We start from the raw sequence: 72,089 nt of genomic DNA on the forward strand, positions 1-72,089 counted from the left end.
AGATGATAATGCAGCTAATGTGATAAGACATCAATGCTTATTAGCGATTCTCAAATAAGTATGAGACCCTTATGCTCAGATTTGTTGTTATGACCTATAGAATGCAAATTTGTGACATGTTTGACAAAATTCCAAGCATGGTTAGTAGGGGTCCATCCAAGTCTTTGTTTAAGTATTTGCATTTGTATCATTGTTTCAATGTTACTTTTCATTCCTAAAAGTTTCATGGAGTTTTGGGAAGTGGCCTGAGTCTTGGTCCTGAAAAGGTGGCACAAAATCTGGGGTCGTAGGCTCAGAACTAAAGGAAAAATACCCCAATCGCTTGCATATCCATGCTATAAGAGAGACTAGAGGGCCCCAGTCCCATGCATTCCCATGTCATGGGAGCGACTAAGGCTCTAGGGAAGTGAAGTGTTAAGTTGTTGCATGGCTTGATCACCTGGAAGGGTTGGTTGGCTCCTGTAGGTTCTGTGGTATGTACAGAAGGTCAAATTGGTTGTGTTGTGTCAGTTCCACTTCATAACTATAAATGGGGAGTTGAATCAGATTGTAGTAGCCTCTCATCACATGTTTACCCCAGTGGACTGATTAACTTGGGTAAATGTGGAGGAGGGTGTTACAGAGTGGTATGAGAGCATGGTTCACCCCTTGGACTAGACGTGCGGTGTGTGTTGGTCATGCATTCATGTTGGTTGCATATGTGTTACTTATATTTGTAGTCTATGTTGCACTTGCATATGCATGGTGTTAGTCATGGTTGCAGCGATGTCGCCATGTGAAAGAGGATGGTGTGTTGTTGGATTTGTTTATCATGAGTATAGGTTGGTTATGCATGTTATTGTTTGTATGTATCGTGTATGCATGCATGTCATCCATATGTTGATTATGAATACATTAATATGGGTGTAGTTGTCATGCGTGAGGTCATTATGTGTGGTTGATATGGTCATGCATTGATGATTCGACTATGGTTAGAATGATATCTATATGTTGTTATGATTCTTTTTATACATGTATTGTGCTAATCTGGTTGAACTTGCAGAAGAGATATCCTCCCTGAACTATATAGAGGTATGTTGATTATGTTTATATTTTGGTTTAGCTGACATGGTATGCTTTGCAGGAAGAAAACAACAAAGATTACTAGCAAGATGGTAGATTACAGTTCCTGAGACTCTCCCTATGGATCAAATGAGTAGTGTGGTGTTTGGAATTCTTCTAACTTAGTAGACACATTGAGAAGCTCGAAGGAAGAATTAAGGAGTTCCAAGGTAGATAATGACATAATCATGCAGGCACAAGAGAAACAAGCAAAAGGCAATGCAGTAATCCTTTAGAGTTTGTCAGACTTGCAGAGACAAGGACCACTTCGGATCAACCATGGACATGATAATAGGACTAATGGGGCATATGAATATTGTGGTGAGCACATGTTAGATAGGGATGACATGGTTAGAGATGGCAGGTTCTTGGATACTTCATACCAGAGAGGTGATGGGCACATGTACTATGTTGGACAATTGATGGTGGTTGTGCTAGTATTGTGCATGAATGTTGGAACTGATTTCAACAAGACTAGAAAGAATGTGTGCTGCAGTAAATGCATGGCTCAGAAGGATTCCTATGGTAGTTGCAGGATTCATGTAGAGGATCATCATGGTGGGTGTGATTTCAGTTGTCTAAAGAGTCAATGAGAAGAGAAGTTTGCAGTCCTATTCCAAGCATCAGAAGGACTCAAAACCTATATTGGACCCTCTCCATTGGAAAGTAATATGAACAAGCTTTCCAACGATATGCAGAGGTCAAAAAATGGACTACTGGATCAAAAGATATGGTTAGTTGAAGTTCAGGGTTGTGAAGCCTTAGAAAGGAATAAATATCGGCATATCGAAAGTCGAGGATATCAACATATCTATCGGAGGTCGGCATATTGACATATCAGAGAACAAGATGTCAAAGGTTAGCATATCGATGATTAGGCATATCGGAAATCCAACACATCGAAGTATCAACATATCGGAGATTTGGATACTAGAACATCGGAGGATTTGCAGCATATGATTGGCTCTGATAAGCCATGGTGGCATTTGACATCAACATGATGTGGTAGTCTAGCAGGACACATGGCAGCATATGATTGGTAGTACGACAGGACACATGGGAGGCATATTTAACCTTATTGGGTAGTCTAATGGGCCAGAACCAGGTGACACATGTCACCTCTAAGGAGTCACCACGTGGAGTGATGACATCATATCAGAGGTTGAAGATGTTGGAACTCTAGAACAGTTGGAGTTTGGAAAAGTTTCAATAAAGGGGGCTTCCAATATTGGGCTTGCTGATGGTCGTGATGTTATAAAATTATATATTACAAAGCAATGGAACACATAAAAATATTGCAGAAATATAAACACAAAAAACACATAAAACAAGAGAGACACATATATACGTGGTTCACCCAATTTGGGCTACATCCACGGAGAAACAACCAGTCCTTCATTTTATATTATCCAACAAAATGAAGAGACACAACCTACAATAGGTCCACTGTAATTCCCTCTTCGCTTTCACATAATCTCCTCTCTCTTTCCCAATCAGAATACACATCTACATAGCCGTAATACAATTCCATCATATATAGCGAGGATTTGCCTTCTAGGGAAAAAACCCTAAATTAAACATAACTTCCACCATCAGATTTCTGCCTAATGAACGACCCAGATTGACTATGAAATTACAACATTTTACAAGGCAATTTTACATCTATTTTTAGCTTCAGTTGCCCCATTACGAACTGGGGTCCAATTCGGTGATACCTTTAAATAAAAAAGATAATCAAGCTCCACACCCAACATGTGATAGTTTGGAAAACCAAGGGCGTAGAGTAGTTAACAAAGGAAGAATGGCCCCTGGCATGAACAAAGCACCTGAACACCTTAATGTTGAACTGCAGGTCACAACCCTCGGTCTCGTGGAGGAGAAATGCTAAAGGAGATTAGCAACAAAGGAGTATTGGAACACTACACCACTGTGAAGTTGCGATATGAAGTGTCTCCGATAATATCATACAAAGAATTAAAGGCATATGGGTCGGAAGCTGCAAAACTGAATGCAGGAACAGAGGAGTTGGTAGATTGAAAGGGGCTAAACCTGCAGACTGCTCACATGTACGAATGGATGTATTAAATGAGAACAGAGCAGTCACCTCTGTGATCTATCAAAGATCTGTGGAGTGATAAATGAGATTGGGACTCTTGGAGAAGTGTGCAGGTCACTTGAGAATTAATTTCTCAACATGGGAGCTCTACACAATCAGACTATGGAGAACTGCAAGGTCCATCTCTATTTTAGGTACTATGACAAGAAACCACCAGAAGACATAGTAGAGGCAAAGGGAGCCATGCCTAAGAACATTTAAGTAGATAAAGGACATACAAGAAACACTGCCTTGCACAGAGTGCCTTAGTGGAACAAAAACCATGACTGGAAACGAAGAAGAGGGGGGAGTTGAGAAAATGTGTGAGAGTGTTGTGTTGTGAGTGAAGCACATTGTGACAGAGAGGTTGAAGCACCTGAGAGGACTCTATCTAATAGAGCAGCAAGAGCAGCGAGAGGGTTGTGTGAAGAATTGCAAGTGTAGTGTTGAAGAGTAGTTAGTGAAGAGCCCTTGACAGTGAAGGCAGAGTGCAAAGGATGTGTTTCCATGAGCAACAAGAGGATATTTGTTGCAAGTAACCACGAAAGGCAGAGTGCAGAAGTTGAATCTGTAAACAACCATTTATTGGTATTTTACTTGTATGATTGTATGCCTCTGTTTTTAGTTTGAAAATTGTATGAAATAGTAGAACAGTGGCAAGGGTAGGTTGGTGCCTCTTGGCAAGCTGGTGCTTGCTAACCAAAGGGCAGGTTGGTGCTTGCATACTAAAGAGGTTGGTGCCTCTTGGCAAGTTGGTGCTTGCTAACCAAAGGGGGTCAGTGCCTCCTGTGAGTGGGTGCTCACAAACAAACATATGTAATTAAGTGGGTTCTTAATTTACATCATAAACAAACAACAAATTGGTGTTTTTTCCCTCTGGGTTTCCACGTGAAAAACACTGTGTCAAATGTGTGCTGCTCATGTGATTTTTGTTTGAATATGTGTGTCTAAAATATTGTTGGTTCACTGTTTTGTGAATGAATGCTCTCACAAGTTAAAGAATATAAGAAGGAACTGTAAGTATAATAAGAAAAATAAAAATAGTTTCTTAATTACTGATTCACCATCCCCCCCCCCCCCACAATTCCTTATTTCAACAATTGGTATTGGAGCCAAGTTCCTTCAACAAACAATTTAAACACTGGAAGGTAGATCTATAAGGAATTATGTCTAGGCAAGAGAGTCAAGAAGCTTACTCAAGTAGAATACTAGCCTTTGATGGGACCAACTATGCTTTTTGGAAAGTGAGAATGGAAGCGTATCTTATGTCCCTGGGAGTAGATGTTTGGACTTCAGTACTAGTAGCCTACAATGTCCCTACTATTCCTCCCACTGATTTAGATGGTAAAAGAATCTCATTGGTCTTAGTCAATCAAAACTTGTAAAAGTTAAGTATTGTAATTATACTAAGGAAGTGTGGGTAAAACTTAACCAGAGTCATGAAGGAGGTGACAAAGTCAAGCAAGCAAAACTTTAGACTTTCAAAATGAGGTTTGAAAGCTTGAGAATGAAAGCATAGCAGAATACTTCCTCAGAGTTGATGAAGTGACTAATATGATTAGAGGACTTGGTGAAGAAGTCAAGGAAGAGATGATTGTTCAGAAAGTATTAAGATCTCTACCCATGAGATTTAATGCCAAAATCTCAGCTATTGAGGAAATGGCTAATTTAAAGGATCTCAAGATGGATCAACTGCATGGTAATCTCACAGCCTATGAGATGAGAGTAGGAATAGAAAAGTCTGAATTGAAGGAAGCAATGTTCAAAGTATCCAGAAAGGGAAAGGAGCATAAAAATCATCAAGATTGCTCCAAGTGTGAATTTGATCAGGAGCTGGCTCAACTAGCTAGAAAACTGAATCGTGGCTCAAGAAAATAAAAGGAAAGTTTCCCTTTAAGTGTTTTGACTATGGAAGAGTTGGACATTTCTCTTCCAATTTCCCTTATAAAGAAAATGCTAAAAGGGAAGAGGATCTAAAATTTGGAAACAAGTCTCAGATACATCAGAAGAAAAAGGCCTATAAGAAGAAGGGGTTTTACTCCAAAGAGGATAGCTCAACACCAAAGTCAAACTGTGAAGACTCATTGGAGAATGAGTCAGATAAGTATATTCTTATGGCCTTTGAAATAGACTCCAAGAAACAAGGTATTATGGACTCTGAAGAGGAAGAAGAAGAAGGAGTAGTAGACCTTGAAGGGGAACTCATCAGTTCCCTCGATGAATTAAAGAAAGCAAGGAAGAAGAATAAGCAATTGAAGGAACAATTACAATGTGCAGAGGAAGGTATGTATAACTTTGATAATGAGGAGTTTTCCTATCAAAAATAAAATCTTGAAGAAGCTATCAAGAGCAAGGACAGTCTAGTCCTTCTACTGAAATAAAAACAAGGAAACTGTGAGAGATTGGAAGAGGAGAACAAGCAGTTGAAACAAGAGTTGCTCAAGTTAAAAAGGGAAATGATCTCACAAATATGAAAAGATGATATTTTATCTTTGAAAGTTGAGCTGGAGGAGGCAAAACAAAAAGAAGAGGTTCTTCAAGACCTGATTCAAGAATGGGAAGAAAATTATCAGAGTATTGAAGCAGAGGTTGTCTCTCTGAGAACTGATCTTGAGAAAATAAAGATGGGGAAGGGTCTAAATGAAAAATTTGCTTAAGGGATGAAGAGATTAGATCAGATCCTGAATAGTCAAAGGCCTTCAGGAATCAAAACCGGTCTGGGATACTCTAAGACACAATAATATTCTATTGGGAAGATAAACTTCAGGTCTACAGGATTTGAAGAACCACAAAGCCATGGGAAGAAGCATCATGAAAGAATTAATGAAGACAAAAGAGTAGCTGAACAAAGAGGAGATCATCAATGGAGAATGAACCAATCAGTCAGATGACCAAGGTATTTTCTTGCACAATCTCATAATGCTTCTAACAATAGGCATGCTTATTTGTTTTATGGTCACTGCTATAGTTGTCATATCTTTGGATATAATATGCATCATGTTGGGTGTGGAGCCTGATTATATTCTTTGTAAAATATACGCTGCAGGGGGGTCCATGGGGGCTGACTGCGATCTTTTGGAGCCTCCCCCCCCCCTGGCGGGGGGATCGGGGGCAGCGCCCCCAAAGCTAAAAATAGATGTAAAATTGCCTTGTAAAATGTTGTAATTTTGTAGTCAATCTGGGCCATTCATTAGGCGGAGATCTGATGATAGAAGTTATGTTTAATTTAGGTTTTTTTTCCCTAGAAGGCAACCCCTCGCTATATATGAGGGAATTGTATTGCGTCTATGTAGATCTGTATTCTGAGTGAGAAGAGAGAGGAGATTGAGTGAGAGAGAAGAGGGAATTACAACGGATCTACTGTAGGTTGTATCTCTTCAGTTTGTTGGATAATATAAAAGGAAGGACTGGCTGTTTCTCCATGGGCGTACCCCAAATTAGGTGAACCACGTATATTCGTGTCTCTCTTGTTTTATGAGTTTTCTATGTTTATATTTCTGTAATATTTTATGTGTTCCATTGCTCTGTAATATATAATTTTCTAACACATCAGATTTCTAAGTCTCAAAATTCCTCTCTTGGAAATCAGAATATCTTCTCTCCCTTACTAAGTGAAGTAGAATGCTTCAAATGTAATAATTTTGGGCACAAAGCCAATAAGTGTAGATGCATGTTTGAACACTGTTTAAGTCCCAATATGTTAGACAATCAACTATCCAGAAGGATAATGGGAGCTGGAAACATAAGACTAAAAAAATGCATGTGGTGTGGACTTTCCTTATCAGCTCATAATCAAGAAAACAAATGGTATGTGGATAGTGGTTGTTCTAAACATATGAATGGGGACAAAATAAAATTTATTTCACTTAAGGAAAAGGATAGAGGAAGCAATGTCACCTTTGGAAACAATTCTCTAGCAAGAATCAAGGGTAAAGGTGTAGTTAATCTTGATCAAAAAACAAAAGCACAAAATGTGTTGTATGTAGAAGGTCTCAAGCACAATCTTCTCAGTGTTAGCCAAATGTGTGATAATGGATATGATGTGACCTTTCGATCTAAATAATGTGAGATCCATAAATAATGGAAAACTGGTGGGAAAAGCAATTAGAACCCACAATAATGTATATGTGTTTGACGATTCTAGGGTTAACTGTTATTTAAGAAAAACAAGTGAAGCATGGTTGTGGCACAAGAGGCTTGGGCATATGAATTTTGACAGTTTGATAAAAGTAAGAAATATGGGAGCAGTGAGAGGATTACCAAGATTGTCAAAGCTTGATAACATAATTTGCAAGTCATGTCAGTTTGGCAAGCAGACTAGGACTCATTTCAAATCGAAAGAGTTCTCCTCATCCAGACCTTTGGAGCTCATTCACATAGACATTTGTGGCCCAACCAAAGCAAGAACCTCAAAAGGAGAGAGGTATTTCATGTTTCTCATTGATGATTTCACCAGGGCCACTTGGATTTTCCTCTTAAAATAAAAATTAGAAGCGTTCAAGCATTTCAAGAAGTTTAAAGCTCAAGTAGAAAATGAGAAAGACTTAAAGATAAAATGCTTGAGATCAGACAGAGGGGGAGAGTACACCTCAAGATAATTTGAGGAATTCTGTGAAGAGCACGGTATTAGGAGGCAGTACTCAGTGGCTAGAACTCCTCAGCAAAATGGGGTAGTAGAGAGGAAGAACAAATCAATCCAGGAAATGGCCAGAGCAATGTTGGATGAAGCAGGAGTGTCTCACAACTTTTGGGGAGAAGCATCCAAAACAATGGTATATATGTCAAACAGATCTCAACTCAGGCCTAATAGTGATAAAACTTTGTACGAGTTGTGTAAGTGAAGACCTACATCAATTAAACACCTCAAGGTGTTTGGAAGAAATTTCTCCAATAAAAGGAATGAAAAGAACCCTGAGAAGTTTGATTCACACGCTGATGAAGTGATATTGCTTGGGTAATCTATTCGAAGAAAAGGATATAAGTGTTACAAAAAGTGGACAAGGAAGATTGAGAATTGCATTGACATAATAGTAGATGAGGTAGGTTCACAACCTGAATCCTCTAAAAGAAATATGAACTCAAATGATGAAGAAAGTTCAGATTTGAGGTTCACGAATCTCGAAGAAACATATTTAGACAGTGACGATGAGGAATCAGGCATGACTTCAAGGCCAAAGACACCCTCCAAGTATGTATAGAAGGAACATCCTAAGAGTCATATTCTTGGAGATCAAATACACAACGTCCAAACTAGAAGACAACTTGTTGGAAATACAAGTTATGTGAATCTGTCTCTATTATCACAGATAGAACCCAAGAACCTCTTTAAAGCAAGTGAATATAATTCTGGGTGAAAGCCATGAATGAAGAACTTGACCAGATTGAAAATAATGATACATGGGAGCTTCTTCCAAGGCTGATAAATAAAAATGTTATTGGAATCAAATGGGTTTTCAAGAACAAATTGAATGAATAGGGTCAAGTAATTAGGAACAAAGCTTGATTGGTCTGCAAAGGATATGCCAAAATAGAAGGGGTAGATTTCGAAGAAACCTTTGCACCAGTAGCTCGACTAGAAGCTATAAGAATCTTTCTTTCTCTTGCCATCCATAATAATATCAAGGTATATCAAATGGATGTGAAGTATGCATTTCTCAATGGAGATTTAGATGAAGAAGTTTACATTGAGCAGCCAAAAGGATTTCTACTCTCCTCCGATGAAGGGCTTGTATGCAAACTGAAGAAGGCCCTGTATGGATTAAAACAGGCCCCCAGAGCTTGGTATGAAAGGCTGGATAGGTATCTTCAACAACAAGGGTTTAAGAAAGGCACAGTGACAGTAACCTTTATGTAAAATCTGAAGGCGACCATCTACTGATAGTAGTTGTGTATGTGGATGATATAATATTTGGCAGCAATATGGAACAGTTGGGGCATCAATTTGCAAAATGTATGCAAACAGAGTTTGAAATGTCCATGATTGGAGAACTGTCCTTATTTCTGGGTATGAAAATTACTTAGTCTCCACAAGGAGTGTTTATATCCAATCCAAATATCTCAAGGAAACTCTGAAGAAATTTGGAATGGAAGATTGCAAACCTGTCAGCATGCCCATGACTATAGGCTACAAATTGTGCAAAGAAGATGGAACACTGTCGGTAAATCAGACTGAATATAGGTCAATGATAGGAAGCTTACTGTATTTGATAGCTTCAAGGCCAAACATCATGCAAGTAATGGGGATTATGGCCAGATTTTAGGCTTTTCCACGAGAAATTCATGTTGTTGTTGTCAAGAGGATATTCAAATATCTTCAAGGTACAAAAGAGTATGGACTATGGTATGCTAAGAGTGAATATTTTAAGTTGAAATCCTACACAAATGTAGATTGGGTTGGAAGTCTTGTTGACAGGAAGAGTACTTCTGGTGTAGCTTTCTTACGGGGCAAATGCTTGGTTTCGCAGGTCAGCAAGAAATAAGGCTGCATTTCTCTATCGACTGTTGAAGCAGAGTATATTGTTGTTGCTACCTGTTGTACACAGATTCTATGGATGAAGAAAACCTTGAAAGATATACAGGTAGAGTTGTCTGATCCCATTCCAATAATGTGTGACAACATGAGTGCCATTAGCATCTCCAAAAACCATGTCATGCATTAAAAAACTAAGCATATTCCTAACAAGTTTCATTTCTTGAGGAAACAGGTAGTAGCCAACACTTTTAGACTTGAATATGTACCCACTAAAGATCAACTGGTAGATATATTTACCAAGCCACCGAAAAGAGAACCATTTTAGTATCTCATGCAATAGATAGGAGTTGTGATTCCTCCCTCCAAATGACTTCATTTTAGTAGGTGGTGGCATCTACTCAGTATGTGGAAATCATGGGAGAGTAGGCTGCAATGGTTCAGGGGGAGTGCTTGTGAAGTATTCTTTACCACTGATGTCAAAGGGGGAGAATATTGGCATCGGAGTAGGGCATTGGAGTAGATCATGCCTAGCTTGAGGGGGAGCTTATGGTGTTTCCATCAATGCCAAAGGGGGAGATTGTTGGACAATTGATGGTGGTTGTGCTAGTATTGTGCATGAATGTTGGCACTGATGTCAACCAGACTGGAAAGAATGCGTGCTGCAGCAAATGCATGGCTCAGAAGGATTCCTATGGTAGTTGCAGGCTTCATGTAGAGGATCATCATGGTGGGTGTGATTTTAACTATCCAAAGAGTCAATGAGAAGAGAATTTTGTAGTCATCTTCCAAGCAACAGAAGGACTCAAAGCCTACATTAGACCCTCTCCATTAGAAAGTGCTCTGAACAAGCTTTCCAACGATATGTGAAAGTCCAAAAATGGACTCCTGGATCAAAAGATATGGTCTGCTGAAGTTTAGGGTTGTGAAGCCTTAGGAAGGAAGAAATATCGACATATCAAAAGTCCAGGATATCGACACATCATAATATCGGAGGTTGGCATATTGTCGCATTGACATATTGGAGAAAAAGATGTCGGAGGTCAACATATCGATGCATAGGCATATCGAAAGTCCAGCACATCAGAGTATTGACATATCAGAGATCTAGATACCGAAACATCGAAGGATTGGCAACATATGATTGGCTCCGATAAGCCATAGTGGAATCTAATGTCAGCATGATGTGGCAATCTAGCAGGACACATGGCAGCATATGATTGGCTCTGATAAGCTATAATGGTATTTGATGTCAGCATGACGTGGCAATATGGCAGGACACGTGGTAGGCATATTTAACCTTATTGGGTAGTCTAATGGGCCAGAATTGGGTGACACGTGTCACCTCTAAGGAGTCACCACGTGGAGTGATGATGTGAAATAAGAGGTTAGAATATTGGAGGTTGAAGATGTCGGAACTCTAGAATAGTTGGAGTTTGGAAAAGTTCTGATAAAAGGTGTTTCCAATATTGGGCTGGCACATCGTCATGAGAGTTCATAAAACCAAGGGCAGAGAGTAGTCAACAAAGGAAGAATGGCCCCTGGAAGGAACAAAGTGCCTTAGCACCTTAATGTTGAGTTGTAGGTCACAACTCTCGGTCCCATGGAGGAGAAATTCTCAAGGATCTTAGCAGTAGAGGAGTATCGAAACACTGCACCACTGTGAAGTTGCGATATGAAGTGTCTTCGATAATACAATACATAGAATTAAAGGTGTATGGGTTGGCAACTGCGAAACTGAATGCAGGAACAGAGGAGTTGGTAGATTGAAAGGGGATAAACCTACAAACTACTTCACGTGCATGAATGGTTGTATTAAATGAGAACAGAGCGGTCACCTCTGTGATCTATCAAAGATCTGTGGAGCAATAAATGAGATTGGGACTCTCGGAGAAGTGTGCATGTCACCTGAGAATTAATTTCTTAGCATGGGATCTCTACACAGTCAAACTATGGAGAACTGCAAGGTCCATCTCTATTTTGGGTACTGTGACAAGAAACCACCAGAAGATGTAGGAGAGGCAAGGGGAGCCATGCCTAAGAACAGTTGGGTAGCTAAAGGACAGACATGAAAGACTGCCTTGTGCAGAGTGCCTTAGTGGAACAAAAACCATCACCGACAATAAAGAAGATGGGGGAGTTGAGAAAATGTGTGAGCGTGTTGTGCTGTGAGTGAAGTGCATCATGACAGAGAGGTTGAAGCACCTGAGAGGACTTTGTCTAATAGAGCAACAAGAGAAATGAGAGGGATGTGTGAAGAATTTCAAGGGTAGTGTTGAAGAGCAGTCAGTGAAGAGCCCTTGATAGTGAAGGCAAAGCGTAGAGGAAGTGTTGTTGTGAGAAGCAGAGGAGATTTGTTGCAAGTAAGCACAGAAGGCAGAGTGCAGATGTTGAATATGGAAACATCCATTTATTGGCATTTTACTTGTATGATTATATGCCTCTGTTTTCAATTTGAAAATTGTATGAAATAGTAGAAAAATGGCAAGGGTAGGTTGGTGCTTGCATAGTGAATAGGTTGGGGCCTCTTGCCAAGTTGGTACTTGCTAACCAAAGGGCCGGTTGGAGCATGCATACTAAAGAGGTTGGTGCCTCTTGGCAAGTTGGTGCTTGCTAAACAAAGGGGGTCAGTGCCTCTTATGAATGGTTACTCACAAAAAAATAGATGTAATTAAGTGGGTGCTTAATTTACATCACAAACAAACAAAAAATTGGTGGATTTTTCCCTCTGTGTTTCCACGTGAAAAACACTGTGTCTAATGTGTGTTTCTCATGTGATTGTTGTTTGAATATGTGTGTCTGAAATATTGTTGGTTCATTGCTTTGTGAATGAATTCTCTTTCAAGTAAAAGAATATAAGAAGGGACTGTAAGCATACTAAGAAAAAGAAAAAGCGTTTCTTAATTACTAACTCAGTGGATGGTATTGAGATAAAAGTGGGATCCCTGAAATTTCCCCTCTTGGTGAGCAGGTCATGCTTCAACATGAAGAACTTTTGGACTAGAATTTGGACTTAACACTCGTGCAATGAAAAAATGGGAAAGATGGAAACCTTCAAGCCTAGAAGGATGACAATGGTTAGCTATATTTTCTTTGTTTCAATTTTTTTGTAAGCTTGTGATATATAATGGAGTTTTTTTAGAGGCTCTACAAAATAAGGGTAGTTAGAACTTTAGTAAGAAAAAGGCAAGGTAGATATAGGATATTTTCTTAACATTCTTTGAATGTTGGTTGGGAGGAATGAATGGAATCCTCCCTACCTAGGTTCGATTCTCACAAGTGACATGATGTATGTGGATAATATTGGTAGTATATGTATATTCCTCATATGGAATATACAACATTGTAATTGTGAAAAAAAATAATGTTAATTATTATAATAATATTATTAATATGTATTATATTTATATGTTTTATTATTAATATTATTACCTCTTTTTTTTCTTTTTTCTTCTTTTTTTACAGAAACGGGTATGGATTGGTATTAGATATTGGCCAAAATGCCTTTCAACGGTTACAATAGTTCGGGCATAGCCCTTGAGTTTTCTTCCACTAACTGATCATAGGTCCCAAAATTTGAAGATCTACGTAATTTACTCGAGACTAGAGAATCTATCTCCGTTAATTTTCCTATCTTAAATGTACAAACAAACTGATTCAGAATAATGTAGTAAAACATAAATCTATTCTATGGTATTGAGTCCCACTCCTCCATTCCGTCTTTCAAAAGAGAGCTAGCGGGAAGTGGCACCGCTCTGTTGGCTTCCAAATTAGCATCTTTATTGTTCCCCCTCAATACATGTAGGAAGTTTGCAGTCTGGAAAGATTTCGCCAGAGTTCTGATTCTTGTAATCACTCTTGCCAATCTAAGATCTGCAGGAGCAGAATCCTCCAATAAGACTTTAATTATGGACTAAGAATCTCCTATAATATTAAAATCTGAAAGACCAGATGCCTTTGCTTGCTTGAGACCTTGAAGAAGTGCCAAGGCTTCTGCTTGAATTCTGGTGGATTGTCCTAATCCCCAAGCAAACTTTGTCACTATTCTGCCCTCCTTATTCTTTATAACTCCTCCTGCCCTAGCCAATCCGGGATTGCCTTTCCCTGCCCCATCAAAGAACAAAGTGTATTTGGCTTGTCTGTTGAGAAAATCATATAGTTCATTCTCCTTCCCTCTGAATTTCCACTCTTTTGTATCCTTGTGATGCCTTGTTTCTCCAGAGAATTGGAGATCCATCGAGGTACCCCAGTCTAAGTCTTGCTGGCTTAGGTTTGAATCTGACAAATGCTCCCCCAGACTTTCTTTCCATAGACTTTTTATTTTGATGATGATGAACTGCGTATTTAAGCTTTCATCTCTGAAGGCTCTTCTATTTCTCTCCAGCCAGATTTGCCAGCAGATAAATTTCGGCAAGGAGAACCATGCAACTTTGAAACTTTCGTTTTTTGGGAGCAGTTCTGGGTAGAAGTTTCACCAGTTTGCAAATAAGTCAGTGTTATGAAACCAACTCAAGAAAAGATAGAAAAGATAGATCAACGCCTTAGAATTCAGCCTCTTCGAGGGGGCAACCTCCTTTGCATTACATAAATGAACAATTCTTGGATGATTAAATGACAAAACCTCCTTTCTATATATAGGAGTCTAAGGAGTCACAATATAATCCAGCCGACCTAACAATAATAATATAAAGCCACAAAAATAACAATAGAGGGATTCTATGGGGCACAGTAATAACAATATGGGGGCAATAGGGGCACAACAATATTAATAAGGGGTATAACTACAATAGTAATGGGGTAATCACTAGTATTATAGGGACCCAACATGCCCCTCTCCTTCAAAAAAGTGTTGTCCTCAACGCTTGAGTAGTTCTGGATACTTCTGCATAAAATTCTCATCCTCCCATGTGGAATCTTCAGCGGATAAGTTCTTCCACTTGATAAGATACTCTGAAATTGATCGATTTCGTAGCTGTCGAGTTCTTGTTTCTGTGACTGCTTCCGGTTCCAATATAATTTTTCCTTCCTCGTCAAGTTCTGGCAATATTGTTTGAACTGGGAGCTTGTCGCCTATAACCTTCTTTAAACATGAAACATGGAAAACTGGGTGCAATCGAGAAGCTGCAGGAAGCTCCAATTTGTATGCCATAGTACCAATCTTTTGCAACACCTTGTACGGACCATAATACTTTGGTGATAATTTATTATCCTTCTTAGCTTGCTTGAGGGACATTTGCTTATATGGTTGTAGCCGTAGGAATACCCAATCACCTACATCAAAACTTCTTTCACTGCGATGTTGATCTGCCTGTTGTTTCATTCTATTCTGTGCCAACACGAGGTTATCCTTTAAGAGTTGGAGGACTTGTTGTTGATGTTCGATGTGATGTTCCACTGCCTGAACCTTAGAATTTTCTCTTAAATATGATGTGATGGATGGTGGTTGATACCCATAAAGTGCCATAAATGGGGTCATTTTTGTTGCTGTATGGAAGGAAGTGTTATACCACCATTCAGCCAGAGGCAACCATTTGACCCATTGTGTCTGTTTATCAGATACAAAGCAACGAAGATATCCTTCCAAACATTTGTTTACTATCTCAGTTTGCCCATCAGATTGAGGATGATAAGATGAGCTATGAGCTAACTGAGTACCAAGACAAGAAAATAATTCTGTCCAAAAATTTCCAGTGAAAATGGGATCTCTGTCACTTACAATAATCTTTGGGTTTCCATGTAGCTTTTGAATTGTTTCCATAAATGCAGTAGAAACTGTACTGGCTTTAAATGGATGTGATAATGCACAAAAGTGTGCATACTTGGTAAGTCTGTCAACTACCACCATGATGACACTCTTTCCCTCAGACTTGGGTAAACCTGTGATAAAATCCATTGAAACCTCCTCCCAACGTTGGCTTGGAATGGATAAAGGTTGTAATAGACCCGGTGTCTTAATTGTTTCAACTTTATTTTGTTGGCAAACCAAACATTCCGCCACAAACTTTTGAATATCTGATTTAAGGCCATCCCAAAAAATTCCTTCTTAACCCTGTGGTAAGTTTTTAAAAATCCTGAGTGCCCTCCTAAGGGAGAAGTGTGCAATTCCATAAGAATCTTTTGTTTTAGCTGGGAATTCTTACAGAGGTATAAGCGATCTTTGTACCATAACGAATCATTTTGCCAGCTAAATGTATCAGACGTACTGGAATCTTGTTGTAACTTTCGAATAAGTGCCCACACTTCTTCGTCATTCTTCCATTCCTCCCTTGCTTCGTTTATCCAATCTGGTTGGATAATAGAAATGGCGCACAACAATGCTTCCACATCCTCATCCTTTCTTGAGAGTGCATCTGCCACCACATTTTGCTTCCCTTTTTTGTAGATGATTTCAAAGTCATAACCCAACATCTTTGTGACCCACTTTTGTTGCTCTTCAGAGGATAATCTTTGTTCTAAAAAGTATTTAAGGCTATCATGATCCGTTTTTACCTTGAAGTGTCTTCCCATTAGGTAGGGTCGCCATTTCTTAAGTGCATGGAGTATTGCCAACATTTCCTTCTCATAAATAGCTTTGCTTAAAAACTTTCCCTTGATTGGACGACTTTCAAAAGCAATGGGTCTTTCATCTTGCATTAGAACAGCACCAATTCCATTTCCTGAAGCATCACATTCCACAATAAAGGTTTTTGTGAAGTCCGGTGTAGCTAAGACCGGTGCTTGGCACATTGCCTCTTTAAGATGTTCAAAGGCCTTTGTTGCTTTCGGAGTCCATGAAAATGCATCTTTCTTCAATAATGTTGTTAGAGGTGCTGCTATTCTCCCATAATTCTTAACAAACTTGCGATAATACCCTGTCAACCCGAGAAATCCTCGCAGATGCTTTATGGATGTGGGGATTTTCCATTCCTTAATGGCTTTAATTTTGCTAGGGTCTACCTTAACTCCTTCATGAGATACAATATGACCCAAATATTCCACCTCTTGGACTCCAAAGAAACATTTGGATCTTTTTGCATATAATTGTTTCTCCTCCAATAGTTGTAGCACCTTGTCAACATGTTCAACATGATCCTTCCAAGACTTGCTGTAGATTAGTATATCATCAAAAAATACTAACACAAATTTTCTAAGGAATGGTTTGAAAATTGAATTCATCAAACCTTGAAATGTTGAAGGTGCATTGGTAAGGCCAAAAGGCATGACCAAAAATTCATAATGACCCTCATGAGTTCTAAATGCTGTTTTCGGAATGTCTTCAATCTTCATTCTGATTTGATGATATCCTGAACGAAGATCCAACTTGGTGAAGTAAATTGATCCATGCAATTCATCCAGTAATTCATCAATGACAGGAATGGGGAACTTATCTTTAATAGTGAGCTTGTTGAGCTCCCTATAATCCGGACACATGCGCCATGATCCATCCTTCTTGTGCACCAATACTACTGGAGCAGAGAAAGAACTTTGACTCGGTTGAATTATACCAGCCTCTAGCATTTCTGCAACCATACGTTCAATTTCACTCTTTTGGACATAGGGATATCTGTACGGCCTGATGTTTGGAGGAACACTTCCTGGAATCAGATGAATAGCATGATCATGATCACGCATAGGTGGGAGACCTTTGGGAGTCTCAAATACCTTGGAATGATTGTCCAGGACTTTTTGGAGATCTGGAGAAATAGATGATTCCAATGTGGAAACATCTAGCGAACATAATTGTGCAATTACACCTCTTTGCTCCTTTTTTAGAAGCTTTGTCATACCATTAGAGCTGATTATCTTTCCTGGTTTCCCTGCAATACCCCTTAATTCAACTTCCTTTCCTTCCGTAGAAAATTTGATGAAAAGTTCTTGAAAATTAAAAGCTATTGTACCCAAGGATTGTAGCCATTGGACTCCTAGTACAACATCAGCACCTCCCATTGGAATGGAAAGCATTGGGCTAGTCAATACATATTCTCCCATGGATAGCTTGATATTATGGCACTTTCCAGAGCAATTTATTGTTCCTCCATTTGCAATCATCACTTGACACTCTGGTGCTGGATATAGGAAGCAATTCAATTCTTTTGCTACCTTACAATGAATAAAATTGTGGGTGCTTCCTGAATCAATCAACACTATTACCTTTTTCTTCTTGATTTGTCCTTCTATCTTGATGGTTTGAGGAGTGGTAATTCCCGCCAATGCATTACAAGATATGGTCGGATTTATTTGTTCTTCATCTAGGCTTTGTTCCTGGAGTATATCCTCTTCTTTTGACCTTTCTTGCTCCTTTTCTTCTTCCTCTTCACAATCTATGTAGAATAATTTCTTCTCAGCACACTTATGACCTTTAGTGTATTTGCTATCACAACTGTAACAAAGCCCTTTTGCTCTTTTTTCTTCCAATTGTTGTGGTGTCAACCTTATAGGTTGTGGAAGACTAGGGGCAACAACACTTCCGTCTTTATAGTTGTGAGTGGTATGCTTCCTGGTTGCCATAATTTTGCTTTCCATTTTTCTTGCTAACCTGAATGCCTTCTCTAATGAATCAGGTTCCCAAAGGCGAACATCATGTTGGATATTATCCTTTAAAGACCCTATGAACACATCAATCCTATGCTCCTCTGGAATATCTTTTACCCTTATGTTCAATTTTTGGAACTCCTCAATGTGCTCCATTATTGAACCCTTTTGTTTGAGACTTATCAATTGGCTAAAAAAAGTGTTGCTTTTTGTATCCTCATAATGTGCTATCAATTCTTCCGTAAAAATTGCCCAAGTGATAAATTGTTTACGAGAGCAAAGCCATTGATACCATACAAACTGATTTGGTTCCAAATATAAAGTTGCCATACGTACCTTTTGTGTGTTTTGCACATTATTGAGATCGAAGAATTGCTCCATCTGTAATATCCATGTTGCGGGATCCTTGCCATCAAACTTCCTCATATCGATTTTTGGAATATGGTGGGTCTTCGATCCAACATTAGAGTCTATGGAATCATGATTAACATTTCTTTTGTTCTCATCATGAGTTTCCTTTACTACCTTTTCACCATTAGTGACCCTTTCTTGTAGCAACTTCTTCAATTCTTCCATGTCTGTCTTCAAATCTATCTTCCAGTCATCCATCTTAGCTTCTACACCTTTCTTTAAACCATCCATCTTAGCTTCTACATCTGTCTTTAAACCATCCATCTTAGATTCTGTTCCTTTTTGTGCAAGTGACACTTGTTGCACTTGGTTTCGTAATTTTGATATATCATGTTGCATTTCTTCCTCTTCTTCATGAGTCATGCTAGAGCTTTCAGGTTCCTTACTAGGTGTTTGCATTTTCTTTCCTCGGGGCATCAGTTACCGATAATAATGCTTTACTATGCCCTTTGAATTCCTTCAAACCAAGCTTACGCAAAAATTTAAAAAAAAACTACACACCTTTTTTCACTTTGTAGAAGCCTGATATTGAATCTGATGTATCTCTGTAATTTCGAATCATCCAGTTCTGAAATTGTGACCTGTAGTAGCCTTCTGTGTCCTCTTTCCAATGCCACTAGTCTGATCCAAATTGGATTCTCCAAGAAAGAGTTATGCACAATCTCTCGCAGTGACTTGATTATAGACTAGTTCAGTAGAGCGAACTTGTATGAAGTGCCACGTGTCACTATTTCGACCTTTGACTCTGAAAAATATATACAAGAAAACTATAGTCCATCCTCTTTCTGTACCTTCTTACAAAATTTCAATCTGATGCTCAGAAAGAAAGTTATGACGATTTTCCCCAGGTCACCTGTTTGGAATGTAATTCAGGAGTCTGCAAAAAGACCAACTTCCTCAGATCATATCTCCGCAAATATAGTGCGAAAAGCTCTGAAATTTGGACCCGAAGTTCAGAGCAATTGCTTCTCAAATGGGTTTTTTTTGCAACTTCTGAAACATCATAGAAAAAAATTTATAGCGAAAATTCCACGATGACCTGTTTGGAGCAGCGAAACCCTAGAATCCAAAGCTCTGATACCAAATGTTATGAAACCAGCTCAAGAAAAGATAGAGAAGATAGATCAACGCCTTAGAATTCAGCCTCTTCAAGGGGGAAACCTCCTTTACATTACATAAATGAACAATTCTTGGATGATTAAATGACAAAACCTCCTTTCTATATATAGGAGTCTAAGGAGTCACAATATAATCCAGCTGACCTAACAATAATAATATAAAGCCACAAAAATAACAATAGAGGGATTCTATGGGGCATAGTAATAACAATATGGGGGCAATAGGGGCACAACAATATTAATAAGGGGTATAACTACAATAGTAATGGGGTAATCACTAGTATTATAGGGACCCAATAGTCAGAGATAGACGTAGGTAAGGTGAATTCTGTTTTCCAATTATTTAAGAGATTCTACCATATTTCTTTTGAAAATTTGCAGTCCAAGATAATGTGTTGGGCGTTCTCTTCACTGTCACAGCACAAGTGGCATCGTGAGGGACCTTGGAATCCTTTCTTCTTCAATCTGTCTTCTGTTAAAATTCCTTTGTGGCATAACAGCCAGCAGAATGAGTCAACTTTTGGCATGGTTTTGTAAGTCCAGAGCCCCTTCCACACAGCAGGGTCTGGAGGGACGTGAGGGCAGTCTTGGAGGCTTTTATACCCCTGCGCAACAGTATACAGCCCTGGGGCGGCTCCCCATCCACGAGCATCCTTCCTTCCAACGCGCAGAGGCACCTTACCGTTCAACAGAGTGAGAAGGAGATCGCGTTCTTGAATCAGCTCTGGAGGAACAGGCATAAGACTCCAGCGCAGCCAGTTGCTGCCAGACCACAGCGAGATGTCCCAAAGAGAGACGCAGCCTGCTCTTTCCAGCCACGGTCGAAGCACTTGTAGAGAACTGTAGCTCGATAATGGGGGATGCATCATGATGCTGTCGTCCCATATTCTGACTTCTTTGTCATTGCCAGGTATCCAATACGCTCTGTCTCTAATTAGAGGGACTGCTTTGTAACAGAGCTTGATCAGTTGCGATCTTGAGGTGGGCAGTGAGGATTCCAGACATCTTTTCCTCTTCCCCATGAAATACTTCCTCCATAAAACTTTTTGTGCCCATCCTAGATGTGGACCAATGATTCTCCAGAAAATCTTGGCTCCCATGGCAGTGTTTTGGAGACTGGGATCTTTGAAATTTAAACCTCCCTCATTCTGAGGCTTACAGATTTTCTCCCAGCTTACCAAAGGGATTTTCCTGTCATTGAGATTGCTGCCTTTCCAGAAGAATTTGCGAATGAAGGCTTCCATTTTCTTGATGATGCCAATGGGAGCAAGGATTACAGAGAATTGAAAGATGGGGAGACTACTGAGAACAGATTTGATGAGGACAATTTTGCCGGCTAGGTTTAACCATGAGAATCCCCATGCTTGAATTCATCCAGTAGAGGGATCTAGTCTCTGCTGTAAGCTCGTTTTCGGAAAATAGGAAGGCCCAGATAGGTAAAAGAGGTCCAACTGAGGGAGGTAGAAAAGCCAAGGATTCTGGTGATGGCCGAAAGAATGGTGGCAGAGATATTCCAACAATAAACTTTGCATTTACCTTTGTTCAAATTGTTGCCTGTAGCTTCGCTGTAGTCGTCTAGAACCTCCTTGAACTTTAAGGCAGATCTGAAAGAGGCAACCCCTAACAAAAGGGTGTCATCAGCAAACAAAGTATGATTTACATTTTTTACCCCTCTGGCTATGTTGAGCCCCAGGATCTCTTGATCAACCAATTTCTGGTCAAGATAGAAGCTCAGGACAGAAACATGGAGGACAAAGAGAAGCGGAGAGAGGGGGAAACCCTGCCTAAGCCCTCTAGAAGCTTTGAAAAAGCCAGCTGCTCTCCCGTTTACCAAGGGAGCGATCCAGGGATCGACAATACAAGCACGGATCCAATTGATAAAGCCTATTCCAAAGCCAAATTTATGCAAGACTTCCCAAAGAAAGCTCAGTCTGACACGATCAAAAGCATTTGCCAAGTCTAATTTAATTACCATACCTTTCTCTTTGCGAAGTTGACTCGAATGAATCGCCTCTTGCACTAGAATGAAATTGTCAGCAAGTTGTCTCCCCTAAACAAACCCACCTTGGTTCTCCGGAATGATGGTTGGGAGGATGCCTTTTAGCCTGTTTGCAATCACCTTTGTGATTATTTTATAACCAATATTGCAGAGAGAGATGGGGCGGAACCGATTAAAATCTTTAGCGCCCTTTTCTTTGGGTATGAGGGCAAGAAAGGCAGAATTAGTGCTGCCCCCTATTTTCTGACAATTTTGAGATTTCAAGATCATTTTGTAGAGGTCTTTCTCCACTATCTGCCAACAGACTTGAAGGAATCTTGCAGTGAAGCCATCCGGACCTGGGGCTTTGTCGGGCTCCATGTCGGAGAGAGCATCTTTTATTTCTTTTATAGAGATCTTGGCCTCTAGATGCTGATTCATTATAGGGGAGATCATAGAAGGAACCGCTTCCAAAAATTTAGAGTTTGGGTCAGTCACTCCCTCTTCTCTGTACAGATTTTTAAAGTGATTGAAAGCTGCTCTCTTTATGCTCCCAAAGTCTTTGTGAGTCGAGTCTCCTTCTTTGATTTCTGCAATAGAATTAAAGCTCTTTCTAGCTTGAGCTTGTTTATGAAAGAAGGTGGAGTTTCTGTCTCCCACTCTAAGCCATAAAATACTAGACTTTTGCCTCCAGTGTTCTTCCTCCGCAAGGCAGGCTTTATGGAAGGTTTTCTGAAGCTCGGCTTCCTTATCTAACACTTCTTTAGTGATTTCTACATCTTCGCTTTGAGCATGATGCCGAGCAAGTCTGTCCTGGGCCTGCTTTCTCTCATTTGTAGGGGAGGGGAGAGATTTGGCCCATGATTTAAGAACAGTTTTCAGTCTTCTAAGTTTTTATTCCCATATGAAGAAATGAGAACCCTTCATTGGAAATTTCCAGCTGTCCTAAACCATATTTAGGAATTCAGGATCCTTGACCCAAAGAGGATTAAATCTGAAGGGTATGGGGCCAAGATCCTTGTGAGCCAACATCTCAACCATAATAGGCTTATGATTAAAAACACTGCAAGGGAGGATATGCAATCTGAATTCTAAGCCCAACAAAAGAAAAGAACTCTGCACCAAGCATCTATCAAGCCTAGCAGCAATGTGAACGGGGCCTAATCTTTTGTTGGACCAGGTGTACTTACCATTTTCTGAAGGGATATCGAGTAGATCCCAGTCCTGCATGAGATCCTCCACCCACTCCCTTGTTGGGTACCTTACGATTGTGCCTCCTCGCTTTTTCTCCATGAGCAGAGTGAGATTTATATCACCCACGATAATGATGTTTTCCAAATTCTCAAACTCCAACAGGTGCCTGACGGAGTCCCAACACTCCCTTTTCTCCCCTATATTAACTGGGGCATAGACATTAAAAAGGTTGAATGTCTCCCTCGAGTCCACAGATTGAAGCTTCAAGAACAGCAAGTGGGTATTTTGAATCTCAAAGATCAACCTATACATGAGAGGATTCCAGAGAGAGCCCAGCCCCCTAGAGGCTCCCCGTGCTAAAACTGCTTGTCCTCTGCTTCCCTTCCAGAATTTTTTACTGGTTTGGAGAAACTCATTGCCCTCCATTTTGGTCTCCTGGATCAGAAGAATATCTAGGGTTTCTCTTCTAATAAGGCTTCTCGTTGCTTCTTCTTTTGCTTTACTCCCCATTCCTCTGCAGTTCCAGGAGACGAGCTTCATCATTTAGGTTTATGATGATGGGCTCCCTTGGAGCCTTGATGCTGGTTTCTTGCTATCTTCGGCTTGTTTGCTAACAACCTCTCCAGAGTTGGTTGACTGCCCTGTAACTTGTCCTTGTACGTTTCTTGCTCTCTTTTCTCCCGATCTGTTTTGCGCCCTCTTGTGGATCTCCTTACAGAGGTTTGGGAATCACCTATTTCTCCTTCCTCCTCCGAGTCTTCCGATTCTTGGTCCTCTTCCTCAACTTCGACAAGGGTTCCTTTTGAGCTTTCTGCAACGCTTGCATCCTTGGAAGAGATAGGCGGATTACCTTTTTCTGGAGACACTGCTTTTTGGATCGTGACTTCATGGGTGTCCTCTGGCTGCGAGCTAAGAGGATCGAACTTGTTTTCTGGAGCAGGCTTGGGTGGGATCTGCTGAGCTGAGGCCTGGTGAGGACCTTTGCCATTAGTGCCTCCCGACTTCTGCGACTTGAAAGAAGTTTTGGATCATTTGACTTGGTTCCAGCCGTCCTCCTTCCCTTGCACAGCTTCATTGTTGGTCGGGCAGCTTCTGGCGAAGTGGCCATAAACATGGCATTTCTGACATTTGAAGGGTAGTTGTTCATAGTCTAGTTTCTGCACATGCATCCAGCTTCCGACGTTGATTTTGATGGCCTCTGGCAGCCCCACCTCCAGGTCTACTTCTACGCAGATCCTGGCACAATCATATTGATCCTTATTATTCGCTCGATCTATGAATTTCCCCAGGGCATTTCCAATGTGCATCAAAGAATCCCAATTCCAGCAATGAACTGGGAGATTTGGAAGCCTAACCCACACCGGGACTGCTTTGGGTACATCTACTGCTGGATCGAAGTCCAGAGTCCATTTATTCAGGTACAAACCCTGAGGGCCCATGAAGTAGGGGCCGTTTCGAAAGATCAGATCTTTGTCATCCTTTGAAGTGAATTCGAAGAGGAAGAATCCTCTCCCCAGAAAGTAAGAGGTAACACTTTCTTTGATCAACGGCGCCCAGTTTCTGTTGACCCAGCTCTCAGTGGTTTTGGGGGATGGCCATAGTCCAGTGAACTAGCCGATGAGAGCTCGTTCGGTCAAAGACAATGCAACCTGAATCGGGGTTTCAGGAGGGAGGGAGATCTCTGGAATATCATCCAATTTTTTGACGAATTTCGCAGCTTCAAAATTCTTCTTCTTTGGGAGTCCTGCCAAAAGCCGGTTAAAAGCCTCAGCTGATGAGATCAGCGGTGGAGGAGAAGGAAGAGGCACCTGGGGAGTGCCCAGCACCTCCATGGGCGCAAGCCCTAGAGAACGGGCTTGTCAAAATCTAGTAGGGATCCTCCATGGCAGTCCGGCTGTAGTCTGTAGAAGAGACCCAAGCGGACGCGCCCACAGGAAACAGGGCAGCAGAGAGCGGGCGCGCTCGCTGTCTGTAGAATGCGTGAGATGTGGATCTCGAGGGTTTGCAGAAGCCGAGTTGCAGAGCTCTAATCGTTCATTAAAGGTAAACAATAATATTGTATTATTATTACAATAATAATATTGTATTATTATTACCCAAGGGATTAATACTAAAATCCCAAAGGGATTATGAACCCGAGGGAATTTATTACTTTTATTATTAATATGTTAATAGTAAATTGATATAAACCAATAATGAGGCGAATCTAGTGTCATTATTAGTATTAAAATTTAAATTAAAAATTCCCAAAGGGGTTGGATTCAAAGGTGGAAAGTAAGGAGTTTTTCACCATTAAGCAAGGTTCAATTCCCATGAGGGTTCTTTGGAGCCATGGGGGTACCTTGAGGTAGTGATAAAATGTGTTTTTTCACCCACAGATACCATATTAAATGGTTTCATGACATGTGCGCACATAAGTGTATCAAACACCACCCCCATGTCCTCCTTTTTAAAAGCCTAAAACGATTGGATCCAATGGTGGAAAGGAAGGATTTTTCACCATTGGGCAAGGTTCATTTTCCATGAGGACTTGCCTAGAGCCATGGGGGAACCTTGAGGTAGTGGTCAAACATGTGATTGCACCCAGAGAGACCATATTAAATGGTTTCATGACCCATGCACATAAAAATGGATTAAAGCCCACCCCATGTCCTCTTTTTCAAATCCAAAAGTGGTTGGATCCAATGGTGGAAATTGAGGAATTTTTCACCATTGGGTAAAGTTCAATTCCCATGAGGGATTCCCTAAAGCTTATATATATATATATTCAAATCTTTTACTCAAAGTTTACATTAAAATATATCTCATACTTCACTTTAAACATTGAAACACCAATAATATCATAAATTTTATTATTCTCTACACATTAAAATTTTCCATTCAACGTTCACTTTTTCTTTCATATCATAAAGCATGACATTTTGTATTCCAAAATTAATATAAGTCATAATTAAAATTCCTTTGGAATATATATATATATATATATATATATATATATATATAAAATGGAATGAGTAGGGATATTTATATTAATAAAAGTTGGGAGAGGGCCCAAAACCCTTACATCTCACATCTGAAATAAAAAAACAAGTCTTCACCATAGTAAACATTGAGTTTACTAGTTTGAGATGGAAAACCAATTCAAATAGTAAAGACAACCACTATATACTTTGTAGAAAGACTCTAGTAGGAAGATGTATTTACAAAAAGGAATATCATACATATAAAGTTAACCGTAACCAACCACAAAACTAAAATGTCTCCAGGACGCAGAGAAAAGTTCACCATTAACCACGACCACCCTCTTCAAACCCTCTATGATGGTGAGTCCTCTTGTGTTCTATAGGAGCCCCAGAGCTAGTACCTCCATGAGTTACTCTTTCAATAGTGGACGAGGAGACTGTCAATGCAACCACCTAGGAGCTAAGCAAGTGAATTTCCTCCCTAACAGCATCCAAAGTTTTCCATTTTAGCATGAGGGGAGAGAAATTTTGCCTCCAAGAAGAGCTATAAGGAGCACATTTTCCTCTTGACCATGTCTTCAAGCTTCTGAATTTAGACAAGCAGAACCTGGAAGGCATCCAATAACCTATCAATCACAGATGAAGCATTGATTTCTCATGAGAGTCAAAATTTCCAACCATTATGTATCGATGACCTGTAAGTTTGCAATTAGGGGCTAAAATATTCACTCTAACGACCTCAGTCCAACGACATAGTTAGGAGGGAGAAGGAACCAAGTCTCGACTATCAGAGGGGCATAGAACAACTATGAAAGTTGAAGTATACCATGATGAAAGTTGAAGGCCTAAAAGGATTGATATATACAGAAAGCACGAGCTCTAGCACGATCCTACCTACAACGATAAGGCCCAAATATCCACATAAAATTTACCTAAGTAGAGGAGCAACATCGAAGGGACACTATAGGATGGAGGAATTAACTTCATTCTCAAGAAAATTGCGCTGAGCACCACAGCCAAGAGAAACTATAATGGCTTAGACCTAATGCAAAATAAATAGACATGACCTCCAATATGAAAGGATGTTGGAAAGGGAGACCACCTGTATGTCGACACTAAGACACTTGGGATGAACCATGAAAATCCAAGACCAGAGTTGAGGAAGGGTCAACTGAAGAAAGTAATGAAGTTGGGCCCAATAATCCACTATAAAAGAAACTTGATTACTCCTCGAGGTGTGCAACATATTCAGAGGGTGAAGAGGGACGAAAATCTCTTTCCTAAAATTCCATATTAAATCTTAGAGTGCCCATCATTTTAAGGGATTAGAGAGAAATCTCGCCTCTGATTTAATTCAATTTATCCTTGGTCCATGGTAGCACCCTTTTAGCAAGCTCATCGATAGTTTAGTTAGTTATCCAAACACATGATATAAGTTCACTTGTTTGAAATGATAAATTGAGGAAAGGATCCTTTGACTTAGAGTTGTAAATTCACTGCTAATGACCTTCTTGGATTTGGTGAACTTTCGTATGATGAGCAATGAGTTTGTGAAGACATTTATTCTGGAATTCTTGTGGTCCTTAGCAATATCCAATCCCTTCCATAGGGCCAGAAACTTCGCTTGAATTTTACTGGTTATTCCAAGTCCCCAAGAAAATCGAGAAACCATTTTTTCAACAGGACCAATAACGAACCCTCCCACTCCAGCCTCCCCCAAATTATGAGTATATAATAATTGCTTTCTTGGTTAATTTTTTGTTGAACCATTCTCAAAAAAAAAAAAATAATAATAATGTATGATACCATTCATTGTAAGAATTTGGATCTTCTATTTTTGGGTAGAGATTATGTTTGTCTTTCCTTTTTTTGGGGGATGGGTGAAGTAAATATTTAGTATTGTTTAAAAATAAGGAGTGTATATTAAGTCACTAAATTTTGATTTGGTCAATTATTAGGAAGACTGAAACAAATCTAGAATTCCATTTTTTTCAAAGGAGTAGAAAACAAGCTTTTTCCTATAGTTTGAAAAACTAATAACATGAATTAGAAAGAGGACCACTCGGGCCCTTTGTTGATTGAGAAATGCAAATTGAAAACATAAGATAGAAAATAAAAAGACAATTAAGAGAATTGATCTGAATCTATCGCTTCAATTGGTATGGGTTCCTTATTGCTGCCCATAAAACAACCCAATTTAGGAGGGGTGCCCATATATTTCTCAATGCGACCCAACCTCCAATCCAATCACCCCACCTAGGGAATTAAAATCTTGTTGAGCCATGGTCCAAAATTCTTTCTTAAGGGAAGAGTCTTCAAAGGATTTCTAGGAGGAAGAGATCAAATACGTTGATGTGATGTGTCCCTGATTGGCTAGCTTTTTTATGATTTGTTTCCAATTCTTCTGATGTGAGTAGGGATGACTAAAGGAATGGAAGGAAGGAGCGAAGCAAATCGAATGAATAGTGTAACACCCTCCTCCCACACTTACCCAAGATAATCGATCCACCGGGGTAAATATGTGATGAAGAGTTACTATGATATGGTTCAACTTGCCAAGTATAGTTAAGGAAGTGGAATTAACAAAACAAAACCAAACTGACCTTCCTCAGGAGCTACAGGACCCCCAAGGGCTAACCAACCACTCCAGGTGCCCAACCCTTGAGTTAACTTGATTTTTAACTGAACTAAACCCCTAGTTGCTCCCATGACAAGCCCTCCATGTGATTTTAACCTTCGGTCACTCCCACAACAAGGCCTTCATGCAACTGCATATTTTTTTACCAAGTTCTGTGTCAGCGACTGTGAGATTTAAGCCACTTTTTCAGGCTAGTCTCCAGACCACTGCCCAGAACTTCATAAAACTTTCAAGAACAATGAATGACACTAGGAAAAATCCTTTCACACAAAACTTAGACAAGAACTTGACCTAACCAGGCCTATCCATGACAAACATTTCATTAAACACATCATGAACATGTAATCTACAGGTCATAATTACATATCTGATCATAGGGGTCTCATAGTTATCTAAGAATTGTTAATAAGGCTTGATTCCTTCTCATAATATTTGCATTATCATCTATTAGGTCATTCATTCATTAACATTTCATATACTAACCAAACCATGATGAGAGCCATAAATAAATTCTTTCATAAAACCATGTTTATAACCAATATATAACCAAAATAATATCATAGAATAACCATCAAAGTCACATTGTAACAGGTATAAATAATCGTAAAATACAAGAGGAAAAGAGTTGTTATTAACATATGCAAAATCCAACTAAGTTAGGGACTTCCACAATCGACCAACACACAACAAACACTGGATACTCCTTCCCTTCACCCTCATCATGCACTACACTCCTAATCCTTGTGCCCCCAAGAGGATAACAAGGACACACTGCAAGGCAACCTCCTTGATCGGTATCTGCACCCATGCAGGACCATAGATTGGGCTAAACCAAATCTCTCTTTCAGCCAATCACCCTCGTGCCATATTCAAAGCATGAATGTGGGATCTCATGGAATAAACCAAGAAAACCAAACCAGGGATTTTAGAGGCCAAACCACCTCAACCCTCAACCAGTGATTCCACCTCACGGTTGAACATCACCAACCATCACGAGATCAGTCTCGATCCAAGTCATCTATGGCTCCATAACGTTTGTTCCAACCCGGCTTCCAGGACTAGTAACTCAATCCACAATTGTCGCTGGGCTCTAGACCAATTGTCCAACCAAGGCTTCCAGCACTAGTAACTCAACCCACCAAGGGCTCTAGAGTGTTTTTCCAACCAAGGCTTCCAGGACTAGTAACCCAACATAAGCTATTGCAAGGCTTCAAAAGCGTTTGTCCAGCCAAGGGTTTGGGAACTAATAAATCAACCCACAACCATAAGGAGCATGAGCACCAAATAGAAAATGGAAAGGTAAAACCCACAACACCATGGCTATCAAGGAAATGGAAAGGTTAGGAAAAACCACTATCAATCCAGGAAATCCTCCATGCCAATGACAGATCATAACCAAATAACCACATGCATGCACTATGCATGCCAAAAATAGCAAGAAAATCATACATTCAACTCGGTGCCTACAATAAAAAACCTTTGTAGTTGTTGATCCCATTGTCCTTTTACGTTTTCCTGTTTTTCCTTTGCCTTCTTTCTCCAAATCCAAAGTATGCCACAATCCTCTAAGAGTGCTCCAAGAAATTCTAAGTGTGCAAGAGTATGAGAGATAGAGAAGAGAGAGAGATCCAAGCTAAAACTGACACTATGAACTAATCCTCATAAGCCTTTTTATTAACGAGGACTCTATTTTCTTCAATTTCCATTATTTTCCTCCTCACATGCAACCTATGACCTTTCACCTTCCTTTTCTCCTAATTTCCATTGTTTTGATAAATAAATGTCTCACGCCTTTCCAAAGCATTTTCCATTGCCTTTGAAAATTTCCATAACCATTAATTAATCACAAGTGATCCCGTTCACTATGTTTTTGCCCAAAATTCAGCTTGAAATATGTGTCCCATGACCTTGGTTATTATTTTACCTTTATTAACTTTATTACATGGATTTTTAACCCAGGGCTCTTACAAACCCCTCCCCCCTAGGGGAACACCGTCCTCGGTGTTCAATGACACCTACAACTAACAAGGCCGCTGAAAACTAAACATACTTTCCATGGAGCTTTATAACTTAGATCGTTTCATTATTTACAATGAACAACCTGCTAAAAAGCAAACTAACATGATAAACATAGCAACATAACAACCATACCGCTTATTAGAGTTTTATAACACAACTCATTGCGGTATTTACAATGAAAACCATATATAAATATGTACATATACCAAAACTCATTTTTCTCCACCGCCAAACAATGAAGGATACATAGCTCTCCCAAGTAGCTTCATCTAGCCCAAAGTGCTTCCACTACACTTTAACTTGCTTGATTGCTTGGTTTGGGAGCATGATCGTCTTTCTCTGCAAAATGTACTGAGGTTCCGGTTGGAATTATCCTTTTGGTTCCACTTGCAATACATATTAGTCAATCACATGATCAACATCTTTAACATACTCCTTAAGTAATGACACGTGCAAAACATCATGGACTTTCACTATTGGAGGAAGTGCAAGTTTATAGGTCGCTGGTCCAATCCTCTTAAGGAGCTTGAAAGGTCCACCATACCAAGGTGCTAGCTTTGCACATGACCCAATCCTCAAGGAGCTCTTATTGGGTTTGCTGCACAAATACACATGTTCCCCAATCTAAAACTCCTTAAACACCCTGTGCTAATCTACATAAATTTTCTGCCTGTCTTGTGTTGCCTTTAGATTTTTCTTGATAACCTTCATTTCCTGTTCCATTTCTACCAACATGTTCAGTCCAATCAATAACCTGTTCATTGGATCACTCCAACTGATAGGATTATTACAAGGCCACCGTTAAAGTGCCTCAAATAGACTCATCTTCAAAGATTCTTGATACCCATTGTTATATGCAAACTCTACTAGTGGAAGATACTCTTCACATTCTGTTGTTGATGCATAACATGCATTCTCAACGTGTCCTCTAAAATCATATTGACCCTCTCCATTTGTTTATATGTCTACGGTGATAAGTTATACTAAAGGCCAACTTTGTACCCAAACCTGCAAATAACTCTTTCCAAAACCTAGAAGTAAACTTGGCATCCATGTCTGATACAATTTTCTTTAGAACACCATGCAACCTCACTCTATCCCTGATGAAGACCTATGCTACATCATTAGCTAAATAAGTAGACTTCATTGGAATGAAGTGTGTTTCCTTTTTCAACCACAACCATAATAGAATCATGTTGTTTAGATGTCCTCAGAAAAACTATAATGAAATCCATGGAAATGACCTCCCATTTCCACTTTAGAATCGGAATCAGTTGTAGTAAACCACATAAATTCTTACACTCTTCTTTTACCTATTGAAAATCCAAGCATCTAGCCACAAACTCTACCACTTCCCTCTTCAAATTCAACCAATAATAGAACTTCTTCACCGCTATTAATGTCTTCTGATATCCCGAATGACCTGAATATGGCTTAGCATGAAATTCCCTCAAGATAAGCTTCTTGAGCTCACTGTTGTCCAACACATATATCCGTCCCTAAACCTGACCAAACCATCCACTGTGAGACAATAATCCACATCTTGATCACCTATATCCTGTTGTAACATGTGCCTAAGCTCCTTATACCTGTCATCTTATTGCCCTGCCTGCAAGATCCGATCCTGTAGATCTGTCTTGTATGAAATCATAATTGTTATATAATTTACCTGTATCCATCTGCTAAGAGCATTTGCAACCTTGTTCTTTTTCTCTAATGTACCTGATCTCGAATCCAAACTCACTAATCATTGAAAACCATCTAGCTTGCTTGGCATTCAAATTCAGTTGGTCAAGCAAGTATCTCAATCCACTGTGATCACTTATAAATACAAACCTCCTACCAAGAAGATAGTGTGACCTCCACATATTCAATCAATGAATGATCGTTGCCAACTCAAGATCATGTGTCACATATTTCTACTTGTGCTCATTCTATTTCCTTGATTCATAGCACACTACTTGTCCTTCCTACATCAGGACTCCACCAAGTCCTCTCTTGCAAGCATTTGTACACACCATGAACTCTTAGTCTGTATCTGCGATTTTTAGCATTGAAGCATTTGTCAACAACTGCTTCAACTTCTCAAAAATTACTGCACATTCTTTTGTCCATTCAAATTTCTTAAATTTCCTTTGCAATGATGTAATAGGATAAGGAATCTGTGAGAAGTTCCAGATGAAACTCCTATAATAACCTGTTAACCCCACGGATGATCTGACCTCATCCACATTCCTAGGAGCTTTCCATTCTCTGATAGCTCTTATCTTTTCTAGATCCATTATTATGCCTTCCTTGGAGGCAACATGCCCCCGGTAATGTACCTCCGTTTAAAATAAATTTCACTTACTAAGCTTGGAATATAACTGATTTTCCCTAAGCAATCTCAACACTGCTTCTAAGTGTTCGACATGTTCTTCCTCATTCTTAGAATATATCAATATATCATCAATGAATACAATATCAAACTTATCCAGATAAGGACGCAATACACTATTCATCAAGCACATAAAAGTAGCTTGATCATTAGTCAAGCCGAAAGGAACTGCAACAAACTCATAATTCCCATACCTCATACGAAAAGTAGTATTGTAAATATTCTCTTCTGTAATGCGTACTTGATGAGATCTTGGTCTCAAATCAATCTTCGAGAACACTGCTTCTCCCTTCAACTGGTCAAACAAATCATCGATCCTTGGAAAAGGGTACATGTTCTTATTTTTTACCTTGTTCAACTGCCTGTAATCAATACATAACCTAAGAGTACCATCCTTCTTCTTTACAAACAATATTGGTGCACCCCAAGGCGATACACTTGGCCTAATGTATTCTTTGCGAAGCATTTATTTCAATTTCAACTTCAATTCCACTAACTCTGGAATGCTCATCCTATAAGGTGCCTTTGATGTTGGTGTTGCCCCTGTTACCAACTCAATAGAAAAGTCCACTTCCCTGTGAGGAGGAAAATATGAAATCTCTACGGGAAATACATCATGAAACTCTTGCAGAAATGGGTACCTGTTCAAGAATTTTTCATCCTCAACATCCTTACCTTTGTAGCTGGAAATATGCACTACAAACAAGACACACCCTTTCCAGTGACTGCACTTTTCCTGCATAGCTCTAACCATTCTAACTGATGTAGCCTTGTTCTTAACCTGCAAGATTCTCTATTCTCCATTGTCATCCAGGCACTCAATAGCCTTATCATAATAGTCCACCTTAGTCTTGTGAAGATACAACCAACTCCATACACATTAACATATTGTATGAACCCAATGGAAGTGCATTTAGATGTGTTGATGTAGGCATACCATTCAACTCAAATGCACAATCTCTTACCCAATGATGAACTCTTTTCTTAGTACCTGTAGCTAGCTACACTAACCAAGAATTTGCATGTACTTATTTATTCAAACCACACTTATCCACCAGGTCAGGGTTAACATAATTATAACTAGATCCAAGGTCAATCAAAATAGAAACAACTTAATCACAAAGCTTATTGTCCATTTTGATAATGGATGCCCAGTGATCCGCCTGCCTATTATCCAACGCTGCATAAATCCGAGTAATACTATGTCAACATCCCCCACTGTCTGTGCCTCCTGAACACTATAGATCTGCGGTTTTCCACCCTAATGCTGCGGACAATCTCTTCGGTGATGATCCTTGCCACAAGTCCAACACTGTAAAGGCTTCCTTCCATCACCCTTCTTCTTCTCCTCAGACTGAAATCGCTATCCTTTGTCAAATTCATTGAATTTATTAGGCGGCGTTGGATTCTCTTTATTACTTGTGTCCTGAGGCCTAGTTCACTTCTTATCCCATTTTTCTTTATTCTTCTCATTACCTTTCCAATCATGCTTAGTCTTAGATTTGCACTTCGATTGCTCATAACAATCCTTTTGCTTTTTGATGGTTTCCTCCAACAATATAGGCTCATCAAACTTGATCCTATCCTTGAATGCTACTGGAAACCCACCGATGAATCTCTGAATCTTCTCTTTCTCCTCCTTAAGATAAGGAACATAGCTCAATATCTTTAAGAATATGATAGTGTACTCCTCATCGATCATGAATCACATCTTCAACTCATATAATTATTTTACCCTATCATCATAGTATCTCTCAGATAGATAATTCTTCCTAAAAAGTATCCCGAACTCACTCCAAGTCAACTCCTATTCTCGGATGCCTTTGACGTTCTTTACATCTTCCCATCGAATGTATGCATTACCTTTAATACTGAATGTAGCTATTCTAGCCTTCATGTTCTCTAAGTAATCATGCAATCTAAAGAACTTATTTATTCCAACCAAACACACTTCTGCATCTTGTGACTTCTTCATTTCTCCATCAAATGTAGGTGGCTTTGCTTTCTTGAATTCATCCGGAAAATATCCCCTGTCAATCCTTCTATAGGGATGATGGCGATGATGACCATGATACCTTTATGCACTAGAACTAGAGTAAAGCCCATGTCCATTGCCTCATCTATCAAGTGTATCCAAGAACCTTCCATCTCTAATGGTATCATGTATGTCTAACCATTAGACCTACTACCATATGCTCCATTAGTTCTATCCTCATGTCCATGATAGATCCTAAGTGGTCCCTGTCTCTACAAGTCTGACAAACTATGAAGAATCACTACATTGACCTCTACTTGTTTCTCCCGGCCCTTGGAAAGTCTTTCTTGTGACTGAATGATTAAGTCATTATCTGCTTTACAACTTCTTATTTATGCCTTCAAACTTCTTGATGAATTTGTTATATGAGGGGAGTACTCATCACTGTAGTCTACCATTTTTCTAGTCATCTTTGATCTTCTACCTGCAATGATATCATGTCAGATAAAACAAACATAAACATACAAACATACCTAATTGTAGTTTAGGGGAGGATATCTCATCTGCAAGATCAAGCTAATTAGCACGATATATATATAATCACATTAATAAACATATATCATCTCAATCATTATGCTAGTTACCATGCATGATGTCACAACTATAACACTGACTAGGTACAATGCATGCATGACAAACATATAGACAACACACATGCATAAACAATACATATACAACTAACATGCATTCATGACAACACAACTGCAATGATGACTGATACCATGCATACATAACAAACACATAGACCACAAGCATAATGAACACATATGCAACTGACATGTATGCATGAAAAACACATTCCGCCCAACCAATCCAAGGTTTGAACCATGCTCTGATTCCACTCTGTGGTGTCAGATATCGTCCAAAGAGAATGGAAACTAGACATCACCCAAAGAAAACAGAACCCTCTCTGATACCACTCTGTAACACGCTCCTCTCATACTTACCAAAGATAACCGGTCTACCAGGGTAAATATGTGACGAAGAGTTACTATGATATGATTCAACTCCCCAAGTAAAATTAAGGAAGTGGAATCGATAAACCAAAACCAAACAAACCCTCCTTAGGAGCTACAGGAACCCCACAGGCTAACAAACCACCCCAAGTTCCCAAGCCCTGAGTTAACTTGCTTTTTAACTGAACTAAACCCCTAGTCACTCCCATGACATGCCCTCTATGCGAATGTAACCCTCTATATGCTCCCACAACAAGGCCTCCATGCGACTGCAGAAATTTTCATCCAATTCTATGCCAACAGCTATGAGATTTAGGCCACTTTTTCAAGCTAGTCTCCAGACCACTACCCAAAACTTCATAAAACCTTCTAGAACAATGAATGACACCAGTATAAAGCTTTTCACACAAAACTTAGACAAGAAATTGACCTAACCAAGCATATCCATAATAGACATTTCATCAAACGCATCATGAACATGTAATCTACAGGTCATAATTACATATCTGATCATGGGGGTCTCATATTTACCTGAGAAACGTCAATAAATTCTAATGCCTTCTCACAATAGTTGCATTATCATCTATTAGGTAATTCATTCATTAACATTTCATCTACTAACCAAAACATGATGAGAACCATAAATAAATTTTGTCCTAAAACCATGCTTATAACCAACATATAACCAGAATAATATCAATGATAGAATAACCATCAAATTCACATCGTAACAAGTATAAATACTCATGAAATACAAAAGGAAAAGAGCTCTTATTAACATATGAAAAATACAACCAAGTTAGGGACTTCCATGTACCACCTGACCATAGATTGGGCTGAACCAAATCTCTCTTTCAACGAATCACCCCCATGCCATATTCCAAGCATGAATGTGGGATCTCATGGAATAAACTAAGAAAACCAAACCAGGGATTATAGAGGCCAAAACACCTCAACCCTCAATAAGTGATTCCATCTCACGGTCAGACATCACTAACCATCACTAGATCAGTCTCTATCCAAGTTGTCCAGGGCTCCTCCAACCTGACTTCCAGGACTAGTAACTCAACCCACAACTGTTGTCGGGATCTAGAGTGTTTGTCCAACCAAGGCTTCTAGGACTAGTAATGTTTGGATAGGGTCCCTAGGGTTAATATTGGGTTAGTTTAATCAATTTTTGAGTAGAATTTTGTAAAGAATGTAAAGTCTCCGTGAAATGTGGAAGCAGAGCGCGCAACTAAGTAGGAGTCAAAGGGGCTTTAGCCCCTTGTATGGGTAAGTGATAGGATGGTTTTGAGACTCACCCATAGGTCGTGGGCCATGGTATTGTAATAGAAAAGCTATAAATATTTGAGTCATAGCAAGTATAGAATAATAACTTTTGGTGAAGAACAAGTGTAAGGGCAAGCATTAAGGCAGGAAAGCTCTGTTTTCTTGTACTTAGGAAAAAGGGGAATCCTATAGCTGAGTGCGTGGAGACCTTGGCAAGTCCGCAACTGAGGTCACGGGCCTCTATAGCTGGGTGTGCAAGGCAGAAGAGTTTGTAAATTGAATGCCTTGTTCTTAATTCTGTTTAAATTTATGCATTATCACTTAATGATATGTTTCCTGTGAAATAAAGTGTACTTTCCACGTGAATCTATTAAATCCTTAATACTCATGTATGAAGAATATGATGAACTATTTTCGCGAAGGTAGTAACTAAATCTGTATGATTACAATTCGAACCAGGTAGATCTGCATGAAGGCAGATCCAGAGTTATTATTTACTAAGCGAAAGTTGTGAGTTTGCTTCTTTTAGGTCTAGTAAGTCTGATCGTAGACCTTCGCGAAGGTCTAGAAGCCATTTGGATAGAGTTGCAGTAGTGGACCATAGGAAGATACAGATCTACGTGAAGGCAGATCTGAGCTACAAGGGCTTCAGAATACACATCACATGGTCTCTGGATGCAGAAACCTGGTTCTAGCATCCCCCAATACTGCTTTAGGTGAGACTGCAGCCTGCGTTATGCAGGTTGTTGCCAAAAGGGCCAACAGTTAGGGTTTTGTTGGTTGGCACGAATAACTCTGAACCTAGGTCAGGCCCCCTTAAGCCAACAAATGGTTTTGTTGTCGGGACCGGGATCTATCTAAGAGATGTGTGATAAATGGTTTCCTACAAAGAAAGAGATTGAGAAGTGGATTGATCAAAAAGTGCACGCGTTTGCAGCTCAAGAGAACAAGAGCCCTAAATTATCCAAGGAGCAGTGGTTGCAGAGATATTTATACACAGACGAGACCGAAGCATTCTTCTGTTTCTTCCCTGACGAACTACACGAGTGGTTGTCTAAATTGGTCGATAGTCAAGGGACGTGGAGGCTTGACGACCCTATAGTGTGGACTCTAGAACTAGTGTGACATCTAGAAGCATCAGGAAGCAATATCGCGTGGGCTGTGGATCATTGGATTGATCGCACACTTGGAAGTTTTGTGACTGAGTTCGCGATCGATAGAAATATCAGCTATAGCGAAGCGGAATGCAGGCTCTTTAAGGGACCGCGAGGTAAGTATTTGAAATCATTAAAGACTTGGATTAAAATGTTGTTATGTGAAAAGAGGGTTATGCAGTTACCTTGATGTTTTGGGCTACATAAAGTGGGAGATTCTTTAGAAGAAACGAAGGATCGAGCTCAGAGTACAATCCGCTCATTGAACCCCCTTCAAGTGACAACGAAGGGACGGTGCTGACTACACCGCGAAGTGCAGTTCAGTTAATTAAGCAAGGTATCCTGAGGATACCTCATCTGTCCACTCCACCTCCACCTCCACTTCCACTATTCAACATGGAAAATGCGATGAAGATGTCGGTTTTTAAAGGGGTAGGGAGCAAAGACCCTGAACAATTTTGGTTTGTTGTAGGAGTTGTATGGATGACACAACAGATTATGGATGATAACATCAAGAAAGCGTAGCTGGTCATAACCTTACAAGATCGAGCATTGACATGGTACATCAAGTACTGCACTGACAACCCCACTGCGACGTTGGCAGAAACCCAGCAAGCTCTGAACAAGGAGTTTAGGAAGCCTAAGTCAGAGGCGCAGTCAGTGACTGAGTTTAAAGAAATTCGACAAAAGATAGATGAGACACCCTGGGATTTCGATCAAAGGTTGAAATTCCTGATCAGGCAAGCCAATATGGTGATTACATATTCCCAACATCAAGACTGGTATATCATGTCGCTCTTGTCGCACTTAAGATTGCCGTTGTCACAACAAAAGATAGCAACGCAAGCAGAAGCCTTTGAATTGTGATGAGGTTGGAAGCCTCGCCCATACAAGATACAAACCTTAGAGTGCAATAGATTCACTCACAATTGGAAAGCCTACACTTAGAGTTGTAGAGCCTGAAGAAAGGAAAGGAAGCCCAACCAGAGGTACGCGCTGAAGTCTGGTGCTTGAAATGCAAGGGCCATGGGCACGATAAGGACCATTGCCCAATTTATAAGAACTATCTTATTGGGGGAGGGTTTGTTCCCATGAAACCAGAGAATAACGTTGGGCCGAATGCGGGAGTTGCGCCATGGTGTGTTATCTGTCAGGTTACTAGACAACATGTGACTGATAATTGATATTTACTGCAGAAGTTTGTACAGACCCCTCAGCAATTGTTTTGCAATTTCTGTAAATATGTAGGTCATGATGAATGCCATTGTAGGAGTTATGAGCTAATGATGGATAGAACCCCTACCTACCAAATGCAGGTAGAAAATCGGCCTCAAGATCAAGGCGCAGGAGTAACGCGCGGAAGATTGCAAGGTCGAGGACGAGGAAGAGGCAGTGGAGCTGGCCGAGGACATGGGAAAATCATTTGCTATAACTGTGATGAAGCAGGACACTTCGTGTGAGATTTCCTAAACCCCATGCATCTATCATGTCAGTATTGCAGACAATTTAACCGTGTGATTGATCTGAAAATGGGGCTCTGAAAATCGGCCCATCGCACATCGGCAAGTCACTTGGTCACGAGTCTTGGTCCTTTTCCTTTGGATTTAAGCGATGCGATAAAGCGCAATCGCATATCGCAAGTCCTCATGCCTGTGGTTAAGTCCTTCCCTTTGGTTATATGTGATGCGATATTTTGGCGATCGCATGCCACGATGCCTTAAGACCTGAGGTCCCTCCTTTATATAGCCATCCGCCAATGCGATATCAATGCTTCATTGCTGCGGTTCGCTCTCGTCCATTGATCTTTTAGATCCAACGACCCTTGAGCGTTAATGCCTCATTTCCTCTTATACCAATCAGAGTGGGACACGTGGCCCAATTCTAGCCTGACATGTGTTGGTTGTGGATTGCCCGTGAGCCTATACCAAAGATCAACATTTTCAATATAGTTTGAAGATTAATGAAATTGCCTCCTTTTCTAAGGACATTGGGCAAATTTATTTTTACAATAACTTCTTCATCCAAAGTCCGTTTTCGCCCATTTAAGTTGCGTTGGGTTCAGAATGAAGAGATCTCTGCAATGAGACTATTTCTGACAGCAGCCAGCAACTTTCATTTTCTTGTGATTTACAAAGGATTTGTGCCATTTTGCACCTTTTACCTCTAATATGAAGTCTTTTAGACTTAGAGGTTTATCCAGGATCCATTTTTGGATCAATGATAAAGGAATGTCCTATCCTTATGGCAAAGATGCAACCCCAAAAGCCTACGCAAAACATCCAGATGATGAGGGTGGAGCCCCGCGAAGAAGATCAGAGCATAAATATAGTAACAAGAAGTGGTATGGCCACTAGTGCAGATAAGGGAAAGCAGCCTGAGACTGACGGGTGGGTGTGCAAGGTTGTTGAGAAAGAAATATACTTTGACCTTAATCACGCTAAAGAGACCTTCATGGAAACAAAGAAGAACTTCGCTAAGGCCTCCACCTCAGGAAGCCAGGAGAAAATGTCAGAAACTAGTACGACACAAGAGGTAGATCCTTCGGTATTAGCTACTTTTCTAAATACCTGTATGAAGTTATTGTGCGATAAGAAAGAAGTAGAATGGATGCAAGAGTTAATCGACAAGTGCACAAATAAAGAAAAGGCCCCTGCTGAATAACGCACATGACAAAAATTGGTAAGCATAAGAAGTGAACGGGGCACGAGATGAGGATGATTGCGAAAATAGGAGAATATGAAATTGACCAGGTAATCTTGGATCTGGGATCTGATGCAAATGTCCTACATAATAAGACGTGGGAAATGATGGGGATACCTGCGCTGCAGTGGTCTCTTATTCAGTTGCGCATGGAAAATCAACAGAAGATTATTCTGATGGGGCACCTATACGGTGTAACAATAGATATTGAGAGCACTAGCACCCTGGCTGACTTTGAGGTCATTGAAATAGTGGATGATAATAACCTGTACCCCACGCTACTAGGAATTGACTAGGCTTTTGATATGGATGCAGTCATCAACTTGAAGAATAGGAAGATGAAGTTTGAAAGGAAGTCGCTCAGGGCTGTAGTACCACTTGACCCTACTGAAGGAGCACATTATATTGAACCTATTCACGAATTTGTGGAAGATGATGATGATTTGGATCAGATATACAAGATCACAATGCGAAATGAAGATTGGATCAATCCTACGGCTGATGGATGAATTGCGTGGGATAGGGATAGTTCCTGCACCTCAGACTCGGATGAAGAGCTTGAACACTAGCAGAATCAGTTGCATGAAGTATCTACGCTCTATTGTAATATGATGACCAAGTCACTTCAGTGTGTCTCAACTAACGTAAGGAATCTTTCGCATTATGATGGTTTGACTGTTGTGGATTTGTTTTTAGATGAATTTGAAAGGGAAGAACCAGAAGAAAATCACGTCCAAGAACTGGAGTTGGCACTGCACGCTACGCCTGCCAGTTGGTGGGGTACGCACAAGGAAAGCTTCGCTGGATGGAAGGAATGCAGAAGAATGATGAGATTAAGGTTTGGGTATGCTAATACTCGGATGACAGAAAATTACAATGGGAAGGATGATTTGTGTGATCATCTGACACGATGGACTAAGGCTTGGGGAATGGAACCATAACCAGAATGGGTGCACATTTTTTGTCATACCTTGGATACAATCCTGATGAACTAGTATTTGGAAACAGAGCTTCGCCATGGGACCACTGAATGGGATATCTTAAGAGAGAGTTTCTTATTGACTTTCAACTTTGAGGATGGGTTTGAAGGCATTGATGAAGTGCTCCACGAGATAAAAGCAGCGATATTTAGAATGCCTAAGGAATCAGTAGAATGGGTTCATGCTCTGAAAGAAAAGTAAGAGCTGGAAGCACGAAGTCAAAGCCTGGAAGCAACAATTACATAGGTGTGCAATTCCATCCTAGAGTTACATATTCCGGAAGACGCCGCAACTACAACAAAGATCAGGAAATTGGCTTCTACAGTCCACGAATCAAAAGATGAGATAGGCAGAGTCACATTTGACTTCCAGATGAAGATATTAGAATTACAGCTGAAGCTACAACCGACTACTCTGCCAGAGGTCAGGGAGCAGTGCAATGCAACCATTAAGGAGCATATGAATACTTTGGAGATTGTAGTTAAAGGATGTGATTTTCTTTTTAACCAGACCATGGAATTATGGGACACTTTGCAGGAGGACCCAAACCTGCAGAGGTTGAGTACATAAATCAGAGAGGCCCAACAGAAATATGATGAGATTAGGGCGACTATGCGCACATTGGCGCTAGTACATCACTTCCCGTGCCTACAGGAAGGGAAGCTAATACAGGCACAAGTACAGGAATTGCAGCAAAAAGAATCAGTGTTAAAGGCTTGGCTTCAAACTTGGATAGAAGAGGCCAGCCAAATTTATCATACCATTCAGGAGAAGCTGAAAGCTCTATAACAGACTCATAGGACCATGCAGCTTGTGGTAGAGGGACCAACTACAGAAAAGTTGGTCGAAGAGGTGAAGAAGGCTATAGTACAAAGTACCACGGGGATGAACGCATTGAAGCATTAGTTCAGTGAGATCTGCCACAAAGTCGAGAAGCCAGCTGAGTGACTCGAGGGCGAGTCACCATATTTTTGTTGGGGGCTTGTTGGGATAGGGTCCCTAGGGTCAATTTTGGGTTAGTTTAATCAATTTTTGAGTAGAATTTTGTAAAGAATGTAAAGTCTCCGTGAAATGTGGAAGCGGAGCGCACAACTAAGTAGGAGTCAAATGGGCTTTAGCCCCTTACATGGGTAAGTGATAGGATGATTTTTAGAATCGCCCATAGGTTGTGGGCCATGGTATTGTAATAGAAAAGATATAAATATTTGAGTCATAGCGAGTATAGAATAATAACTTTTGGTGAAGAACAAGTGTAAGGGAAAGTGCTAAGGCATGAAAGCTCTATTTTCCTATACTTAGGTGAAAGGGGAAGGCTCCTGCAGCTGAGTGCGCAGAGACCTTAGCAAGTCTACAATTGAGTGTGTGGGCCCTTGCAGCTGGGTGCGTAGGGTAGAAGAGTTTGTAAATTGAATGTTGGATCTAATAAAGGCTGTTTTGGACCGAATCTCTTGCATATGTGCCTTGTTCTTAATTTTGTTTAAATTTATGCATTATCGCTTAATGATTTGTTTCCTATGAAATAAAGTGTATTTTCCGCGCGAATTTGTTAAATCCTTAATATTCATGCATGAAGAATATGATGAATTGTTTTCGCGAAGGTAGTAACTAAATATGTATGATAATTGTTCGAATCGGGTAGATCTGCGCAAAGACAGATCCAGGGTTATTATTTACTAGGTGAAAGTTGTGAGTCTGCTTCTTTTAGGTCTGTGTTTGGTCAATTTAGTGTGTCCTAAATTGCTACATTAATTATCAATCCAGGAGTCGTAAACTGATGAAGTGTGGCGCACTATATGTGCAAGACAGCCTCTTTCTTACCTTTTTGTCATTTTCAATTTTTATTTTGTTTTGGGGGTTTTTATTTATCTCCAATATGAATGGAAATCCTATTCCTGAGTTTTAAGAATACTCTAGAAGGAAAGTATGGATATATATTTTAAGGCAATTATGTCCTCTATAATGATTTCCAGAACTTAACACTTCAGAGGGTCTTAGAACATACTAGTGATGAAATTAATACTTGAACAAAAATGAAAATGTGCTGCTATTCAAATCAAGCAAGTAATGAACTACTGATCATGAAACCATTATCTCTGCTGCTGTCTAAATACAGAAAATGAATTAAGCTACTGCACTCAAATAAATAAAAAATTACATTCTAGTAAAATCAATTCAAGTCATTCATAGTTCGATTCCTCGCTAGTTAGTCTAATCTATGGTTTTCGGAGATAATCGTCAATGATATGAGCAAGTTGATGTCTAATTGCAGAAAAGTAAAACTAAAATCAAATCACATAATTCGTAATCCGATTCCTCACCATTTAGTCTAAGCTATGGCTTTCGGAGATAATCATCAATGATATGAGCAAGTTGATGTCTAATTGCAGAAAAGTAAAACTAAAATCAAATCACATCATTCATAATCCGATTCCTTGCCAGTTAGTCTAAGCTATGGCTTTCGGAGATAATCGTCAATGATATGAGCAAGTTGATATCTAAACTAACTACTAAAGCAAGTGAACAAGACTAGAATCAAAGCATAACTGGAATTAAAAAGAAAACTAAGAAAAGCAAAGTCAGCAGAGAGGTTAATTCCATGTCACTAGTTATTAAAAAAATTACATGAAAAATGCCCGGGCCTACTCTGTCCTGAAACATACACACACTGATCAATGTTAATAGCAATATACAAAGCTTGTAAAATCATAAACAGGAAGGAAATGTTAGAAATATATACACAGGTGAATAACTATGAAACATGTGCAGTGAAAATAAGGAAACAAGACGTAAAAACTGTACAGCAACAACGAAAATGAAACCTCAGCATACAGGGGCCCTCTGCACAGCCTTGTTCAATAGGCTATCAATCCAAAATTATGTTCACACAATCATATAGAAACAGATTCTTCTTTATATATCAAAAGAGAGGAATAATCCTCTCGTTAACACAATGGAACTAGTGTCACGGCACAATAACTTTAACAGCAAAACTACATTAACAAGAACTAACTTCTATGCGTATAGAAACGCGTTATTTATAACAAAAATTTCATAATTGTTTTCCTGTGAAACTACATCAACAGGAGACACGTAAAAGACAGTGTCCATGGATTTAGCATAATGGTTGCCGAGACTATTAAATCTATCAATTGTGGCTGTTGGATTCACATTGTGGGGCAGTCTACAACTGTCGACATGACCCCAAGGATCTAGGAACAACCACGAATCCTTCACGTGCTTGAAGACGGAGTCCTGTTGGTGTAGGATTTCTCTATTTGACCACCGTTGACCACAGCTTTCCTTGATGAATCCGGCTAAACCAATAGGACCTGATCCATGTCCAGGTCATTTCTAACTTGCCCATGTGGCTTGTTTTGCCTGATGACACCTGCAACCTAGAGTTTAACAAAAACAGCTGTGGAAAGTTGAATCAGCTGCGGAAAGTGGCTGCATTCCGCAGCTAATGAGCAAAATCTAAGTCAAATAGCAAACACAAAAACATAGTTAGAAAACCACTTAAATGCTCTTTTAGAATCAATATGCAATGATTTCTGATAGCTTATGGAGTACTGGTGAGGGGAAAAAGTCTGGGAAAATGTGTAGGAGAGGTGTAATTTCAAAGCTCAACAGTCTGGTAAGCCTGATTGTAGACCTTCGCGAAGGTCTAGAAGCCATTTGGATAGAGTTGCAGTAGTGGAACATAGGAAGATATAGATATGTGCAAAGGCAGATCTAAGCTACAAGGGATACAGAATACACATCACACGGTCTCTTGATGCAGAAACCTGGTTCTAGCATCCCCCAATACTGTTTCGGGTGAGACTGCAGCCTGCGCTATGCAGGTTGTTGCTGAAAGGGCCAGCAATTAGGAATTTTTTGGTTGGCGCGAATAACTCTGAACCTAGGTCAGGCCCCCTTAATCCAACAAGTAACTCAACCCACCAAAGGGCTCTAGAGAACTTTTCCAACCAAGGCTTCCAAGAATAGTAACTCAACCCAAGTTGTTACATGGCTTCTAAAGCGTTTGTCCAATCAAGGCTCCAGGAACTAATAACTCAACCCACGGCCATAAGGAGTATGAGCACCAAATAGAAAAAAAAAAAGGTAAAACTCACAACACCATGGCTATCCAGGAAATGGAAAGGCTAGGAAAAACCACTATCAATCCGGGAAATCCTCCATACCAATGACAAATCATAACCAAATAACCACATGCATACACCATGCATGCCAAAACTAGCAATAAAATCATACATGCAACTCGGTACTTGCAAACAAAACCCATTGTAGTTGTTGATCCCGCTATCCTCTTGCGCTTTCCTACTTTTCCTTTGCCTTCTTTCTCCAAATCCAAAGTATGCCACAATCCTCTAAGAGTGCTCCAAGAAACTCTAAGTGTGTAAGAGTATGAGAAAGAAAGAATATAGAGAGAGCTCCAAGCTAAAACTAACAAAAGCTATGAACTGATCCTCATAAGCCTTTTTATTAACAAGACCTCTATTTTCTTCAATTTCCATTATTGTCCTTCATTTTCCTCTTCACATGCAACCTGTGACCTTTCACCTTCTTTTTCTCCTAATTTCCATTATTTTCATGAATTAAATGCCAATAAATTCCTCGTGCCTTTCCAAAGCCTTTTCCATTGCCTTTTCCAATTTCCATAGTTATTAATTAATCAGAAGTGATCCCTGTCACTATGTTTTTTCCCAACATTCAGCTTGGAATAACTTTCCCATGACCTTGGTTATTATTTTTCCTTTATTAACTTTATTACATGGATTTTTAACCCGTGGTTATTACAAATAGACTATCAAGTCTCTAGCTACAAGAGATTTTGCTAGTCGGGGTACCATGTAGGTCCTTGTGCATATTGTTTATAACAAGTTGTGAGTATCCCCCACTATAATTTTACTGAAACCTCATGTTTAGGAAATCAACAACCCTTCTTCCAAGGATTTTAATTCCATTGCATTGTTTTTGTTGAATCCCATGAAGCCCAAATACATGTAAAAATGGGATCTTAAGTGATCTCTGAAAATACCTCCATAGACCACCACAACTGGGTTTCCCTTAGAAGCTCAATCAAATTTGAGCTTTAAGAAATTTAAGGGAGGAGGAATATAAGAGGAAGGATTGGGAGTTTCATATGGCCAGAGAGAGGATGGAGAAGAAACCCTTGGGTTGGGAGCCAATTTTTAGGCAACAAGGCTTCCTCTACAGTGACCTACCAATCTTGATTTGACCAAGACTGCACAATGATTGATTGCTTTACATTCTTTTGAACTGTGATCCAAAGATAATCATGAGGGAGGGAGTGATCCTTAAAGAGGCATTGATCTCTTTCTTTCCAAATATCCCATAAGAGAAAACCTAGAAGGAGAGTCCAAATTCAGTTCAAAATCTAATTGTTAAAAGATTAGGCCCTCTAATTTTCAATAGTTTTAAGAATGTTGGATAAGTGGCAATTTTTTCACTTTATGCTAATCTATAGAACATTCCAAATATGACTAGAATAAGGGTAGATATTGAAGAGATGTTCCACATTCTGAGCAACTTGGAAACACAAGTAATAACAAGTGGGGCTCTTGTGATTGGGTTCTTGTGATTATGATTCTGATTGTTGTCCTAGGTTAAGGTTTTTCCTTTAATTAAGAGCATTAATAAGGTTGACACTTTCATCCATACGTTTCAACACCATATGTAGCTCCAAGTGGAAGCTTTTGGTATGTATTTGAATCTTGCTTCTAGGATGTAAGCTTCACGAATGGAAAATGAGCCACTTGGTCCTTATCCCAATCATAATTTATATGCCAGGTTGGATATTGGGATGAGTCTTTGCTAGAGCCTATACCAAAAATGTTACCATGTCTCTTCCCTAAGCTTGGAGATCCATTCCCTTGGCTACAACCATTGTTGTTGTGTTTGGTATGAGTAGAGGTTGTTCAATAGTCGTTGACTTTAATTAGACCTTTGGAAGACATATGGAGTGACATATTGCTTAAGTAGTCTTGATCTTGACATTTTAAGAGTTGTTGTCGTGAGTCTTCCCAGAACATGGCTATTTATCCATCTTGAATTTCCCAGAAGCAGTGTTGTTGTATAATATGCATTCATTTTCTTGCTAGATTCCAAATGGAAGAACCAACATAACAGAAGGGAACTCTAATGAGTTGCAAGCGAGGAATTCACTTTTCATATTTCCTAAGTCATATGTTATAACATCCCCTCGTTGATTTCCTATGTAAATAAAAAATAATAACCAAGCTCATGGGACACGTATTCTACGTTGAACATTGGGAAAAACATAGTGGTGGGGATCACTTATGATTAGTCAATAGCTATGGAAATGGCCAAAGGAAAAGTGATAGTAATTGGCATTTTATTTATGAAATAATGGAATAATAAGAGAAAAGGGAGATGAAGGGTCATAGATTTTCTTTTGAGGAAAATTGAAGGAAAAATAGAGTAAAATGAAGAAAATAGAGGCCTCAATGATAAAAAGGCTTATGAGGACTAGTTCATTGTTTTTTTCAATTTTAGCTCAGAGCTCTCTCTCTATTCTCTTATTCTCTCATACTATTGCACACTAATAGTTTTCTTGGATCACTCTTGGATCATTTTGACATACCTTGGATTTGGAGAAAGAAGGCAAAGGAAAGCAAGAAAGCGCAAGGGAACAAGTGGATTAATAACTACAACTAGATTTCTTTACAGATAACAGGTTGCATGTGTGATTTCCTTACTGATTTATGTATACATGGTATATACATGTGATTATTTGGTTATGTTATGTCATTGACATGGAGGATTTCCTGGATTGGCAGTGGATTTATCCTTTCCTTTCCATTTCCTGGATAGCCATGATGTTGTGGGTTTTTCTACTTGATTGTTTTCTATTGGTGCTCATAATTCCTTATGGTTGTGGGTTGGAATAAATGCTCTAGAAGCCTTGGAACAACTTGGGTTGAGTTACTAGTCCTAGAGCCTAGGTTGGAAAAACGCTCTAGAGCCCTTGGTGTGTTGAGTTACTAGTCATGGAGCTGGGTTGGACAAACACTCTTGAGCCCTGTAAGGTTTTGGATTGAGTTATTAGTTCCTAGAGCCTTAGACAACTTGGGTAGAGACCGATCTGGTTAATGTTAGTGATGTCCGACCATGAGGTGGAATCACTGGTTGAAGGTTGAGGTGGTTTGGCCTCTATAAGCCTTGGTTTGGTTTTGTTTGGTTAATTCCATGAGATCCCACATTCATGCTTGGAATATGGTGCGAGGGTGATTGACTAAAAGATAGATTTCGTTCAGCCCAATCTATAGTCGGGTGGTATGTGGAAGTCCATGACTTGGTTGGGTTTTGCATATGATAATAAGATCTCTTTTCCTATTATATTATATGAGTACTTGTACTTGTTATTATGTGGCTTTAATGGTTGTTCTATCATGGTTATTATTTTGGTTATAAGCATGGTTCCATAACAGGTTCTAGTTATGGCTCTTGATATGTTTTGATTAGTTGATGAATAATTAATGAATTCATAAGATAACAAATGCTATTTCAACTACTATGAGAGGGCATTAGACCTTCTTGGTGAATCCCAGATAAGTTTCAGGCCCCTATGTTCATATATGCATTCATGACCTGTAGATTACATGTTCATCGTATGTTTGACAAAATGGTTGTCATGGTTAGGTCCAATTAGGTCAAGTCTTTGATCAATTTTTGTATGAATGGATTTTTCCTGATGTTATTTATCATTCTTCAAAGTCTCATCAAGTTCTGGGCAGTGGTCTGGAGGTTATCCTGAAATGGTGGCTCAGAATCCAGGACCGCAACCTCTGAACTAGAGAATTTGGGATGAAACCACATGGATGAAGTGTTGTGCATGCAGCTGGAGGCTTCCAACCACATGGAGGCCTTGTTGTGGGTGTGATTGTGGACTTAGGGCTGATAAAAAGAGGTCCAACTAAGGGTTTAGCCACCTGGGGTGGTTTTTCAACATCCGAGTGACCTGTATCCCTATGGGATGTTGTGGGTTGTCAATCCATCGTCAGTAGTCTGCCCCACTTCCATAATTGGTTCTAGGAGGTTGGGTTAGATCATAATAGTTGTTCCTCTCATGTTTACCTTGATCGACCAATGAAATTGGGTAAATATGATAGGGGTGGTTACATATGTGTTTTCATAGGTTTGGACCTTGTTGAAGCCAACACCACCAAATCTTAGCTCCCAACATTGTGGCAAGTGTGGATGGATCTCTTAATATGAGACCCCTATTCAATTTGGGTTTATAGAGATTATCCCATGCCATTAGAGACCATATTTTTTCCCAATTTGGCACCTCCACACAAGAATGAGCATTACGAGTCACATATAGAGCTAATGATGGAGGAAGGAACCATCAAAGCGGAGCAAAGATACGTGGGGAAATCTTGTAATATAGATTTGAGGAGAACTAACCTTTCTGCCATATTTAATGAATGGAAGGTCTAGTTAGCTAACTTGTTCTTGAATTTGTCGATGAGATCCTCCCATAAGTTGAGCTTAAATGAATTGTTGACCAGCAAAGCTCCTAAGTATTTCGAGGGAAATTTACTAATTAGGAAACCTGTGAAATTTTTAATATATTGCAACAACTGGAAATTATTCTTCTAACTGATTAAAATTTAAGTGCAATTTATTTGCTATGAACAATGACAAATAAAATCACAACTACAATTTTCACGATAAAAACTTTGCGGAAAATAAAATACTGGAAATTAAGAAAATTCTAGCACACACACAATAAAATTGACACAGTTATTTTTGTACAAATGTCCCCAGAAACCCAATTTGGGAAAATTGATGCAACAAATGAGGGTTTTATTACTATGCAATAGTGAAATAATCTTAGTACAATCTATGGATGCCCAATTGGAAATCCAATCAACAAATATTTGGCAAAAATATTAGAGAGAAAATTCTCTCACTCCACACGCAATCCCGACACTGGCTTCTCCAGAAAAATTGGTCGTCCAAACCCTTGTGCAGGGCTTCTGCATTTCCTTTGTGTAGACTCTCATATGTGTGGCTTATCTCAACCTCTGATCATTGTCCTGCCTGACTCTACTGTTGGAAGTGACTCTCTGACCCTTTGGAAAATTTTCTTGGACTCTGGAAGCTAAATTGACCTCCCTCTCAGCTAAATCGAACTACTCACTGGAGTTATTGTGCATCCCTTGCGCAACTTCACAGTGGAATAATTCTGAAACTTTCTCCTGCCTTTCCAGAACTGGAATATCTTCTAGAATCATTGTCTCTTCCCCTCACTAACTTTCCTTCCCCTCTGGCCCAAACTCTTATTCACTACTCAGTTGTGGCTACTAGATAGCTCAATTTACCAAGGAAATCGATCTCTTAGTGTGTCTAGCTCCAACCCCATTGACCTCTTCTTATAATTTCTCATTGGCTCACCAACAATCTTGATTAAATCCTCATCAATGACTAAGATCATCTCTAAATTGATCCATGTGAGTTTGTAGAGAAATATCACCTTTCTCAATTAATTCATGTTAATTAATCACTTTTGCTAAGTTAGACTTAGGAAATATTTAATTATTGATTAATTAACTTAATTGAGTCATCTCTAGGTGTTTTCTCATTAAACATTTTATGGCTTCTAGAATTCTTGTGTTTCTTAACCTTTATGACCAAAGTTGAGATTAGAACACCTATTTTATGCTACAAAAATTATCACTCCCTCGTAGCGAGGAAGGTGTTCTACTATCTCATAACATCCTCCCATACATGCTAATGATGTCTGAAAACTATGACAATCTACCACTATCCATCAACTACTGCACAAATTTGATTCATCTGCCACAGCTTTTGTTGAACCATATTGCATCTACGTTGCTGCAGACACTACATTGTACAACTTGTATTACTACCAACACTACTATGTTCTGCGACTAATCTCATATCGTCTCCTGAGTCTCTGACTATTATTAACCTTTGCACTGTCCACTGATTAACTATTTGCGTTGCAACTTATTTGCGCCCCTCAGCATCTGACTGCAACTAATACTGCAACTTTCCCTTAGGATTTGATTGTGCCATCTTGAACACCGATCCATTGAATATTGTGGGCCCCTGTAACAAGGGTAATGATCCAAGAAGAAACACCTATCTGATGCAGTCTTTCTTTAGACCCTGCCCAAATATTTGCAAATCAGAACTTTGATCTACTCATAATACTGCTACTATTGCTCTATTGCTATCTCTACACTGCTACTACAACTACTACAATAATGAATCTGATCTCCCCATATCCTAAAGTGCTAGCTTCCATAGGGTTGCTCCCTCTGAAGCTAGACTCCATATGAGTCTCAATCTCCCTATAGGAAATATCTCTGCTCCCTCCTGACAACTTGCACTGTCCTCCTGTACTGGAACCTGGAATGCGTAGTTCTACATTGGGAATCTTCTAGTTGGAAATGCACCTGCATCTTGTAACTGGGCAATTCACACTGCTTGTGTCACTGCAACTAGTTCTGCAACTCTATCTCAAAAAATGACTGCAACTAGCTATGCAGTTGTCATCTGAATAACTAACTACACCTGCTGACACTGAACCTACTACTATGATATCATGGGCCCCTGTAGCAAAGGCGATGGTCCTGCAATAACATTATGGAACTGATCTAACTGATCTCCTTATTGCATCGGTGTTGGACCCTGCCCAACTTGATATGCATAGTTATCAAGCTTCTCCTCAACTTGGATATGGCACCTCACTGTCTCCTTTTGAGCTCAATCCCTATCTGGGACCCTTCTTTTCTTTACATCTCACACTAAATTACTCACACTTCCTCCAACACCTATCTCCAACAACTGGAAGTCAACCTGCTACCCATATATGCATTCTGGCTAACTCGCACGGACTGCACTAACAATCTCGTACGGCAATCTCTAGAAAGATGCAAATCTGTGAAACTCAAATAATTGGAGACTGAATCTGGAATTTTCCTTCTCCTTCCTGCTCATCCTTCTCTTTGCTACTCACACTCCCTTCTGGAATGCACAGTCTTACTAGCTGTTACTAACACCTGTAACTGGAAATCAAGGATTTCCTCTAGAAAATTGAATATGAAACCCTCTATGAAATTATTTTGTGTTTTTCTCTTCCACCCGACTTTTATTTTTCTAGTACAAAACTCCTGCAAAAACAACTACACCTAGATCTACTCAACGAAATATCTGATCTACTTACCGAAATCGCTTTCTGGCACCACTACTACCTGCTGGAACTACTTCTAAACAAATCAAACTTTCTTGCACTCTGCAACTGGAAAATCGAACCCTTGTCCAACAACTCGAACTATTTGGCCAACCTCTACGCAGACCCAAAAATTATGCTCAGAGACTCCCTCTTAAGCTACAAAATTTCTCCTCGTCACTGAGCCATTGATCTATCTCGAACATGCTTTGATACCATGTGAAATTTTTAATCTATTGTAGCAACTGGAAATTATTCTTCTAACTGATTAAAAATTAAGTGCAGTTTAATTGCTACAACAAATAACAAATAAAATTACAACTACAATTTTCACCATAAAAACGCTATAGAAAATAAAATGCTAGAAACTGAGAAAATGTTAGCATAAGCACAATAAAATTGACACAGTTATTTTTGGACAATTGTCCCTAGAAAAACCCAATGTGAGAAAATGTTAGGTCCGTATACTACTAGTGTAGCCCATTATTATTATTAATGCAACCCCCTTATTGTATTTTTTCCCATGTAGTCCCCATGTTGTTATTATGTGTCCCATAGAAGCCCACTATTGTTATTGTTGTGCCCCTACAATATTATTGTTATGTAGGCTCCGATTATATTGGGACCCCTTAGACTCCTATATATAGAAAGGAGGCCTTGTCATTTGTATCATCCAAGAATTGTTAATTTGTGTAATGTAAAGGAGGTTTCCCCCTCTAAGAGGGTTATTTTGAAGTCGTTGATCTATATTTACTTTTATTTTGCGAGCTGGTTGCATAACATTTGGTATCAGAGCTTTGGATTCTAGGGTTTCACTGCTCCAAACAAGTCATCATGGAATTTTCGCTATAACTTTTTCTCTACGAAGTTTAAGAAGCTAAGAAAAAAACCCATTCAAGCCGAAATATTTATGAACTTCGGGTACAGATTTCAGATTTTGGCTCACTATATCTTCGGAGATATGATCTGAGGAAGTTAGGGTTTTTCCATGCTCCCGAATTATATCTCAAACAGGCAACCTAGGGAAAATCATCATAACTTTCTCTCTGAGCATCAGATTGAAATTTAATAAGAAGTTACAGAAAGAGGATGAACCTTAGTTTTTTTTGTATCGGTTTCACGTCCTAAGGTTGAAAGAGTGACACGTGGAAGGTCGTACAAGTTCACTCTACTGAACTAGTCTATAATACGGTCATAGTAGGAGATTTGGCATAACTCTTTCTTGAAGAATCCAATATTGATCAGACTGTTGGGGTTAGAAAGAGGACTTAGAGAGCTACCACAGGACACAATTTAAAAACTTGCAAATCCAAAATTACATAGTTACATTCGTTGCAATATCGAGTGCATAAAAGAATGAAAAAGAGATATGAAGAAGTTCGACGGCAAGGATCTAGTAACTTGGATAATACATATGGAGAAATATTTTGATCTACATGATGTGAAATTGTTACAAAAGATATGTGTTGCATCTTTATATTTAGAACCAAAGCAATTTGTTTGGTATAGAGGCCTTTGTTCTCGTAAACCACTTGTAACCTAGTCAATTTTCACGGAGGAAATGATAGCACATTATGAAGATACAAAGAACAACACCTTCTTTAGCCAATTTATAAATATCAAACAAAAGGGTTCAATGCCAGAGCACATTGAGGACTTCCAAAAATCGAATATAAGGGTAAATGATATTCCGGAGAAGCAGAGGATTGATGTCTTCATAGGGACTTTAAAGGATAACATTCAACATGAGGCTCGTCTTTGGGAACCTGATTCATTGGAGAAGGCATTCAGGTTGGCAAGAAAAATTGATAGAAAAATTATGGCAACAAGGAATCCTACCACTCACAACTATAAATATGGAAGTGTTGTTTCTCTTAGCCTTACATAACCTACAAGGTTGACACCACAACAATTGGAAAAAAAAGAGAAAAAGGGTTTTGTTACAGTTGTGATAGCAAATGCACTAAAGGTCATAAGTGTGTTGAGAAAAAATTATTTTACATAGATTGTGAAGAGGAGGAAGAAAATGATCAAGGAATTTCAAAAGAAGAGGATATACACCACGAACCAACCCCAGAGGAAGAAGAAATGACATCGACCATATCTTGTAATGCATTAGCAGGAATTACCACTCAAACTCTCAAGATAGAAGGACATATCAAGAAGAAAAAGGTTCAATAAGTGAAAGATCACATTGAGCATCAAGAATTGAATCTGACCATATCTTGTAATGCATTGGAAGGAATTACCACTCCTCAAACTCTCAAGATAGAAGGACATATCAAGAAGAAAAAGGTTAAAGCAGTGAAAGATCACATCGAGCATCAACAACAAGTTCTCCAACTTTTAAAGGATAACCCCACTTTGGTGCGAAATCAAATGAAACAACAGGCAAATCAACATCGCAGTGAAAGAAGTTTTGATGTAGGAGATTGAGTATTTTTACGACTACAACCATACAAGAAAATTCCCCTTAAGCAAGCTAAGAAGGATACTAAATTATCACCAAATTACTATGGTCCTTACAAGGTGATGCAAAAGATTGGTACTATGGCATACAAATTGGAGCTTCCTACATCTTCCCAAGTTCCCCTAGTTTTCCATGTTTCATGCTTAAAGAAGGTTATAGGTGACAAGCTCCCAGTTCAAACAATATTGCCAGAACTTGACAAGGAAGGAAAAATCATAGTGGAACGTAAGAAGTCATGGAAAGAAGAACCTGACAACTACAAAATCGATCAATTTTAGAGTATCTCATCAAGTGGAAGAACTTAACTGCTAAAGATTCTGCATGGGAGGAGGAGAATTTTATACATAAGCATCAAGAACTACTCAAGCATTGAGGACAACACTTTTTGAAGGAGAGGGGCATGTTAGGTCCCTATACTACTAGTGTAGCCCCTTATTATTATTAGTGCAACCCCCTTATTGTATTTTTTTTCCCATGTAGTCCCCTTATTGTATTGTTTTGCCCATGTAGTCCCCTTATTGTATTGTTTTGCCCATGTAGTCTCCATATTGTTATTATCTTGCCCAAGTAGTCCCCATGTTGTTATTATTGTGCCCCATAGAAGCCCACTATTGTTATTTTTGTGCCCCTACAATATTATTGTTATGTAGGCTCTGATTATATTGGGACCCCTTCGACTCCTATATATAGAAAGGAGGTCTTGTCATTTGTATCATCAAAGAATTGTTCATTTGTGTAATGTAAAGGAGGTTGCCCCCTCGAAGAGGCTTATTTTTAAGTCGTTTATCTATCTTTTCTATCTTTTTGTGAGTTGGTTTCATAATATATGTATCATTGAATAATTGTTCATTTGTGTAATGTAAAGGAGGTTGCCCCCTCGAAAAGGCTTATTTTAAAGTCGTTTATCTATCTTTTCTATATTTTTGTGAATTGGTTTCATAATATTGTAGTGTAGCAGATGAAGGTTTTATTACTATGTAATAGTGAAATAATTTGAGTACAATCTATGGATGCCAAACTGGCAATGCAATTAGACAATATCTAACAAAAGCATTAGAGAGAAAAATCTCTCACTCCACAAGCAATCCTGACATTGGCTCCTCTAGAAAAACTAGTCGTCCAAACCCTTGCGCAGGCCTTTTGCGCTTCCTCTACGTAGACCCTCATATGTGTGGCTTATCTAAGCCTTTGATCAAGTTTTCCTACTTGTATATGCTATTGGAAGTGAATCTTTGGTGCTCTGGAAAATTTTCTTGGCCTCTGGAAGTTAAATCGACCTCCCTCTCAGCGAAATAGAACTACTCACTAAAGTTATTATGCAACCCTTTCCCAACTTCACTGTGGAATACTTTTGTCACTTGTTGCTGCCTCTCTAGAACTAGAATCTCCTCCAAAATCATTATCTCTACCCCTCACTAACTATGCTTCCCCTCTGGCTCAAAATCCTCTTCACAGCTCAACTACTGCTACAGGATAACTCGACCTGCCAAGGAAATCAATCTCTCATTGTGTTTAGCTCCAACCCCTTCGACCTCCTCTTATAATCTCTCGTTGCCTCACCAACGACCATGATTAAATCCTCATCGACTAAGATCATCTCTAAGTCGATCCATGCGATTTTCTAGAGAAATATTATCTTTCTCAATTATTTCTTGTTAATTAAATACTTTTCCTAAGTTAGATTTAGGAAATATTTAATTATTAATTAATTAACTTAATTGAGTCATCTCTAGGTGTTTTCTCATGAAACGCTTTCTTGGTTCTGGAGTTCTTCTTTTTCTTATCCTCTTTGACCAAATTCGAGGTTAGAACACCTGTCCAATGCTACAAAAACTAACAAAACCAAGCGTCCTTGCAATATGTTTCTACACATCCAAAGGTGTATTAAAGAAGAAAATATGAGATTTCGCTTTATTAATTTCCATACCTAAGGCAAGTGAAAAATCCTCCAAAATTTGAGAGAATCCTTTGGCTTTGTGAATGGTTGGAACAACCATACCCAAGGTGTCATCCACAATTTGTTAGTGCGATAAGGAAGAGGATTGCTAAAGATATGCAAATCTTTGATTGTTTTCTCCACAATTATTGCTTTGAGGGCTCGATCTAAACCTTATGTTGCTATGATAAAGAGAAATAGTGAAATCATATCTCCTTTCCGAATTCCTTAAAAGGTCTAGAAAGGAGTGGTGGGTTAGCCATTAAGCAAGATAGAGAATAGGGTTGATGAGCTAAGGTGTTTGATCTAATGTATCCATTCTAGGTCAAATTTAAAGAAATAGGGAACACTAAAAAGGTAGTTCCAATTGAGCTTATCAAAATATTTTGAGAGATCAAGTTTGAGCAACATGTTAGGCTTCTTGGAGAATTTTAAGGAGTGAATGGTTTCATGAGAAATCATGATACCATCCATAATCTGGTGCCCTTCCACATAACCAGTTTGTTCTATTGAAATGAGCTAATGGGGGGTGGAGGTTTAAGGTGATTGGAAATTATTTTGGTAATCAATTTATATATTAAGTTACAAAAAGCAATGAACTAAAAGCCGCCAGGGTCCTCTACTTCGTTCTTTTTTGGGACTAAAGTAAAGAAAGAAACATCTATATCTTTTAGGAGGTTTTTTGACCTCCTTGATTCTTCCATAGCTTGTCGAATATCATGACCAATTGTTGACTAACAGACTTGAAAAACTTTGGTTGTGAATCTATCCAGTCCAGTGGCCTTTTTATGGGGCATGGACTTAACACCATCCTCCACTTTATCAATGGGGGTCGCTCTTAAGAGTGCCTCATTCTGTTCTTTGGTGACCAAAGGAGGAATATGTTGAATTTTTTTTTTGAATTATAACATCTAGATGATCTGGCATGGGGTTGGATAAGAGTTCTTTATATTACTATACTAGCAATTGAGCCATGTCCTTGTGTTCTTGTACTTTGATGCCTCTTGGGTTCTATAAGGAAGAGATATGATTGTAGTAATGTTGTTAAAGCATTAAATTGTGGAAAAAAGTAACGATTCTCCCCCCCTCCTTTAACCATCTAATTCTCGATTTTTGTTGCCAAAGAATTTATTCCTACTTCCTTCTTTCTTCAAGAAGTGTGAGGGTGTAGTATTCTTACTTTATAATCTCATTTGATTTGTGTTGGTGAATGACTTCCTGCTGGATATGCTCCCTTCAAGCTTCCAAATTCTGCTTGTCTTTAAGGATATTTTTGAATTTTTCCTTGTTCCATGCCTTGAGAGGATTTTTAATATGTTTCAACTTCCTTCGTAGAAATTACATGGCCGACCCTTCCATGTTGGCCAATTAATCCCACCATTCCTTGATTGTAACACCCTCCTCCAACATCTACCCAAGCAACTGGCCAGCCGAGGGAATCATGCGACGAGAGGCCACTATGATATGATTCGATCTCCTAAGTCGTGTTCAGGAAGTGGAACCGATGGAAACACACCATACAGACATCCAGCGTCATCAACAAAACCCTTAGAAGACACGTCAGCCACTCAGACAACCTATCCCTCGGTCCCACTATTGTTTTAGGCCTCTTGGGCCATAGTTGCTTTCATGCTATGAGCAAGGGAGTCACTAGGAACCTAAATTTGCTCTCACAGACCTGCCTACCAGTGAATGTGGACCAAAATTGTTAGATTTGTGCCAGAGACTCCGAGATTTGAGCCACTTTTTCAGGCCCAGAGCCTAGGACACTACCCATAATTGATCCATCTCTTCAAATCAATAAAGTAACATGGAAATGAAAGTACTAAAGCAAATACTTGTTCAAGACCTTAACTGGATCCCTACTAGCCATGACAGGCATTTCGTCAAACATATCATCAACATGTAATCTACAGGTGTAAACAACATAATTAAGTGTAGGGATCTCATACTTATCTGAGAATCGCTATGAACCATTCTTCCCTCATGCCATTTGCTGCATTATCATCTATTAGGTCATAGGCACATTATCCATTCACATACAATTAAAAACATGCTGAGAGCCATCTATTTGTGTTGTCATAAAATGTGCATATAACCAGCATAATAGGAACATAAATACAATAAACATATCAGCCATCAAATCCATAAATACATCAATACCTTTACACATGAAAATCAAGGGAATATATTTCTCATTAATGAATGCAATGAACCAACCGGAGATGGGACTACCACGTTCCACCCAATCGTAGAATGGCTGAGCCAAATATCTCTTCAATCATTAACCCCCGTGCCATATTCCAAGCATGAATCTGGGATCTCATAGAACACATCAATCAAAACTCATCCAGGCCTTCTAGAGGCCATCCACCTCAACCCATTAAACAGTGATTCCACCTCACGGTCAAACATCACCAAAACCATCACCAGACCAGTCTCCATCCTAGCCATCCAGAGCTCTAGAGCATTTGTTCTAACCAAGGCTCCAGGACTAGTAATTCAACCCACAACTGTCGCTGGGCTCTAGAGAGTTTGTCCAACCAAGGCTCTAGGACTAGTAGCTCAACCCACCAAGGGCTACAGAGCATTTGTCCAACCAAGGCTCAAGGACTAGTAACTCAACCCAAGTTGTTACAAGGCTCCAGAGTGTTTGTCCAACCAAGGCTCCAATAACTAATAACTTAACCCAAGCTAAGAAAATATGAGAGACAACCAAAACAAAACAATGAAAATAAACCCACAATCACCATTGCTATCCAAGAAATGGCAAGGCTAGGAAATCCTCTATCAACCCAGGCAATCCTCCTTGAAAATGATAGATCATGACCAAGAATCCACATGCATATGCCATACATGTCCAAACTAGTGAACAAATCATACATGCAACTCGGTACCTACAAGAAAATTTGATGTAGATGTTGATGTCAATGCCTTCTTGCGCTTTCCTGCTCTTCCTTTTCCTTGTTTCTCGAAGAATCCAAGTATGCCACACCCTCCAAGAGTTCTCCAAGAAAACTCTAATTATCCAAGGGTATGAGAGAGAGAGAGAAAATGAGAGAGCTCCAACACTGAACTGATAAAAGATTACCAACTGATCTTGAGAAGCCTTTTTATGAATGAGGCCTCTATTTTCTTCATTTTCCATTATTTTCCTTCATTTTCCTCACATAAAACCTGTGACCTTTCACCTCCTTTTTCTCCTTGTTTCCATTATTTTCATAAATAATTGTGCCAAAATGCATTTTAATGCCTTTGCCAATTTCCTTAGCCATAAACAACCAAATGAACACCCCCCAGGATGTCTTGCCCAACATTCAGCTTGGAATAAGTGTCCCATTCATCCATGGTTATTGTTTTTAACTTTATTGCATAGAATTTTCATTGGGGCTGTTACATTGATGATGTATTGAAAGTCCAAATAATAGAGCTAAAAACACTCTAGATGAAAAGGCATGTTTCTAGAGTAGGATTTGAATGTTTAATTTGATTGGTTAGTGATATGATCCATGACTATGGAGGATAGAAGCTTCCGTAAAAATGTCCCTAGACATGTGATTTTATGAGATGAGGTATCTATCCATCTTTGAAGCTATTTGTTGGGATCCATCTCTACAGTTGTTCCAAGTGCACGTGTTGTTGATGGTGTTAAGGTCAACTAAATGAGTAGAGGCCATGATATCTTGAAAGAGGCTAGATTTTGCTTCTATATTTTTGAGATCGCCCTTATTTTCCTCAAATTATTTTATTATATTGAAATATCCTCTTATGATCAAAGATGTCGAAAAGATAAGAAGACTGAGCTACTTGATAGAGTTAAGAAAATGGGGCAACAAGGGGTCGTAAACATTTGAGAGAAAAAAATTGATTGATGATCCTATAAGCTAGAATTGAACAATGATAATTTTGAAAGAACCAAACATGCTAAATATATATACCTCTGGAGAGTTCCAAATGATATTGAAACCTCTAGATTGACCTTGGGCATGAAGAGCTATTGATTTGCATCCTTGATCCCACTTTCTTGTCAACTTGCATATAGCTTCATAAGAATTTTTTTTTCTATCTCTAGAATCATAAAAAAAAGTTGGATGTTCCAAGATCCATTTATATTTAAGAAGCCTCTACTTTCCCTTGCAGTTAAGGCTTCTGATGATCCAAAATATTATCTTCATGGGGGAGAAGAGTTGGACAAGGGATAAACCTTTGATATCAAATTTTTTCTACCTAAATTGACAAGAATGTCCCCCATTTATTCTAAAATTTGTTGATTATTGTTACGTCCCTTTTTCTTCTCATACTTGTGAAACTTTGTTATTTCCTCAACAAGTTGGACATGAACACCTAGAGGACTCACACTAGTTTGGTCTATTGACACTTTTTGAACTTGCTTCCTTGATTTGAGAATGGATCTGCTTAATATTTTAACTTGATTCTTCAAAATAAATCTCGAGTCTTTGTATTTCCATGCCTTAGCAATGTTGGGGGGGTTGAGAGTGTCCAAATCCATTTCTTCAATTCCCTTATTGTTGTGAACCATCTTGGTTTCTTTCGATGAGGGTTACCGGGTTTTCAGGCTTCACAAATGATGTGGTACATGATGACTCATGGCATGACACTAATGACATGGACTGCATGATGACATGGAAATGTCAATCCATTACTTGACATTTCTTGCTTTGTGTCTTCTTGAAGATAGAACATGATATCTTCTTCCACCTCCATATGGCTTAGAGATGAGGAGTCTTTAGTGTTATCTGGATCTTGAGCTGTTGTCGCAATCTGATGTCCCTTTGCTTCCTCTTGATTGATCAACTTGTACTTTCATCTACAGAGATGTCCTTAAGCATGGCCTCCTTCTCCATCTCCTTCATCATCATCCTGTCATAACATGATAGAATACCTGCGATTGCAATTCACTCATGACAAGACAACATCAGTCAGATAAACCCCTAGTCTAAGATGCAACATGATGATCCACTGACTGAGCTGAAATTGGGTGGAAGGCTAAGAGAGAGGCTCAAGAACTATGCAATTGCATAGCTCAAGAAGTCAAGGGTTGAGACTAGGCCTTGAGGATGTGTAATGCGCAGTTTAGGCTGGATTGGGCTTGACAATTGCGCAATTGAGGGGTTCAAGGAGCTAGATTGAGGGCTTGAGCACTGAGTTTTCCCACTCCACAAATATGGAAGGACAGGAGGCTAGGTGATTGCACAATTGCATAGTTCAGGAGCTCAAGGTCGAGGCTTAAGGATCGAGACTATGCAATCCACAGTTCACAACTGGATGGAGGGAAAGATTTCACAATTCTAGAGCTCAGGGGTTGGGCTTTAGCATTGAGATTGCACAGTGCCTAGTACTAGGAGGAAGAGACTCTGTATTGCGTAGTTCCAAGATACAAGGCTGCGACTTGAGGACTGAGATTGCACAATGCGCAGTTCAGGAGGGCCGAATGAGACTGAGTGGCCGGGTCAGGGAGTTTTCTAGTTTTTTGACTAAGTGTTGGATCAGTGAGATGAGGCTGAACAAAAGCAAGACTTGAACATGATCACACACTTAGATTACTTGACGACACAATGAGGAACACTCAAAACACATGAATAACATACTTTCTTCAATGCAACAACTTTGCGATGGTTGACACCAAGTGCGACACCAAATATACACTTTACTACAATCGTGATGACACTTGTGCGGCAGTGCTTGAAACTTTGGAAATGAGTGCGATACATGTTTACATGGTAAGTACAACTCATTAACACAAATATCATCCCTTGAAACACACCAAAACCACACTTGTGCAATGTGCGACACCTGCCTTAGCTAAAAGACGACACTTTGATTTTCTTACAAACGGGACCAAAACACTTAGAGAATACACATGTGATGACTCTTAATACTTGCGACGACAACATACAAAGTCAAAGTAGGCTCTGAAATTTGGATGTAGGCCAAAATTTTGGAGGGTGTTGTAGCAACGACAATAAGGAGAGAACATTAAAACATAAATATAATACAAAGATTCACCATTCATAAGTTATATCTTATTTACGCAATGTTGAAGTCTATTTACTGGGAAGGCTCTTCAAGTTTCATATCCCTTCATGGTAGGTCATCAGAGTACTAAACTAATTTGTAGTGTTAAAGGCATACTTTTCATGTTAGACAAGAGAATATGCAAAGCAACAAGTCCCTACCTTCAGGACAGAGAGTGAACCAAGAGATAACAAGTTCATTGATGTTGACAACATTTTTCAAAGTGCTTGAAAGTGGGTAGAGACTGAACCAAGAGCTAATGAGTTGTAGTGCATTGATGTAGACAACATTCTTCAAAGTGCTTCAGAGTGTTGTATTGCATTGATGTTGGAAACATTCCTCAGAGCGTTGTGGTGGCGCCTTGTTGAAGTTTGCCCCCTATGTCATGAGGGCATTGGCTCATAACGTTTTCTGCGATACATGAAGAGGTATGCCTCTTGTAACTTAAGTATCTGATGATATTTATTTGTTACCATGATGTGGATATAATTGTAATGGACGCCTAGTAGAAAAAAACTTATCATGTTTTATATTTCCATACATGTATTCAGAAATTTGAAAGGATAGATATAAAAAATGTGAGTTCATAGAAACTAAATATTGCTCTGAAAATAGTTTATGAATCAGTAAAATGCCTTAATGATTTTTTTGTTCAACAGATCATGTTAATTGTCAAGTTTTAATTCTACGTGTCTAGTGATATTGTAACAACCCTGGGTTAAAAGTTCATGTAATAAAGTTAATAAAGGAAAAATAAGACCAAGATCATGGGACACGTATTCCAACCTAAATGTTGGGAAAATTACCCTAATGGGCATCAGTTGTTTTTTATTATGGCTAAGGGGAAATTGGCAAAGACATTGGCAAAGGCTTTGAAAACACAATAAGGTATTATTGACATTTTATTTATGAAAATAAAGGAAAATAGGAGAAAAGGGAGGTGAAAGGTCAGAGATTGCATGTAAGGAGGAAATTGAAGGAAAATTAAGGGAAAATGAAGAAATTAGAGGCATCAATAATAAAAATACATCAGAGCATCAATTTGCAGCCTTCTGTCAGTTAAATTTTGGAGTTGGTTTTCAGAGAGGTGAAGAACACTAAGAGGAGAAGGAAAATAAGCAAGCAAAGGAAGGACAAGGAAAGCAAAGGAAGGCAAGGATCAAGCAAAGAAAGGTTGGATCAAGTAGCTTCAGCGGGAATACTTACAGGTAACAGGTTGCATGTCTGATTTCCTAACTGGTTTTGGCATGCATGGTATGTGAATGTGTATATTTGGTTTCATTGTTGTCGATGGCATGGATTTTTCCAGGTTTTGACAATGTTTTTTCCTAGCCTTTCCATTTCTAGATAACCATGGTGTGATGGAATTCCTTATTGGTTGAGTTTTGGATTGTCGGAAAGTTTTGGATCCAGGTGAGGTGGTCTCAAGAAAATCCCAAGGGTTAGGGGTGGAGATGGTTTTCTTCGAGAAGCCCTCAATATGTGGGTGGAGACAGGAAAATTCCTCAAGGGATGGTGAAGGAATTCTGAGGCATCCAAGCTCGATTTGGTTTTTTGATCTCAGGACCGGTTTAGGTGAGATCACGGTATGGTGAGGGTGGAGGTGGTTTAACCTCTGGATTCCCTTGGTTGTTTATGGATTGGTTTATCCCATGAGATCCCACATTCATGCTTGGAATATGGCACGGGGGTGATTGGCTGAAAGAAAGATTTGGTTCAGCCCAATCTATGGTCAGGTGGTATGTGGAAGTCCCTGACTTGGTTGGATTTTCATATGGTTAATAAGAGATAAGTTTCTCTTGCTTTTGATGAGTAAATGTACTTTTTATTATGTGGCTTTAATGGTTGTTCTATCATTTTTATTTATCTGGTTATATGTTGGTTATAAGCATGGTTATTTGATAGATCTAAGTATGGCTCTTATCACATTTCCATTAATGAATGTCTGGTTAATGAATGCATGACCTAATTGGTGTTATGACAACTATTGTGAGAAGGCATTGTTCCTTCTTGTTTAACCTCAGATAAGTTTTCAGATCCTTATGTTCAAATATGCATTCATGACCTGTAGGTTGCATTTTTACCATGTGTTTGACAAAATGTTAGTCCTGGTTGGGAAAGGTTAGGTCAAGTCTTGGTTCAAGTTTTGGTTTGTAAGATTTGTTTTTATGTCATTCATGATTTTTGGAAGTTTCACTGAGTTTTGGGCAGAGGCCTGAGTCCTGGCCTTGAAAAAGTAGCTCAAAATTTAGGGTCACTGGCATAGAACTGACTGAAAAAGTCCACAGTCACTGGAAGGCAAGCCTGTGGGAGCAAATGGAGGCTTACAGTCACTTGCATGCCTTGGAAATGGAGTAGTTGAGGCTCTAGGTCAGTGAAAAAGAGAGTTATCTCGGGGGATGGACACTTGGAGGTGTTGGGTTTCTCCTGGTGGTCCTGTAGCATATGAGGGAAGTCAGTAAGGTCTTAATTTGTTGACTCCATTTCCTTCAGGTGATATAGGAGGTTGAGCATTATCATAGTGACCCTCATCTCATGTTTACTTCGGGCAAACCGGTGAAAGTGGGTAAATGTTGGAGGAGGCAGTACATATATGTAGTACGGTGTATCCTTGTATCCAAGTCAATGGGAATTCCTTCTCTCCTTGATCTCATTTAACAAGCATTTAATGGAACCAACCTACTCACACATGAATTCAAAATATTCTTTGAAACCATGATACCTCTTGTAAGATTGTTTCAATTAGCATAGAAGCATTGGCTAATCTGGATCGAGAGCAAAGACTACAGAAATGGGGGTGAGGTACGTCAAATTCCTTCTTGAAGGTGTAGATAGAAGATAGATAAGAGAGATAATAGCAGCTAAATCAAAGTAAATTTACTTTCCCAATTTAAATTTTATAGAGGCCATTCAGGGGTGGCTCTTTGTTATCTCAATGATCAACACACAATCCTCCCACATCGCTGAAAGAATTTGCATGTGATTAACACGTGTAGCCTACACGAAGTAAGTCTTTTAAACCAAATATCTCTCTAGACATGTCACTTATCAAAAACACATATGATATCCCTCTCCAACAAGCATTGGAGACTTATCGGTTAGGGTTGTCCTAGTAAACTTGACTCGGTCAAGGTATTGGTGGCATTCTGGCTCCAGGTATATGAGTATCCATGGTTTTTTCCCACGATATTCATCTCTAATGAAGCTTATTTAAAGGCTAGAAAGATTTAAAAAATAAATAAATAAATAAATAAAAATATAAAAAAATAAATAAAAAACAAAAAATAAATATAAATATAAATAAATAAATAAAAAACAAAAAATTGTCTCGGTGGCATGAGACCAAATCAAGTCAAATTTATTAGTGCCCATGGTTTTCATAACCCATGGTATTATAATGAAATATTTGCATATATGGGGGTGTGAGTAAAAAATGAAATGTATGGGTGAGAAAGAATGGAGCCAGTGAAATGTATAAAGATTTTCAATGTGATAATAAAAATCTACTAAACCCTTTCCCCATGGTTTTTCCCCAAAATAGAGTTTTCCACATAACTATGGTGTTCTGTGTTTTAGTAAATTTTCTGGATTATTTCTTGTTTCAGTGAATGGAATTTTTCATTTTTTAGTTAAATACTTTTTCTGCTATCTTTCATTAACATTATCAATAAGAATTGGGACATTTTTCTCTTCATTCTATGTCTTTTAATTATCATTATGTGATTAAAATAATAATACATTTGCATTTTTTTGAATAATAATTATATATCAACTGTTAGGTTAAGTGAAGTGTGTAAATTTCATCCAGTCGTATGGCGGCCTGAAATACTACCTCAAACTAGTCGTTGCGATAGTTGATGCATGCCATCATGAGCAATTTTATGTTGAAAATATATCCTATTTACATCATTTATTGTAATCTTCAACTTTATCATTCCTCTGATATTTTAAAATTGGATTTTTGCATTTTGCAAACATGGGGACAGAGCCAAGGTAGTCATAATAGGAAACATAGAGAATCCATACCAATATCACCCCTTCTCCATACAAATATAATCCCAATTTCGATAAGAACTTTGCTTTAACACAACAAACTATATACATGGGCTCTTGTTGAGTATGATTGTGTTTTTATGCTTGATGCAGACAACCTGTTTCTGCAGGAAATAAGTGAGTTCTTCCAATGTGGGAAGTTCTATGCCATATTCATTAACGCTTGCATTTTTCACATTGAATCAACTTGCCAACGGCCCAGAAACAAGAATGAGCACACCATGAAAGTGTATAGTCTATCCCTCTTCTTGACTCACTAACTCTAGCCAAAACTTAGCCAATTTTCAAGCCCTCCAAGCTTCTAATTCCTTGCATTGTTCCTTTGGGAATTAGGCCCCTATTAATTAAGATTTTTCCTCATCTGGATTGTGCAATTCCTTTAAGTCAATTCTCTGACTCCATGCACCACTTGTACAACTTGGAATAGTTTACAATTGATAGTACACTTCCCTTGAAATCCAATCTCAATTGGGTAACTCGAATTATTTGCATGCATGCTTTAATTTAGGTTGATTGATTAGTTATGTGGATGATCACTCAATGTGGTTGAAATTCCATTTCCAAAACTTGAACTTTCATTAGTTCCTCCATCAGTTAGAACTAGTTTAATTGACCATAACTCAATTTAACTTAATTAAATTGCTACAACTGAAATTAACTCAACCTAGGCTCCTAAAATTTAGGAACCCACTACACACAATTGAAATTCATGCCCCTAACACGAATTAACTGAGCTAAACTCCTATTTTTTAGGAACCAACATAAGTAAATTGAACCTCAACGCATGAACTCGAATTAAGTGTTCTTAACTAAGTGAAAAGTGTTGTAACACCTTAGTTAAATCCTCCAAATTGTTCTTCTGAAATTGAAATTCGAATTTCCTCAATTTAATTAAGGAAAAAACAAATTGAGACTTTTCTTTTTGCATTTTCAACACTCCCTCTCAGCAAGAAAGGGATTCACATCTACCCTGATCCAACACCTTTGGAATGTACTGCATGAAACACTTATCTCTGTTTCTACTACTACTGCAACATCTCTAACTGAGAAGCATCCAAAAAATAGAAAACAAATTGAATCAACTGTGTTTGCAACCATCTACTAGGAAAATTGTTTTGTTTCTAGCTCTATTACAGAGCCTCTTGCTCTGTTGTCAACACTATTTTTCACTCCTCAATATCTGATTGGCATTGATCCTCTCACTACTGAATACTGTGGGCCCCTGTAACAAGGGTAATGATCCATGAGACAAACACACCTCAATGGACTTTGCCCAAATTTCTACATTCTTGGACTAAGGGTCTACATCACTCCACCTCGCTCCTAGAGGTATAGCTACATGTGCTCCCTTTTCCCACTTAGCTCAAACTCTCCCACTATTGTAGGTATCTAGTTAAGTAGATGTCTCCACTCTAACTCCTTTTTGCTTCTCCATTTGTGGCTGCTCCACAACTTCTTGAGGTTGCTTATGAGGCTGCATGTTGAGAGGTCTAACATGCTCCCTCTCAGCCACCAAATTTTCCTTGATCCTTAAGGCTTTTCATGCATATTCTACCTCAAGTGCATACATGTTCTTGACTCGAACCCCGATATGCTTCACTTTTTCTGTGGCTATGTGTCTCAAGAATTCCTTTCCTTTATTGAAGATCACATCGTAACCATGGTCTTCCAAAACTACAATAGAGACAATATTATTCTTTACACCCGGAACAAAGATCACATCCTTGAGTCTAAGAGAGGAGTCTGACTCCCTTTGAAAGGTGACAATACTAATCTCATTTGCACTCTACCTTCCATCGTCTCCAAACTCAATGTTCATCTAGAGATCTTTCTCCTCCAAGTCACTGAAAAATTCTTTGCTCCCATTCATGTCGAACATGACACCACTATCTAGGAACTACGTGCTCCCCATCACTATGCTTTCCATGCATGTGAGGAGAGTGAAGTTAAGCTCGAACTCTGAAGCCAAAGCTTTACATGGTGCTGCAACTGCAAACTCCTTCTTGCTTGCCTTTTTCTGTGGACATTTCGTGGCATAGTGCCTGAATTCATGACAGTGAAAGCACTTGATTTTGGACAAGTCTTTTTGCTTTCCCTCTTGGCTGGAATGAGCCTCACCTTGGGACTTCTTCCCCTTGGCCTTCTTTCCCTTGCTGACTAATGCAAAGTCCTCTTCCTCTTCTTTGGATGAGGTCCCATCTCTGTTTCTCTGCCTTATTTCTTCCTGCACTAGATCAGACCATAACCACTCCCAGCTTGGTAGTTTCTCTCTACCATTTACCGAATCTTGATAACTATGCCAACTCTTGGGAAGACCCAAGAGGGCTAGAGCTACCAGATATTATTCAAGGACAGTAACACCGACCCCGCCAAGTTCATCACGAAACTGTGTAAACTTGCTCAGGTACTGCGGAATTGTTTCATTCTTTTTCATCTTAATACTTCAAAGCTTGTCCTTGAGTGTCAGCTTCTTGTGGTCATCATTATTCTCAAAAAACTTTGTCAGTGTCTTCCACATCACAAACAAAGTCTCTTTTCCATGGATATTTAAGACAATATCATCCTCCTTGCTTTAGTGACATCCTTCTTCCATTGATCAAGATCTTGGGCATCAAATGTTGGGGGTTTTGCTACATCTAACTTGATGTATTCTAGCAACCCATTATCATCCAATATTGCCTCCATTCAGATCTTCCATGCCACAAAATTTGTGGTTCCTTCCAAAGCATACTTGAGCTTGAGTCCATTGAAAGCCATCTTCTCAGTCCTGGAGAAAACCTGTAACATTGATCTTCAAATTTGAACCTCCTACAATGACAACTTCGAAATCTCTTCTTTATTGTGAATCTAGCTTTGATACCATGTAGAAATTAATGTGTAGATTCAAAAGAACTCATGAAATTTACTAAATTACAAGACTTGAAGCTACTCTATTGACATGCAAAAGTTAATTCACCATATAGAACACAAATCATAGACATGCAAAAGGAAATATCACACATGCACAAATATTTATCTAGGGGAAAGGAACTGCTCAAAACCCCTTACTATCTATATTGCATTAATCAGAAAATAGAGATGAAATATATATGCTTGCTCAAGCCTGAGCACATCCTGCAAGTGTATAGTCTATCCCTCTTCCTGAGTCACTGACTCTGTCCTACACTTAGCCATTTTTCTAGCCCTCCAAGCTCCTAATTCCTTGTGTTGTTCCTCTAGAAATTAGGCCCCTATTAACTAGGAATTTTCTTCATCTGGATTGTGCAATTCCTTTAGGTCAATTCTTTGATTGCATGCACCACCTGTATAATTTGGAGTAGTTTACAACTAATAGTAAACTTCTCTTGAACTCCAATCTCAACTGGGTAACTTGAATTCTCTGCATGCATGAGTTAATTTAGGTTGATTGATTAGTTATCTGGATGATCACTCAGTGTGGTTGAAGTTCCACTTCCACAAGTTGATAGTTCCTACATAAGTTAGAACTAGTTTAACTAAACATAACTCAATTTAACTTAATTAAATTGCTACATGATCCAGGTGGATGTTGGTGGCCACCCACCTATCCCATTTGGACCCCCACAACTGTCTCTTTCAGTTTTTCAGTTTCCTAAATTGTAACACAACTTACTATTTTTAGCAGTTTTTCGGGTCTTGAACTTCCGGAGCCATTTTGAGGCCCTAAACGACGTTTTTTGGGAAATCTGGGTGGTAGTGCTCGGATAGATCTTTCTAACGAGCTATTGTACGCATCAAACAGAGATCATATGCCAAAGTTACGACCCCGGGAAATTGATGTACCAATTTACCCAAACGGGGCCCACAGTTTGGTGTTTCATCTTCTAGGGTTAGGTTTTGGAATGTTGAGGGTTTTCCATTGTTTCTCAACAATAAATAGGCCTTCGAGCCTCATTGTAACACAGTTCAGAGGCATGTAGCCACCACATCTCTTCTCAGAGATAAGCTACCATCGCCCTAGCTATTTTATTTCCATTACTGTTTGTAAGCATATTTCAGTATTTTACATTAATGAAATGAAGTATTATTTCCACTGCATCTTTGTGTATATGGTTATCTCTGTAATTTGTTGCGTTCTTGTTTAAGTCCGGATCAGTGGTATCAGAGCGGTCTGCTTTTTCTCTGTTTTTCTTTGCATGTCCCTAACGAGGTCGGGATATAAGGAGTTAGGGCTTGAACTGGTCGAACCTTTGCAAGACCAGCCTCGCAAATCCCGACAGCCTCCCATCGCGGATGAGAAGAAAAACGAGGGGGCAAGAGATCCTATCAAAATCTTGCTCGAAGAAGCCCTCGAGCGACAAAGGAACGCGATGATGGACAACTTTGTCCGGATCCTTCAGCGGCTACCCAGAGG

Source organism: Pinus tabuliformis, chromosome 4_1 (assembly GCF_031772625.1).
Source record: "Pinus tabuliformis cultivar Carrire ecotype Pingquan chromosome 4_1, CPIR1, whole genome shotgun sequence".
In the NCBI taxonomy this organism is placed as follows: domain Eukaryota; kingdom Viridiplantae; phylum Streptophyta; class Pinopsida; order Pinales; family Pinaceae; genus Pinus; species Pinus tabuliformis.